The following is a 72089-nucleotide window of genomic DNA, read 5'->3' on the forward strand; positions in this document are numbered from 1 at the left end:
TCTGTTTTAACAAAGAAAACCCATTTCCTGACTAGATAGAGCAAAACCGACATAGATGTCATGGACTCGATTTATGAGATATGTTTAATGACGTAAATCGCCTGTTGATATTTTCACTGCCAACTGAGATACGGGGTCTTTTTGAATTTTTTACCATTTTGAAAATTGCCCATAACTTTTTTATTTTGCTGAATAATAAAATTCTGTAAAAACGTTATTAAGGCACTTTTTTAGGCACAATCCAGTGGCGTAGTCAGTTGCTCTTTTTGTCAGGAATAATAAAAAATATAATTTTTTAAATGGAAATCATAGTAGCTATGAACTTAAAAAAATGCTGGCGTTTAACCCTTTCCAACGATATAAAGTTATGTGTATTTATTTCTAAAAATGAGAGAAATATTACGTTTTTTATCTCTGTATCGAAGCGAGCCTTGATTTTGTGTTGACCTATAGTTGCCTAATTATTTTTTATCACAATTTAATATTCTATATCATTATTTATCTGAATAATTAAAGACTTTTGAAAAGGTAAATCAACATTCTATATTAGTATTGCCATTTACAATTAAAAAACCAGGGTTACAACTGCACTATTAAATGGAGAATTTAGAGAGAATTGGATTGGAACAAGGGATCCCATATCTTGGCCTGCTGGAGGTCCTGTGGTGTAATTCCTTTCGACTTTTTTATGGTGGAAATTAAAAGGCCTTATACAGGGTGTTTCAAAACAAATGCGAAAAACTTCAGGGGGTGATTCCTTGTTCAAAATAAAGGGTAGTTTGCTTCATAAACGTTGGGTCAAAAGTCAACCATTAGGGAGATATCGCGGTACAAAGATGGCGGAAAAATAATGTTCTTATTTTTTATCTTGAAAACGAAAAGTTTGAGTGCAATTATCAAGATTAGTATTAGTAGCTGCCCACTAGATTCTTTATCTAAAAATGTTATTTGTCCTGACATGTAATGCTTTACATTTTATTTTTTAATTTCAAATCGGTGAGTTATATCAAAAAAACACAAGAGATAAAAAAGTTTCTAAATAAACTAAACTATCAAAATTAATTTTTTTTGCACGTGTTTGATAAGATTTTTTGAAACACCCTGTATACAGGGTGTTTCAAATCAAATGCGAAAAACTTCAGGGGCTGATTCCTTGTTCAAAATAAAGGGTAGTTTGCTTCATAAACGTTGGGTCAAAAATCAACCATTACGTTGATATCGCGGTACAAAGATGGCGGAAAAATAATGTTTTTATTTTTTATCTTGAAAACGAAAAGAGATAGACTAATGAAATTTTATGGAGCATTACTGTTATGAAAACACACTTTCTGGTAATTTTTTCACTTTTTTAAAATGAGTGGAAGGGGTTGAAATAAACTACCCTTATCATTCTTGTTAACGAAATTTAAAGAAAAATCTTATAAAACACATGGAAAAAAAAAATTTGGATAGTTTAGTTTGTTTAGACACTTTTTTATCTCTTGTCTTTTTTTAGTAAAATTAGTAGTTTTTTAGTAAGATTTGAAATTAAAAAATAAAATGTAAAGCATTACATGTCAGGACAAAAAACATTTTTGGATAAAGAATCTAGTAGGCTGCTGTCAAACAGTTTTATTTCGTAATAATATCGTTACATTTTCTTCTGAACGATAACCTCCTAAAAATTATTTACCAAGACAATTTTTAATTCTGTATTTTAATTCATGAAAGTACAAAATAATAAAAAAAGTACATATTAAAAAATAAAAATGTTTTTTGTCCTGACATGGGGTAATGCTTTACATTTTATTTTTTAATTTCAAATCGGTGAGTTTTATCAAAAAAAACACAAGAAATAAAAAAGTTTCTAAACAAACTAAACTATCCAAATTAATTTGTTTGCATACGTTTGATAAGATTTTTCTTTAAATTTCGTTAACAGGTATAATAGGGGTAGTTTATTTCAACCCCTTCCACTTATTTTAAAAAAGTGAGAAAATTACCAGAAAGTGTGTTTTCATAACAGTAATGCTTCCATAAAATTTCATTAGTCTATCTCTTTTCGTTTTCAAGATAAAAAATAAAAACATTATTTTTCCGCCATTTTTGTACCGCGATATCTCCCTAATGGTTGACTTTTGACCCAACGTTTATGAAGCAAACTACCCTTTATTTTGAACAAGGAATCACCCCCTGAAGTTTTTCGCATTTGTTTTGAAACACCCTGTATAAGGGAAGAACCATTGGGACGAGAGAAGAATTGCAGAAGGCTACTAGGCAAGCTTTTGGACTTATTATACCAGTTCGCCTAATAAATTGTTGTAACTCAAAAAGCGCAAAAGATGTTTATTGTGTATTCAACAAGGGGGTGCTCAGTTTGAACATCTTTGATGATTTTTTTTTTAGAAAACTATATTCGTCACTCAAAAAATCCTTTTTTTTTTATTCTTTGTTTATTGTATCGATGTCAATTATTGTAATTACTAATACTAATATAGAATGTTAATTTACCTTTTCAAAAGTCTTTAATTATGCAGATAAGTAATAATATAGAATATTAAATTGAGATAAATATAATTAGGCAAATAGGTCAACACAAAATCAAGGCCCGCTTCCATACAAAGATAAAAAACGTAATATTTCTCTCATTTTTAGAAATAAATACACATAACTTTATATCGTTGGAAAGGGTTAAACGCCAGCATTTTTTTAAGTTCATAGCCAACTATGATTTCCATTTAAAAAATTATATATTTTTTATTTCTGACAAAAAGAGCAAGCATAGAAAAAAACTGACTACGCCACTGGATTGTGCCTAAAAAAGTGCCTTAATAACGTTTTTACAGAATTTTATTATTCCGCAAAATAAAAAAGTTATGGGCAATTTTCAGAATGGTAAAAAAAATAAAAAAAAACGTATCTCAGTTGGCAGTGAAAATATCAACAGGCGGTTTACGCCATTAAACGTTTCTCAGAAATCGAGTAAAAAAAATAAAAAAAAAACGTATCTCAGCTGGCAGTGAAAATATCAACAGGCGGTTTACGCCATTAAACGTTTCTCAGAAATCGAGCCCATGACATCAATGTCGGTTTTGCTCTATATAGTCAGGAAATAGGTTTTCTCTGTTAAAATAGACCTATTTCGACCACCCTGTACAAAGTGTTTTCAAATTATTAAATTCGCTCGTTCACATTTTCTCGAAAAATAATTATTTAAAAACGATAAACTTTTTAAACGTTAAACGATATTCAAAAAAATCGAAACCTAGATTGTAATCAAGTTTTCCTATTAAACCCGGGGGACCTAACACCCTTGCAAAATAAGTTAATTAGGGGAGAGACACGAAATGGCTGAGTTTAATATTTTCGAACAACTTTCGTTAAGGTGTCGTGTTACGTGCTCGACATGTTTAAACGCCAACTTGGAAAGATTGTATTAAAAGGCATCCGGTCCAAGTATTAAGAACATTACGTTGATGGGATGTGTCAACTGATGTTTTCCCCGTGGAGATACAATCTAGTTTCCACTTAATTTTCAGTTAGTTTCTCTGTTTAACTTAATAGTCCAGACAAAATAGACAAAACAAAGTGGTGGGTTTGCATTAATTTCCAACAAACTGTATTTTTGTATAGGTCTTAAAAAACGTCATTACAAATGTTATGTCAAAAATCCACGTGGTCATTGATCCCGCTTGTGAAATTCCCTACAAAAAAGGTATCAATACGTTTTTTTTTTCCTACGAAGCACCGTTCTCTAGTTATTGTATGTTTGCTTGTTTTTACATGGGCATACGAGGCTTTCGGACTTGCCCCGGAAGATCACAACAATGCTATAAAAATCGGAGAAGAACTATTGGAATATGTAGCGGAATTCAATTACCTCGGCAGTTTGATTTCGGAAAAGACCAATATCGAGTCTGAAATTCAGTACAGGATTAGCAGCGCCTCAAGAGCATTCTGGAAATTAAAAGACAGGGTTTTCTACAATCATGACTTGAGCACAAAAACGAAACTTGCAGTGTACCGAGCAATAATAATTCCCACCAAGTTATATGGAAGCGAAACCTGGGTGCCGTACCGCCGACACATGAACGCATTAAACAAGTTGCAACAGAGACATATTAGACAACTCTTAAGAATCCATCATGTCTCAAACGTATCGGTCCTTGAAAAAGCTAACTGCGAGAGTATCGAAGTCATGATTACAAAGTCCCACTTAAGATGGGCTGGTCACGTATGCAGAATGCAAGAAAACCGCATACCAAAATCTCTGCTTTACGGTGAGCTTGTAGACGGTAAGAGAAGGCCGGGTGGACAACTCAAAAGGTACAAGGATATTTACCACGAAAACTTGAAGGGAATTGAAAAGCAGAATGAGTGGGAAGAAGCAGCTCACAATGGAGCGGAATGGAGAAGAATTGTAAAGTCAGTTAACACCAACGAAGAGGCAACAAAGCAATGATATTTTTGAACGTTTGAAGTGCGGTAGACAGATAACATCACGTATCGGGCTTTTCAGTCACAGAAAAGCTTACGAAAGAACGCCTTGCGTGACAATCTGATGCGTATCAAATACTCGTCAGCGAGTAATGGCAGTAGTAGTGGTACACTGACGTTAGGTGTGGGAGATATCGACGACATATTTCTGCTATACTACGACATTGCACTTGGCAATATAACAAGCTCAGGAAAGAAAACGCCTTGTGTGACCATCTTCTGATGCGTGTCAAATACTCGTCAGCGAGTAATGGCAGTATATGTGTATGTTTCAAGTCTAGAAATTATAAACATGCTCATATACGGCTCGGGTTATCGGGTCATCCATTTGAAGAAATAGATACGACTTAGGGTGGCTACAACGACGAATGTCTCCTAATTCTGCTGTTAAAACATAACAGTTGGTTTTTATATACAGGGTGGGGCCTCCCATACGCCGCGGAGGCGCCAAGAAGAACGACTATACAAACTATTGAAATGAAATTTTGTGAGCATATGTAGGTTAATTCAGAGCACTTTTTAAAAATATAGAGAGTTCTACAGGGTTTCCCCAAAAAAAGTTACATATCAAAGTTGTGTTTTTTGTAACGGAACACCCTATATATTAATTGATTTACGGATTCTGGGAGAAAAATAAAGGTGAGTTTTATAAGAGAAGTATATGACTAAAATGTAAGGTTTTTGACATATTTAACATTTTCTAGAAATAAAGAACAATTTTTAATTTGCAATAAAAGCTACCTAAATTGGAATTTACTCTTGTCCTTTAAATCAAATTACAACTTGATCCAAAAAGTTATACAGGATGAGACAAAATTAATATTGAATATTGATCACTTTTAAAAGCATGTTACTCTTTTATTTTAAATGGAACACCATTTGCATGATTTGATCTGGGTAGATCTTTATTATTTATTTGATAAAATCTAGGTGGCTGTGATATGTCCGATGTTAGGTCTGTTCGTTTTCCTGTTATTATCGATTCTGAATCGTCCTAGAACTCTCCAACGCATGCGCAAATGAAATAATGTCTTCATATTTCCTTCTGCGCATACGCATCACAATTCTAGGATGGTTCAGAATCGGTAATAACAGGAAAACGAAAAAAGCTAATAACTAGTTTACGATTCTGTGTCAGTTAAAGCAAAAATATTTCTCAGAAATTTCAAAGAGAAATCAGAGAGAATTGATATGATTCTATTAGTTGATATATAAATTTCCCATTGAACACCAGAATAATATACTGGGTGTTCCATTTAAAATAAAGGAGTAATTTGCTTTTAAAAGTGACTAATGTTTCATATTAATTTTGTCTCACCCTGTATAACTTTTAATAATGCAACTTGAAATTTACGTTTCACTCCACCTCCTGCCAAAACAGCACATTTCCGGACATGGGTTCCTATATTTAAATGACTTGTTTTGATGCCCTCTACAACCCCTTTTAGTTTGTCGCACTAATTGTGGGACACCCTGTATTTAAAAATACTCAAAATATAACAAATATATAGTCTTAGTAATTAAAAAATAATTGTAAATAAATAATTAAAAAGTAATAAATAACTGGAAATCAACAAAATTAAAATCTAAAACTATAGTAAAAACGAATAATTTATTATTATTCTATATTAGACAACTCTTAAGAATCCATCATGTCTCAAACGTATCGGTCCTTGAAAAAGCTAACTGCGAGAGTATCGAAGTCATGATTACAAAGTCCCGCTTAAGATGGGCTGGTCACGTATGCAGAATGCAAGAAAACCGCATACCAAAATCTCTGCTTTACGGTGAGCTTGTAGACGGTAAGAGAAGGCCGGGTGGACAACTCAAAAGGTACAAGGATATTTACCACGAAAACTTGAAGGGAATTGAAAAGCAGAATGAGTGGGAAGAAGCAGCTCACAATGGAGCGGAATGGAGAAGAATTGTAATGTCAGTTAACACCAACGAAGAGGCAACAAAGCAATGATATTTTTGAACGTTTGAAGTGCGGTAGACAGATAACATCACGTATCGGGCTTTTCAGTCACAGAAAAGCTTACGAAAGAACGCCTTGCGTGACCATCTGATGCGTATCAAATACTCGTCAGCGAGTAATGGCAGTAGTAGTGGTACACTGACGTTAGGTGTGGGAGATATCGACGACATATTTCTGCTATACTACGACATTGCACTTGGCAATATAACAAGCTCAGGAAAGAAAACGCCTTGTGTGACCATCTTCTGATGCGTGTCAAATACTCGTCAGCGAGTAATGGCAGTATATGTGTATGTTTCAAGTCTAGAAATTATAAACATGCTCATATACGGCTCGGGTTATCGGGTCATCCATTTGAAGAAATAGATACGACTTAGGGTGGCTACAACGACGAATGTCTCCTAATTCTGCTGTTAAAACATAACAGTTGGTTTTTATATACAGGGTGGGGCCTCCCATACGCCGCGGAGGCGCCAAGAAGAACGACTATACAAACTATTGAAATGAAATTTTGTGAGCATATGTAGGTTAATTCAGAGCACTTTTTAAAAATATAGAGAGTTCTACAGGGTTTCCCCAAAAAAAGTCACATATCAAAGTTGTGTTTTTTGTAACGGAACACCCTATATATTAATTGATTTACGGATTCTGGGAGAAAAATAAAGGTGAGTTTTATAAGAGAAGTATATCATCTACTAAAAATACTAAAATGTAAGGTTTTTGACATATTTAACATTTTCTAGAAATAAAGAACAATTTTTAATTTGCAATAAAAGCTACCTAAATTGGAATTTACTCTTGTCCTTTAAATCAAATTACAACTTGATCCAAAAAGTTATACAGGATGAGACAAAATTAATATTGAATATTAATCACTTTTAAAAGCATGTTACTCTTTTATTTTAAATGGAACACCATTTGCATGATTTGATCTGGGTAGATCTTTATTATTTATTTGATAAAATCTAGGTGGCTGTGATATGTCCGATGTTAGGTCTGTTCGTTTTCCTGTTATTATCGATTCTGAATCGTCCTAGAACTCTCCAACGCATGCGCAAATGAAATAATGTCTTCATATTTCCTTCTGCGCATACGCATCACAATTCTAGGATGGTTCAGAATCTGTAATAACAGGAAAACGAAAAAAGCTAATAACTAGTTTACGATTCTGTGTCAGTTAAAGCAAAAATATTTCTCAGAAATTTCAAAGAGAAATCAGAGAGAATTGATATGATTCTATTAGTTGATATATAAATTTCCCATTGAACACCAGAATAATATACTGGGTGTTCCATTTAAAATAAAGGAGTAATTTGCTTTTAAAAGTGACTAATGTTTCATATTAATTTTGTCTCACCCTGTATAACTTTTAATAATGCAACTTGAAATTTACGTTTCACTCCACCTCCTGCCAAAACGGCACATTTCCGGACATGGGTTCCTATATTTAAATGACTTGTTTTGATGCCCTCTACAACCCCTTTTAGTTTGTCGCACTAATTGTGGGACACCCTGTATTTAAAAATACTCAAAATATAACAAATATATAGTCTTAGTAATTAAAAAATAATTGTAAATAAATAATTAAAAAGTAATAAATAACTGGAAATCAACAAAATTAAAATCTAAAACTATAGTAAAAACGAATAATTTATTATTTTTTGTTTTATTCCGATAACATATATAAATAAATTTGTATTTTCTTTCTAGAAAAGGAGTCAATAGGCTGTCAATTAACTGTCATTTCACCATTTACGTCAGCTTCCAATTCGGCTTTATTTAAGTAATTTAGGAGCACCACTAACTTAGCGTATGCAGCTTCAACGGTGATGTCATTACCAGAAATAATACCGATTTCATTTAAGACCTAGAAACAAACAATAATAATGTCAATCATGTCGATAGTATAATCAATACAGAATGAATAAATCATACTGATTTTTTAAATAATTCTCAAGCTTATCCTAAATTAACTCCTAAAACTAGGTTGGTACAAATTACAAAGTGAGACGCGTGCAGTGTCTGAGTCTTTTCATTTCTACCTATTTACGTTGATTGAAGAAATAAGAAGATATGCAACCTTATGATCGATTTCGCGGCACAAAACCTGTCTCAGATGTAGCTGGCGTTACCGTCAGCTTGTCCGAGATTTAATTTAGTTCTGCACCGCTGCGCGTTGATAAACAGTTCGTTACACAGCGTCGTTTACAGCGCAGCGGATAAAGAATACTGTATCGTAGTTCTGATTTCAATCGACAGAATGAGTAGTTTCCGGAGACAGTGTTGCCAGAACTACTGATAAATCAGTAGATTAACGGATTTATAAAATTATTGCATATATCGTTTAAAAATATACGGAAAGGAATTTAGCCCCTGGGGGATGAATTTGTTTACATGTACCATAATGCTCATCCCCACCACTTTAGCGGTTCGCGAATTTTGTGAGGAAGAGGGTATAAGGAAAACTGTGGTGGCCACCGATGTCTTCAGATATGAATGTGATATAAAAAATATTTTTGTTGTTTATTCTATGTTTAACACGAATAAATGTTCAATACATAAACGCGGATTTTTCAACCAAAGATATTTTCGTCTAACGTATTACAGATAGTATGCATTTTAATATGGCAACTCTGTCGCCTTCTGTTCCGCACCGTCTTCGATATGTCTTCGCTGACCGAATTAGAGAAAATAAGTGTTTTATGCGTTGGCCGTAGAACGATTGGTGTCTCCACCGTACAGCAGTTGAGACGTAAGGGGAAATCAAATCAACCTTGTCACGAATTCGTCCATTAGGTTGAGTATCTTTCCAATTCTTTCAAGCAACGGTTCTATCCTTTTTTAATTTTTCTATATTTATTGTTAGTTTTTGAGAAGTTTTATGTCAATGACGTCTAGAGATTGACCTAGCCAAAATGATCATCAATTGTCATTTCCAGCTGTCTGCGACGCGGTTTTTTTTTCGATCATACGGTATCAAATCATCATAAATTGATTGTATTCAAAATTATTTTAATACTTGAACCTATGTTAACAATATCATAATTTTAAAGTGTATTTTACTTCAATGGAACAAAGAAACAATCGAAAATAAGCCATGTGTGTAATGTACTAGATGACAAAAGTAATAAAACAATGAACAGCTATACTCACACATCCTACTTCGTAATTCGAGGTGACTGTCCCCTTTAGACACTGGGAAACATTGATAATGACCAATCCAGTGTCTATTTCCTGTTTCAAAGTGTTTACCATATTGTGATCATTTAAAGGGGCATTTCCAGCTCCGAATGTGAGAATAACTGCTCCGTGAAGGTTTTCCAAAAATGCATGCACCTTTAAAGTTATTAATAATTATTTATAAAATACTAATATCTAAATAATTATTTATGATGAATTAATATATTCAAGATAATACGTGATACTTGGTTAATACAACTCATTTATTCATCAAGTAGTACCGCATGATCGAAAAAAAACGGCGTCAAAGACAGGGAATGGTAATCGATTATAATTTTGGCTGTTATTCTTTAGACGACGTCATTTACTTTAAATTGACATAAAACTTGTAACAAAAATTAACACTAATTATAATAATAAAAAATAAAGATAAGAAATATCCTATATTCAAACGAAATATAATGAAAAAATTGAAAAGTACACAGATTTAGCTACAGAAATACTAAGACTTTGGAAGCAGAGAAAAGTAGTCGTTATTCTTTTTATCATTTCTACTACCGGGATCACTCCACACACATTCAACAAACATCTTAAGTCTCAAGCAACTCGGTCTAAACTCCAAAGAAGATATATTTCCTCGAATTTTAAACTACAGCATATAAAAATCACTTTTACTCAATATAAAAATAAATTACAACCTTCTTAAGGCCAACTGGCCATTAAAAAATTAAGAGTCGGGATCCAGTAATGCCGTCTAGGGCTTGACCTTGCCGAAATTATTATCCATTGTTATTTCCCAGCTGTCTTTGACACCGTTTTTTTAGATCGTATGGCTAATTCAATTACTCAACAAGCAGTATTTCAGTTATTATATTTTAGATTTACTTTAATTACTTTTTTGGATAATATATGCAGTTGCTAGCAGGGTTGAAAAAAATATGTTTTTGTTTTTTATGATTTATAACAGTTAAAAAAAAATACTTACATCGCTAGCTCTAATGGTCGGATAACAGTATAATATGCCGACATCGGCAACTAGATCATATTTAAATGATAATTTACTGATTTTCCTTCTATTTAATAATGGATAATTACCTTCAAAAATAAACAAGTTAAAAAATATAAATAAAAGTATATACTATAAGAAACAATACCGGGTGCGTCTCAAAAGCGACCCACCCCTCTAACGTTTTTATTTAAAAAAAACGAGATTTGATATGTTAGTTTATGACATAAATTAGGATTGATTGACGTTTTCAATTGTTTTTGGTCACTTCCTGTTTCACCGGAAATGACTGTAACTTTCAATTTTTAAACAGCATGCTCTCTCAGTATTTTTATGCATTTTTTACAAACAATTTGGTATCACATACTTGGTATTTCGAGTCAAATTGTCGTTATAAACCGTATGCTACAATTTCAAATAAATCATATGCGAAAATGTCAAAAGCTGACATATGATATGTTATTCTATTCAGAGTGTCATTTTCTATGAAATAAAGTAAAAAAAATAGCGCTGGTGTTATTTAAAAATAAAAAGTTGTAGTTATTTCCAGTGAAACAAGAAGTGGCCGAAAACTCAATACGTCAAACAATCCTAATCTATGTCATATACAAACGTACCAAATTTCGTTTTTTTTTTATCTAAAAAAATAAAAAAGTTATAAGGGTGATTAGCGATTAACCGTATATAGGCTTTCAGGAAAAGAAAAAGAATATCTGTCAAAACGGGATTGATGATAAATCTCTATATAATATGGAACATCATTCATAAACTCAAAAATAAATAAACCAAAAAATATTGTTCCTTTATACTCGTAACTAAAAATTGTAGAAAAATATGCTATAAAACTTAACAAAAAAAATATATGAAAGCTTGTTAATTAGCTTAGCAACAGTGCGTCAGGAATTTATAGCTAAGTGCTGGAAGTGCAAACTTAAAGTATACAGATTGTTAACTGGACAGTTACTTATAGGGGAATAGAATGATAACACTGCCTATTGAGAACGCATGCACTTAGAGGGTTTTCTGCCGACTCGACCCGACGAGCGGGCCGAGGTTGCCATATTTTATAGAAGCTACAGATGCCTGACGCAATGTTGCAGTACCCTATATGGTCGTATAACATAAAACGATTCAAATTATTTGAAAGTCTCCAAAGGATTAAAAATACTTACAATTAATGGTAACATTATTGTTGTTATTATTAAAAGTTATTTCAGCTAGATGAGGATAATTAGGAGAATCAAACGCATCAAAACCTGAGCAGTCGATTTTCTTGCAACGGTTTCCCTTCAACAAAACTTTGTCGAAGAAGACGCATACGTCAGATATATTGTACGCTGCAGCAAAAATTAAGGAATAATAGAAATTACTAATTCCATCTGTACCGTCTTCGAAGATAGGTCGCTGTAAAGTAATAAAATGTAATTAAATCAGAGAATACGCATTGGGTATGAATGATTACAATTTTAAAAGAAGATAAAGAGGAATATCTAGATGCATGACTTAGGTATTCCTATTAAAATTTACTTCTAAAAAGTACCCAAGCAGCATTTGGACGTCGGGACAACGTTGTGTCACGCGACCAAACGTCTGGGCGCAAAGTCGGCACAATCTCGTGCCAACCCTCGTCTGCACTAGTTTGGGGAATAATTTTTGGGTCGAAACGACGTTGGATACCTACGTTGGCTAAGAGCCTAATTTAGTACAAACTGCAACGTTGTTTAAAATCCTTATTCACAGAAATACAAAACTATAATAATATGGCGTCTAAGTCGCGTTTTATCCTAAACTGGGATAATTATAGTGAAAATATTATTTTTATGATTTAGTTAGAGACATATGGCCAGATGACAGTAAAGAAAAACAAAACAAAAGTATTTAAGTGTGGAGGATGTTCAAGATCATAATTATTGAAACACTTTAACCAACTCTCTAACTCGTTACCCAAGGCAAAAAAGTTAAACGCAAACAACTTTATTAAAAAATGTATTGTTTCTACTTTGAAAAATTGTAATGGGTCTTAAAATTAAAGAAGTTTTAAAAAATTTCTTGAATTTTTTTAGTAAAATGAGAATAATTTATTCGCAGTCGAAAAACAATTGTTTCCGCTTGTTGTTTAGGGTCAAATATTTCAAGTTAATGTATTCAAAAAGGAGGAATTGCTATTTTAGGAACGAAACATTTTCTTATTCAACAACATGGCGGCTGTCACTTTGTTGTTTGGGAGATTAAGATGGAGTAGTTCGAGTAGTCGCATACTGGACTAATAAAGTCGGTGTTCAGCTTTAACAGGTAGTATACTAGTCGCAAGATTGCCTAATTTAGTCATCCTAGAGTCTAGCTTGTGCCGCATTCTATATTCTAAATAAACGAGGGAGTGAATAAAGTATCGGGTATATGTGATATGATGTATATTTAAATTTAGTTTTATATGTGCCTTTCTTACGTCCCATTTTAATTAAGTTTTTTTTTTATAAAAACAAAAACAGCACTGAACTGTCTGACTGAACAGAACAATGAAGTGAAAATTTAATATTTAAGGTTATGGCTCAATAGAGTTGCAAAAAGGTAGTGCCTCGACATCCTACCAACCAACCTAAAAATAAGGAAATCTAAACAACGTTGGAATTAGTAAAACAGACGACGTTTGCATAACGTTGGAATAGGTCCTGAAAGTGACGTCGGAAAACTCTTTATTGCCCAACATTGTAACTACGTTGTCCGAATCACTTAAAGATCACTTAAGCAAAAAATGTTACAAGACAACGTTTATTCGACGTCGCACAAGCTTTTACTTTGTTGTAGTTACTAGTTCATCGTCGGCACAACGTTACAACAACGTTTATATTTATTTTAATACCCAAGGTACGGAGCTAACTATTTTTTGTAGCTAATCCAACGTTGTGTTTAGTAAACATGTGGTCGCAAGTCGTGAAAATGCTACTTGGGTATGTAAACAGGATGATAAAATGTCCCGAAAATGCTCCATATATAGGTTTCCCATTTGAGATGTATATGTTACAGTAAAAGTTGGAAATCAGTGATTGTTAACAATTACTAGTAAAAGCTCACATTCACTGATTTGCTAATACTACGCCAATAAAGATTCAACAGCTATTTTTGAAACCAACTTTTACTAGTGATTCCTTCGACGATAGCAGTGAGTTTGAAAGATTCAGTTAGCGCTGTTTCCACATGTTGTAAAATATAAAGATAAATAAGGATAAGTTGAATAATAGGCAATATAAGGATAACATTAAATTGAGCTAAACGTTGGCAACGTTGACAAACATCTCGTAAATTCGCTTTGTTTTTTTGTGGTTATGTATAATATTGTTTTGTTATTGTTGTAAAAAGTGCTGTGCATATTTTCCCTTTGGAAGAAATTTTCTGTGAAAATTTAAGGTAAACTATATAGACACTCGCAAGAATGTAGTGTTTGTTTTTCATTTTTGCAATATAATGAAGTCACAGCAAAAGTTAAGCATGCAAGAGAAAAAAATATTAAGGAACCTCGTGACTATGAATTTATTGAATATTTTGATATGCCTGAAGTAGCGGATTTGAAAAAACGAATAACTCCCATTGAAGAAAATTTGGGCATACTTTATTTTGTCCACGATGATAAACTTTATTAAAAAAGCCTTGTACCAATAAGTAATCTTATGTTAGTGAATGTTTTTTTAATTGTTTTGTACACTTTAAAATGTTTACTATGTTTTCCCATTTAAGATTTAGAACGTTTTAATAATATGTCGTTATTTTCACATTTTCAGTTCGTATGTATAATTTTTAATAAATATACTAAAGAAATAAATGGTAATTTTAAGATATGTCGATCAGCTTTTATATTCAAGGATCAGCTTTTATATTCTTAAAAGTTTTATTTGTTCTAACTGCAACCAACATTCTTTTCACCACACTCGCCCTATGCAATAGAATAACTTTTACTGACAGCCTTTAGTAAATGTTACTTTCACTAGTGAATGTTAGAAATTACTAGTGAAAGTCGACAAATCTCTTTAAAATACCAAATTCACTGGTCCATGCGTAATTGCTAGCATTTCCTAGTGAATGTTAATAATCACTGAATTTCCGACTTTCACTTTTCTTTTATACATCTCTTTTTTTACCGTGCATTTTGAATTATTTTTCAGAATCTGGTCCCAGGACATCAGTTGATTATTTACTATGTAGTCCGCCCCTGGCGCGTGTGCTCACACATATTTAAAGTATTTTCTCCTGTCGCTCCTTTCCTCCGCGATCCGTCTTCATTCGTTTCTGTGTGCATGTGCAGTGCGGAAGTGTCGCTTTTTACGCTTGTTTACGAACGCCGAAATTAAAACAGTAAGTAATTATTTCTATAATCTTACAATACAAGCTTGTTACCTTGTCGTTGATCGAGATTATCATCCTCCATCAACGCTTTTCTCTTTTCTCTTTAGCTAGATATTATGGGGAAAACAAAGGGAAAAAGCCGGTCTTCTTCTCGAGAACGCCATGTTTCACGAAAGGAGCGTTTGAGAAGGCTAGAGAGACTTGAGAAAGAGAGGGCAACATCACGAGCGAGGTCGCGATCGCCACGGCGTCAGCGGCGTTCCCCCTCTCAGTCATCCGGTCGCGCGCGCTCGTTCAGCGGGCGCGTGGGCCGTACTGGCCCAATAGCCAACACCCTCGGTGGATTCAAGGTCAAGCAGTCGTCATCATCGACGGTCTGGTTCTGGTTATGACGATCGCAGTCCGCGCGGCTCGGCGTCTTATTATGGTACACCAGATAGGCGGCGATTGCCTAGCGTAGACCATAGTCTGTACGGCGTGGCTACCAATGCAATGGATGTGGATCGCGGTCCGTGCGGCGCGACAAACATTCTGAATGATAAGAATAATTTAAACGATCAAACGGCTGGCACCCTTCCGTTAATTATTCATAACGACGTCTCCTTGCCGACTGAAGTTAGACCTACTCGGTGAGGATCCGGATAAAACTAAGGCTAATGGGTACACTTTGCACCAGGCCCTTACAGCTAGGTGGTCAAAAAGGAACAATTGATGAATACTAGCTGCGTCCCAGAAAACTGTAAGGCCTTGATACCTCCCTTGGTCGACAAGGAAATTTTACCTTGTCTTTCGGCGGCTTATATAAAAAGGGATTCATGTCATGCTGATTTTCAAGACCAGCTGGGCAGGGGCCTGTCTTTATTGGGCAAAGGTCTTAATGCGGTTTTGGAAGAGGGTCAGTTTATTTCGCCAACTATGCGTGAAAAGATTTTGCCATTCCTTACGGAAGCTGGACAAATTTTTTCAAATTTATTTTTTTGACATTTCTCAGACTAGACGTACCTTAATTTTACCCATGTTAAGCAAATCACTAAAGGATGTAGTAGAGACTAGGGTTCCAGGGGTGTACTTGTTTGGGAACGAATTAGCTGAAAAGGTCAAGGAAGCTAAAACATTGGAAAGAACAGCCAATGACCTTCGTCCCCAAACGCAGAGTTCTACCTTTTCCGCTTCTAAAAAAGGGGGAGGGGTGGCTACCGGCCGATCACAGACATCCAGACCATACACCAGCCGAGGTGGCTCATCCGGTCCTTTAAACCGGGGGCGTCCGGTCCGTCCAAGCGGGAAACGAGACCACACAAAGGGCATGCCCCGACACGAAGGAGTCAATACCCTCATCAGAAGCGCTGATTTCAGAGGCTAAAGTTATTTTATAAACAATGGCAAAATATCACCCAAAACCCATTTTTCTTGTCTTGCATAAGTGGTTATGTCATTCCATTTAAATGTACTCCCTCACAGTTTTTGTCTCCGAAATCAAGGCATCTTTCTTCAGAGGAACGAAGCCAAATGGCTATGGCAATTGAAGAATTGCTTAGTAAGGGTGCAGTCATTAAATACCAGCCCCAGCCAATCCAATTTTTATCTGGTATTTTTCTTACCAATAAATCTAATGGTGAAAAACGGTTTATATTAAACCTAAAACAACTAAATCAATTTATAACACCTCCTAACTTTAAGATGGAAGACTATCGCACAGCCAAAAAAAAAATGATTTCTAGTAATAGCTTTATGACTACAATAGATATAAAAGACGCTTATTTCTTAATTTCTATAGAACGACATTGAAAATATTTAAGATTTAGTTTTGAGGGAGAGTTGTTTGAATTTGGTTGTTTGCCATTTGGTTTGCCGTTCTATTTCACAAAGCTTTTAAAACCGGTAATTAAGATTCTTAGAGAACATGTGGAATTTGTTGTGTCAATTATCTTGACGATTTTTTAATTATAGCCGATACTTTTGATGATTGTCAAAAGAACACTGTATTTACAGTTCAGCTTCTACAGAGTTTGGGTTTCTTAATTAACTATAAAAAATGCAGGCTAACACCAAGTACGAGCCAGAAGTTTTTAGGTTTTATTTTAACAGCCAGACTTTAAGGTCGGAACTTCCAATGGAAAAAGATTAAAAATAAAATCGTTAATTCAGGTTTTTACATGCAAAAAACAATGTAAAATCAGGGAATTTGCTAAGTTCATTGAAGTTTTAACCTCGGCATGCCCTGCAGTAAAATATGGTTGGCTGTATGTCAAACAGTTTGAGAGGGAAAAATTTCTGGCTCTGCTACAAAATCATGGTAATTATAATGTCATCATGTCGGTCCCACACGCTACTTTATCTTACGACCTGTATTGGTGGGATAATAGCATTTTGACAATCTACAACGATATTAGGCATGACACTTTTCCTATTGAAATATATACCGATGCAAGCACAACTTGATGGGGCGCCTGCTATGGAACAGATCGGACTCACGGATTCTGGTCAGAGCGGGATAAAAAACATCACATTAATTATTTAGAGCTTCAGGCCATATTTTTCGGACTAAAATGCTTTGCGCAGGATCTATCGAACTGTAACATTTTAGTACGGGCAGACAATACAACCGCCGTATCATACATTAATCGCATGGGCAGCGTTCAGTATCCGAACTTAAGCAAATTAGCCAGAAAAATATGGTCGTGGTGTGAAGAATGGAACATTTGGCTTCTTGCATCGTATATATCTTCAGAGGAAAATTGTGAAGCAGAATCTGAATCACGGAGAACTGCTATGGAAACAGAGTGGGAGCTATCAGGAGAGGTATTTGAGTGTATCGTAAATACTCTGGGAAAACCAGAGGTAGATCTTTTCCCCTCTGGAATTAATAATAAATGTGCAAACTATGTGTCTTGGAAGAAAGATCCAGGATACATAGCAGTTGACGCTTTTACCGTGAACTGGAACCGGTGGTCTTTTTATGCATTTCCACCTTTTTCGTTAATCCTACGCACGCTTCAGAAGATTATCCAAGACAAGGCAGAGAGTATCGTGGTAGTACCATACTGGACAGTACAGCCTTGGTACCCGTTGTTTAAAAAACTATTAATAGGTGATATAATCACTTTCAATCCCAGTGATAATCTTTTGTCGTGTCTTTTAGGAAAGAGCATCTACTCCGGAGGCAGCTTACCCTGGTTGCCGGCAGATTGTCAGCACGGCACTTGTAAAAAAGGGGGTTCCCTAATCAGCAGTGGAAACGGCATTATTCTCAATTTCGGAGGCCACAATGAGGCAGTATAACACATCCTATAAATTATGGTGGGATTTTTGCCACAAAAGAAATGTTTCTGTTTTCGAGGCTGTTCCTAGCGAAGTTACAAGAACTTCTTGATAATCACCCTTTTAAATATGGTACATTTAATTCCCACCGGTCAGCCCTCTCTCTGATTCTCACAAACAATATAGCATCGGACACTAATTTGAAGCGATTTCTTAAAGGGGCCTCTCGATTAAGGCCGGCTAGACCCAAGTATGATTCCACTTGGGATCCCAAACCTTTGCTGAATTATCTAAGCGGTATATCCACACAAAACCTAAAACTCTTATCGATAAAGCTGGTTAGTCTTTTGGCCCTTGTGACTGGTGGACGTCTCCAAACAATTTCGCTAATTAGACTTTCAAACATTATTATCGACGAGGAAAAAATCCAAATTTTTATCTCGGACCAGATTAAGACGTCTGGTACTCTTAAAACACAGCCTTGCCTACACATTCCATTTTTTAAGGAAAATTCGTTTCTTTGTGCGGCTTCGGCATTGTTAAGTTATGTAGAAATAACTAAGCCTCTTCGGGAAAATCAAGATTTTCTCTTCATTACTTCTACAAAACCTCACCAAAAAGCATCCAAGCAAACCCTAAGTCGGTGGGTTAAAGAGGCGCTAAAAGCTTCAGGAATTGACACAAGTCAATTTCAACCACATTCTACTCGTCATGCATCGAATTCAGCGGCTTTTAGAGCAGGGGTTTCTCTAGAGCTAATTTGTCGTACTGCTGGGTGGTCTGAAAAAACCGCAACATTTGCTAGGCACTATAACCGACCATTAACCAAGAAGACTGATTTTGCCAAAGCAATCTTAAGATTAACAGACTAGATTAAGATTCGTTTCGTTTTTTGTTATGTACTTCTGTACTTATTAGGATTTAGAAGTTTTATGTTCAGTTACCAAATGTTAACTTCTGCTTATTATTGTTAAAAATCTAGGGCCACTCGATACCTAACCGTTTAGTATATTTGCACTTTTATATTGAAGTAGGTCCTAGTTAAGAAAATATATTTCTTTACGTTCTTTTAGCCTGCGGTGTTTTATTTTAATAATTAGAACAAAATCCTAATTAAAAATAGAGAAAATCGCAACAACTTTAAACAACTACATAGTAAATAATCAACTGATGTCCTGGGACCAGATTCTGAAAAATAATTAAACGATCAAACGAACTTTACCTGAAGTTCGATCGTAATTATTTGATGAATCTGGTCCCAGGACATCAGTTCCCACCCATTACCCAACGCCATTTTTTGGCTGACCCCTTTTAGTTGCGATTTTTCACGCATCATTTAAACAATATGAAGACGGATCGCGGAGGAAAGGAGCGACAGGAGAAAATACTTTAAACATGTGTGAGCACACACGCCAGGGGCGGACTACATAGTAAATAATCAACTGATGTCCTGGGACCAGATTCATCAAATAATTACGATCGAACGTCAGGTAAGTTCGTTTGATCGTTTAAATATTTTCACAAATTTAGAATGTAGGTAATTCATTAGCAGTTTTAATTTCTTTAGGCAACTTTAAATGAGTGGAAAATTTAATTTCAAAATGGTAAAAATCTACATCAATCTGAAAATCTATCAGTTTAGATTGACAGTATAGTATTTTGAAGACATACATTTTATTCCTAATCTACTCAGGAAGAAAAAAATCTGCATTCTATTTCAGAAAAATCGACTTGTGAATAAATATATTTGGATTACATTGTATATTTATTAAAATACATTTTAAATATGCACTACCATGTATCGCATGTTTTAGAAAATAATTGAAGGGAAGATTTCAAGTAAAAAACTTGAAACGGAGATGTTTCGAAACACCGAGGCTACTACGCGAGGTATACAATTAATTGTATTTTTTGTTAAGATTCTATAGTACAGGGTGTCCCACACAGAATAGCTCTTGGCTCTATCTTGGAAAGTATTAGCCGTAGGGCCTACGGAAAAAAAATATTTATAACTAAAGGGGCTACGAGAAATTGCTGGAAATTATTTTCAAGTTTGTAAAACGGCCGCTATAGAGAACTGCTATGGAAAATAAGAAAATAGAATTTTTACAGAATTTTGCCTAGATAATGGGTACTATAAATAATCGCTTCATCATCTTCAGCAAATTTTGGATTTTTTTTGTTAGAGTCATTTTCCCCTATCTGCTAAAATAAAGTGGTGGGATCTATCTTTATTTAAATGTTAATAACTCCGGACTCTGGATGATCAGAATCCAACAAACGAGGGCTCGTTTAAAAGAGCGTTCCTTACTCTATATTATACCATAAAAATAATAATGATAAGGTTTTGAACGTATACGCTAGGGGGCGCTTTCTTACAATTTAACAAAGCGCGTTTAAAAAAAAATACGATGGTATATGTAATTTTAGCTGATAGCAAAGAGTAGTAAAAGCTTAAAAAGTCAGCGTAAACCGCATCTTGATATCTTTGCAAAAAAACGCGCTGTATTTGTTAAATTGTAAAAAGGCCCCCCTAGCGTCTACGTTCAAAACCTAATTATTATTATTATGGTATAATATAGAGTAAGAATTGCTCTTTTAAACGAGCTCTCGTTTATTGGATTCTGATCATCCAGAGAGTCCGGAGTAATTAACATATAAATAAAGATAGATCTAACTTTCCCCCACCACTTTATTTTAATGGTTCTAACAAAAAAAATCCAAAATTTACTGAAGATTATGAAGCTATTTTATAGTACCCATTATCTAGGCAAAATTTTGTAAAAATTCTATTTTCTTATTTTCTATATCAGTTGCGCCCTCTAGCGGCCGTTCTACAAACTTGAAAATAATTTCCAGCAATTTCTCATAACCTTTTTTGTTACAAATATTTTTTTTCCGTAAGCCCTACGGCTAATACTTTCCGAAATACAGCCGAGAGCTATTCTTAGTGGGACATCCTGTACAATAATAAAATACCCAATCTTTAAATATTTAACTTTTTAAACTAAGATATATTACATTCGTTTAAGTTACCTGAGCTCCTGTAATAATAATTGGCTTATTTAATCCTTCTATCATAAAGGATAATATCGATGAAGTGAAAGCCATGGTGTCTGTTCCATGCAATACAACAAATCCATCAAAATAGCAGTAACACTTCTAAAATACAATATAAACTCACCGTCAAAAAAAACCGGCCACTAAAAACTCGACCCAATTTCAAAGTTAGATTTCTCGCAAACCACTCATTAGATTTTGACGATTTTGTTTTAAATACGTGTGTTAAGTTAGCACAACCACTTTAAAAAAAATGTATAAAACTATGTGGAATAACTGCCGTAAATTAGCCGTAAATTTGCCGTGAAAACGAAAAATTTACCGCTCTTCGCTAAGTATGTTAAATCGATATGTTAAATCGAGGTTGTGCTAAGTTAATATTAAGTTAGCACAACCACCATTGGAAATCAGTGAAAGAACATAGTTAGGAATTTTATAGTATAGCAGGAATTTGCCGTTTTTTTGCCGTTCTTAGATACAATTAAAAAAAATATCCTCCGATCATTCCCTATCCCCCTGCAACAAAAAATGTAATAGCGTCAAGGTCACATAATAAGTTAGCACAACCATTCCAGTAAACGTTAAGTAAAATGTCTGAAATTAGATGGAACAATTGCCGTAAATTAGCCGTAAATACACTATGCAAACGAAAAATTTGCCGCTGTATTATTTGTTTACAAAATCGATAATTAACGTAAACAATAACGTTAAATTAGTGCGATTTTTCTTAAAATTCACTAAATGGGATCAATAATAACTTTTTAGTACAAAAGGAATATGCCGTAAATAAGCCGTGAAATCGATAAATTTGCCGCTCTATTATTTCTTTATAAAATCTACAGGGTGATTCAGGCTTCCGAAAAAGCTCTATGTTAGGTTTTTGGTTTGTGAATTTCATTTCATTTTTTTATATGATATGGGGGCAATGGTAACGCCCATTTTGAAAATATTTTTGTCAGCATACAGGGTGATTCAAACATATTTTCAAACCAAAGTTGTATAATTTTAAATGGAATGCTATATATATATATATTTTTTAGCTCAGTGGATTTGCCACTAAATTTCTGTTTCAAAATACCCCAATTTCATATACTATACCTAATGGTTTTTGAAATATAATCGTTTTTAAAATAAATTTACTGCTTATTTAAAGCCGTCTGAAAATTATAAATTCGAAGAATTTTAAAAAAGTTTGTATTTTTTTTTAAAAATATATTGTTAGTATATTTTAAAAAAGTACTGTATAATAATGTCTTCTTCAAAATTCGGTCTACCAAAATTTGTAATCTTGTTTGATATATACAGAGCGAGTCAAAACTAAATTTTGTATTTTTATCTACTATTTTAAATGGAACAAACACCCTGTATTTTGTATCATAATCGAACAAGGTGTTGTTTAATCTTTTTGTTTTATTAATGCCGAAAATCGATATTCAATAAGAAAATTTTTTATACCCCCAGCAACAAAACAAAAAATGTAATAGCGTCAAGGTCATATATTAAGTTAGCACAACCATTCCAGTAAACGTTAAGTAAAATGCCTGAAATTAGGTGGAACAATTGCCGTAAATTAGCCGTAAATACACCATGCTATCGAAAAATTTGCCGCTCTATTATTTGTTTATAAAATCGATATTTTTTTTAATTAACGTAATCGATAAAGTTAAATTAGCGCGATTTTTCTTAAAATTCACTAAATGGTATCAATAATGATTTTATAGTACAACAGGAATATGCCGTAAACAAGCCGTGAAATAACAAAATTTGCCGCTCTTTTATTTCGATTATGACACAAAATACAGGGTGTTCCATTTAAAATAGTAGATGAAAATACAACATTTAATTTTGACTCACCTTGTATATATCAAACAAGATTGCAAATTCTGGAAGACCGAATTTTGAAGAAGACACTATTATTCAGTACTTCCTGTTAATTTTTTTTAAATTCTTCGAATTTAGAATTTTCAGAGAACTTTAAATAAGCAATAAATTTAGTTTAAAAACGGTTATATTTCAAAAACCATTAGGCATAGTATATGAAATTGGGGTATTTTGAAACAGAAATTTAGTGGCACATTCACTGAGCTAAAAAAATATACAGTATCCCATTTAAAAATATACAACTTTAGTTTGAAAATATGTTTGAATCGCCCTGTATGCTGACAAAAATATTTTCAAAATATGCGTTACCATTGCCCCCATATTATATAAATAAATGAAATGAAATTCACAAACCAGAAACCTAACAGAGAGCTTTTTCGGAAGCCTGAATCACTCTGTAGATTTTATAAAGAAATAAAAGAGTGGCAAATTTTTCGATTTCACGGCTTATTTACGGCATATTTCTTTTGTACTAAAAAGTTATTATTGATCCTATTTAGTGAATTTTAAGAAAAATCGCGCTAATTTAACGTTATTGTTTACGTTAATTATCGATTTTGTAAACAAATAATAGAGGCAAATTTTTCGTTTGCATGGTGTATTTACGGCTAATTTACGGCAATTGTTCCACCTAATTTCAGACATTTTACTTAACGTTTACTGGAATGGTTGTGCTAACTTATTATGTGACCTTGACGCTATTACATTTTTTGTTGCAGGGGGATAGGGAATGATCGGAGGATATTTTTTTTAATTGTATCTAAGAACGGCAAAAAAACGGCAAATTCCTGCTATACTATAAAATTCCTAACTATGTTCTTTCACTGATTTCCAATGGTGGTTGTGCTAACTTAATATTAACTTAGCACAACCATCGATTTAACATACTTAGCGAAGAGCGGCAAATTTTTCGTTTTCACGGCAAATTTACGGCTAATTTACGGCAATTATTCCACATAGTTTCATACATTTTTTTTAAAGTGGTTGTGCTAACTTAACACACGTGTTTTAAATTGTAAATTAATTCCTTTTTAACGGACGCTACTTAAGAAACTTTTATTCCGAATATATTTTGAGCATATACAGGGCACAACAATAAGACGAAGTTTTTGCCCGAACTTTGTAACACCCTGTAGGGTGCAGCAGCGGTAGTAGCTATTGCTAAATTAAATCACATTGTAGCCTCATCTTTCGTCAGCACTTTGTTTTTTTAATCACCACATTATCTCTTTTTGTATTGGAGATATGCTGTTTTAAAACGAACATCTCGGAAAAATGCTTCGCAGGCAAAAAGTTTTATGTGTAAATAATCAAGGCGACATAGGCGAAAACGCATCTATGAGTATTTGCAATATGACAAAAACGGTTGTTAAATTAAAAAATGCCATTATCTGTAACGGATGTTACTCGTATTGTGGCTTTAATTCAGGATGGCCGAAGTCAACGTTATGTCTCCGATACCCTGGGTATATTCCGAACAACAGTCCAGGATCCAGGATGCCTGGAATCGGTATATGGAAACGGAAAATTTCACCAGGCGAGTGGACACTAGATATTAGTCCCTTAAAATTTCTTTACCTTTTTTTTAATTTTCATGTTTTAGTTAGTTTCAGGTTAAACTTACCTACGTTCCGATGTTTGATTTGTTTTTAAAGACTTTTTCTAGGCGTTTGTTTTAAAGCAGCGTATCTCCAATACAAACAGAGATAATGTCGTGATTAAAAAAAATAAAATGCTCACAAAAGATCAGGGTACAATGTGATTTGATTTAGCAATAGCTACTACAGCTGTTGCACCCTACAGGGTGTTACAAAGTTTAGGAAAAAACTTCGTCTTATTGTTGTGCCCTGTATATGCTCAAAATAAATTCGGAATAAAAATTGCTGACGTAGCATCCGTCAAGAAGGAATTAATTTACAATTAAAAAAAATCATCAAAATCTAATGAGTGGTTCGCGAGAAATCCAACTTTGAAATTGGGACTAGTTTTTAGTGGCCGGTTTTTTTTGCCGGTGAGTATATTATAAATAAAATTAATATACAGAGTGGTTCGATTTATAATCGGGAAATTTCGGCAACATATTCTGCAGATAAAAATAAATAAAAAAGTTCCTATAAAGTAATGTCCTAAAATGCTTCGTTTTGGAGATACAGGGTGTAGAAATATAATTTTTATTCCGTTTTTTTCAAGTAATTTCTGAACTCACGTCCATATTTGAATAGAAATTGGTGCCTGGGTGTTTTCGAACAAAACGGGGATTATATACTTGTACCCTACTTGTAGAGGGCGCCACCTTCATATTTTTTAACTGGTTTGAAAAGTAATAACCTTTCGTCCGTGCCTGTACAAAACTCTCGACAAAACTACTGAGTGAAGAAAAAATATACATTTGCGACGTTTTTTAATTAAAAAAGGTTTCTTGGTAAAAATCGCTACGAGCACCCGTTTGAGAGAAGATGTTTGGAATAAAAATAGTCAATAAATGTCATTATTGACAAAGAATAAACATGTTGAGTAGATAGTTATTTGACTGAAATGATAAATTTGAGAACTTGTATTTTTTTTTAATTAAACTTCTTTTAAAATTCTCTTCAAAAAATGATGATAAAACAGTTTTTGTTGAATTTTTGGCAAAAAAACATGTCAAATGTATTTCAGTCTAATAACTATTTAGTCAAAATATGTTTATTTTTTGTCAATAATGACATGCATTGACTATTTTCAGTTTTCACAATTTTCATTCTAAATATCTTGTGAACGGGTGGTCGTACCGATTTTTACCAATAGAACTTTTTACATAAAAAAACGTCGTAAATGTATATTTGTTACTCAGTAGTTCCATAGCAGCTTGCAAAGAGTTTCAGTTGAATTCCGTCCGTCGAGCTGTGCGGTTCGAGCGTTGCGTCCCAGCACAGAGACGGATTGACAAAAAATGAGTGCCTTACTGTGCGCTGCTATTAATTGTAATCAGGGTTGCCACAAGCTACACAATTGTGTATTTTGCTACACATTTGCTTCCATGTCTGCACAGCTACACCACAATGGCCTGTGCTACACATTTTGACAATTTACATATTTATTATAAAAAATAATACCAAAACAGTAAATCAGCTGACAAAAGCTGTTTTTTTTTGCTTTTAAGTTATCTAAGTTATTTAAGTTATATTTGAAGTTACATTAAAAGAGGCCGCAAGTGAACTTTAAATTTTGAACTGACAAATATCATTTTCGGTCATTTATTGGTCGAGTCAAAAACGATAAATAGACAGGATTGCTTAATTCCTTAAATAATACATAACATGTACTTTGGCCAAATTCAGAGGCCAAATTTCACTGTAGTTCGGTCCACTCGTTGGCATACGTGAATAATATTCAATTCCTATTTCACTTTTCCTCCCATATCAGCAAGGACTGCAGTTTCTATGGACAAATTTGGCCGATTAAACAGTCCTGAATTGTTTACAGTTTTTAAACAGACTTTAACCGGTCTAATTTTTCCATAAAATCGTTAGTTTCATGACATCAATTTTGACGTCATTGCAATATTTGCTGGCATGAGAAGAAGTGAAATGGGAAATGAATATATTGACGTATACAAACCAGTGGAAGTGAGACTCTTATCGAGACTCGTAATTATGCTTTAAAAATTGGCGATTTTACGTCTTATTCTTGGTTTTATTGGATAGTTTACAATTATTGGTCATGGTCATGGATTGCTACACAATGCTACACATTTTTGTGGTCAAGTTCTGCACAATCAAAAATTTTCTTGTGGCAACCCTGATTGTAATAATAATTCAAAAAATTGTTCTTTGAGTTTTTTTAGATTTCCATCGGATGTAAATCGGCAAGCTGATAGTAATTATCAATAAACATTTAATTATATTTGTTTATTTTAGAAGCTGAGATATTATGTAATTAATTAAATGTTATTATTTTTTTTAGCATGTGGGCAAATCTTAGAAATAGTTTTTTAGATATACAGGTTGCCTCAAATATGCGCATGAAAATATTCTTTGGTCAGGGGATTTGCCATAAAATTTTCATTCCAATAATAATTTACGAGATAATTTATATAGATTGGTTTTTGAAACAATTTTAGAGTAAATATTTTGTACATCTAAAGTATCCGCAAATTATTCATATTTTTTTAAATGAAAGAATTTTTATAATAGCATAATCTATTATAGATTTAGTGGACTGTATTTTTTTATGTTTTTTTATTTTATTTATTTTTTATTATAAGTGGTCGTAATATATTCAAAATATTATAGACAAAATATTGAGTTTATATTTGAGGGAAGAAAAGTGCTAGACCTAGCTTTAAACCACCGTAAATATACAGGGTGGCCCATTATTGCGAGGAAGTCCAATATCGTCGTTCTTGTTGAAGATTTGAAAAAAGTTTTATTCATATGTTTCAAGGTTTATAAAGGGTCGTATCCTAAAATATTTTGTTATATACAGGGTGTCACAAAAAAGTTATGGTGAAGTTAATTTTATTTTTTTTAATTATTTTACATCATTCTATATACATTATTCTATATAGGGTATTTTTTTATGGCGATGGCGTCACCAAAATCGGAATATTTAAAATGGTATATCTCAATTTTTTTAAATGCAACATTCTGTATATTATTTTTCGGTCAGATGCAGAATTAAAAAGTGAACATTTTTTTTATTTAAAGTGTTTCTCTAAATTTTTAACGGTTTCGCAGATATTCGCAGTATTATATTACATATAGCTCTTTCAACAGTAAATTTTTATCAAAGCCACCTAATATGATCTTTGTCTGATATTTTATCGTTGAAAATCCCATATGTAATGAAATACAGAAAATATTTGCAGAACGCCTAAAAAATTTAAATACACTTTAATTACAAAAAATGTTCACTTTTTAATTCTACATCTGAAAGAAAAATAATATACTAGGTGTTGCATATAAAAAAAAATGAGATACAACATTTTAAATATTACGATTTTGGTGACGCCATAAAAAATACCCTGTATACGATAAGGTAAATTTTTCTACAGGAATTTATTCTGGTGTCCTTGTCATGATTAAGAAAACATAGCTAAGTATTAATAAAGTTATGTTCACTCTAGTTTTTTGCCACTTTTCATATATAATGTTTTTAACCAAAGTTTTAGTAAATAAGAAATAGAATGGCAAGACCGCAGTGTGCTTTAAATAGAATCCAGTTATCTACAGAAAATTAAACTTGTTTTAAATCAAAAAAAAATTGTAGAAAATCTCTGAAATAGATAATAATATAAAAATATGTCATTATATATATTTTCCGCATTTCTTCCTATCAGAAGATTTTCAGATACAGAAGAATTGTTACCTACACGAAATGTGAAAACATTCTGTTTTCAAGCAAGTTTTTACTCGATGATCAATTTATTTTATTTTATTTTATTGGGAACTCATATTTTTCTAAATACATATCTGTGAAACTACGGCGAGTGCCACGACTATACTTTGCCTAGTTAATAGACCACAACTATACAGCTACGTCAGTGGTCACGGGAGGCGAGAACAAGGTCATATAAAGTAGCAGAAAAAGAACAAAGGATTTGACAAGGAGTAAATCTACTAGTTTCCTTATACTATGGTAGTTCTCTAGAGGTACGGACGAAAAGTTATTAAACTTCAAACCAGTTAAAAAATATGTAGGTGGCGTCCTCTACAAGTAGGAGTTATATGGACATCAAAATAAAATTTCTCATATCAAAAAACTCTCAGATACCAATTTTCATCCACCATATTGACGTTAATTGTTACTTCAGAAATTATTTGCAAAAAATCGAAATAAAAATTAAACCTCTACACCCTGTATCTCCGAAACTAAGCATTTTAGGACATACTTTTAAGAACTTTTTTACTTACTTTTATCTGCAGAAAATGCTGCTGAAGTTTCCGGAATACAGTTTGGACCACCCTGTATAAGATTTAAATCATTTTGATTTAAAAATTACTTAAGACTGAAGATTTAAGTTCTTTTAAAACTGATTTGTTGCCGTTTTGTCTTCTAAAAATATTACATAGAGAGAATGAAAGTGGATGGCTTACCTCAATATCTGTAGCAATTTTTTTCCATTCCTTTATAGACATATTACTGGAATCTAACAATGGATCATATTCGATAATCTGGTATATAATACGAGTATTCAAATATTTTCTATAAATTATATAAAAATTGTTAATTTATAACAAGGAAGTTTCATGTTTCTCACATAGTCAGTTGATTGCAATGCAAGTTCAGACCTGCGGCAAGAACCCTGTCATAGAGTTTCGGAATCTCTTTGATAAACTGGGTAAAGAGCCCAGCCACAGGGGCATATGCTAGAAAATAATTTAAAAACAACTTACATTAAAAATGGGTAACACAAAAAAATTTCCACCATTTTTCATACTTAGAGTATGTACATATATTCATACGTCTGTTTCGATCTTGCTGGAAGCAATCCAGAAATGGCTCTGAATGCCTCTTCTTCAATGTCAGAGGGAATACTTTCCGAATCGCTCATTTTTTAAACTAGTGACATCAATATTATTTACTGTCATATTGACATGTTGTTATTTGAACAAAGGTATTAAGGTAATTGATTTTTAGGATAGGTATATAGTTAAGTACAACAATTTTTAAAATTCATTGTGTGTTTTTATAGTTAGACGTAGATAAAATATTGTACAATACACGCGAATTAACTCCATTAAGATACTTGTATGGTTACACAACTCGTGCTACGCATTCGTGCCACTTTCACACGCGTATCTTAATGATGCTGTTAACTCACTTGTATCGTAAATATCTATTAAACGGAGAGCTGGCTACTAGTGATGACGCTTTGGAACAGGATCTGTTATTTTCGAAACAGGTTTGTTTTGGAACTGGCTTGGAAGAGGTTTATGTGCTATCCTATACCAGTTCCAGTTCCAACTGTTCCAGCTGTTTCAAAACACTGCAACTTAAATTAAATACTTAAAGAAATAAATTCTTGGAATTGTTTAAATTATGTTATCTACTATATTTGTGATATTAGATTCTTAATAGTGTATTTCTCAAAATTAGATAATTATATAATATATTGCATTTGGCAACATCGCCAGTACGTTTTTTTCATGGTAAGAAATTCTCTTCGCCTATTCTGTTACCATTAAAAAAACTCTGCTTAAAAAATATATATACATACCGACAAAGGAACCGCTTGTTTTTATTATCTAGGAATGTAATTGTTTTTATTTTATATATGTATTTTACTATTTTACATAAATATATAAAATAGTAAATATTAGATATTCTTTTCTTTCTGTATTTTCAAATATTGATTTCCTATTTAAAATTTATAATAAAAATTTAGTTGAATTTTAATTAAATATATCAAATATCGGCAACGCTGCGAAAACCGTCACCTTTTTTTTACGTCTATGCACTATATTAGTGCACTCGCACTCTCTCGATAATATAACGCCAAGCGACCGCGTCGCTAAAGCGATATACTAACTCGTTTCTCAACTGAAACTAGTTCTTTTTACTTAACTGTTCCAAGTCCCAAACTGTTCCAAGTCCCTAACTGTTCCAAGCGTTAAACTGTTCCAAGCCCTAAACTGTTTCAAGTCCCAACCTGAACAGTGGGACTTGGAACAGTTTGAGACTTGGAACAGTTTGCGACCTGGAACAGTTTAGGGCTTGGAACAGTTTAGCGCTTGGAACAGTTAGGGACTTGGAACTGTTTGAGACTTGGAACAGTTTGCGACCTGGAACAGTTTAGGGCTTGGAACAGTTAGAAACTTGGAACTGTTTGAAACAGTTAAGTAAAAGGAACTGGTTTGAGTTGATAATCGAGGTCGTATATCGGTTTCGCTAGTCTAGCCAAGTCTAGCGGACGCGACCGTTCAGGTGTTATCTGTTATTGGGATACAAGGACGTAAAAAACAAGTATGGCTGTTGCCGTTATTTAAAATATTTAATTAAAATTCAACTTAATTCTTATTATAAATTTTAAATTTGTTATAATTTTTTTAAATATTTTATTTTTTTAATGTAAACAGAAACAGAATAGGTAAGGAACATGTTTTATTATAAAAAAAATGCTGGCGATGTTGCCAAATGCAATATAATTATCGCATTATAGTTTTTTTTTGAAAAATACAGTGTAAGAACAGTCGGTTATTGTTCTGTATTATAAATATAGTAGATTTAAAAAAAAATTAAACTCTTCCAAGAATTTACTTTTTAAGTATATAACAAAATTATAAATCAATATTTATTCATTAGTGCTTATACAGGGTGGGTCTTAAATAAGTGCACATATTTTTAGGGGTTGTATATTTCGATTCTCATGAGTTTTTTTCGGGAAAACATGCTTTTGAAAAATTTATATTTTTCGAAAATTTGATAGTTTTTTTTTAATTTTTAGTTAAAAAAATATTATATCTTGGAAATATAGCAACATAGATCGTAGATTAAATCTAGAGAAAACAGAAAAATCTCCAGTAGTTCTCATTATTTAAGCAAACAATTTTCTTTTATATAAATTTAAAAAGAAAAATAGCAACCGAATCAGAATGATGCAAGTACGGTATTAATTTTCGTTTTGGAACAGTTTGGAACTGGAACAGGTATCTTTTGCAACTGGAACAGCTTGTACCTGTTATTAAAAAATCGCTGTTCCGGCCATGACTACTGGCTACATATAAAACTTTATCATCGTTACATGGCTATTTTTTTGTGTGAAGTATCCTTTTGTGTAGTCATTATGAAATAGTCATGTCTGCCAGCGCGATCCCGGGGCTTAAAGCGGGGGCGGCCAATCGAAATTTGACATTAAAAATATTATAAGGTACAACTTAACAAGTATAGCTAGAGACGTGAGAAATATAAAATAAGAGACGCCCCTCGATACGCAGTGGACATCTCACAAATTTGCTTCAATCAGATTTTTCGTAGCGTAACTGTATCTCTCTTCCGCCGAATGCGTTCTCTCTCTATCGTATGCGCGACCGGTGCTATCCCCAAGTCTCTTCCTATTGTTGCGAGCCGGTGTGGACTCGACCTAACCTCACAATATGGCCCGCCCTCGGATGACCTTAACATCGCATAGACACCGCAATGATTCATTCGTTCGAGAAGAATCGAGATCCACTAGAATGGACTAGTACATACGAGAACATTCGAAAACCTTCTCTATGCGCCTAACGATCTTTGGACTATTCTAGATTTCTTTTACCTGTCGGTATAAAAGCCGGCGGCAGTGGCCTAGAGAGGGCAGTTATAAATATACAGTTGACGCGCTAAAATTCAAAATAAATTCTTAGTTATAAATCGTTTGTAAATAGTTCTATAAGTCTTTTATCGTTATTATTTTTGTTAATTAGTGTTAAATAAATAGTGTTTAAATAAATTGTGACTTTCTATCCACACGGAACCGACGAAAAACGTAACACTATATTTGTCAAACTATACACACGTTATAATTACGAAAATAGCTTTTATTTATTATTAAGAAACGTGTAAAACTGTTGACAGACGTTTTTCTCGTGGCTAAAATGCCGGGAGACAACCCGAAAGAGGCATGGAATTTGACAAAAAAAAATCATGGCATACATGCATGTTGATTGGTGGAATGTCATGTTTATTTATTTAAAAAGCCGCATGCAAAAGGACAGACAAAAAAATCGTGGCTCAATCAACGGTAGACAGTTATAAAAAACGCGATATTACTTTACAGGATGAATCTTGAATTAGTGCAAGTATTTTCATAGCTGGTAGCTCTCGATAAAAGAAACATATTTTCTTTTTACCGTTTTCCAAATAAGTCCAAAATAACCGAGTTATTCAAGTTTGAAAATTTAAAAACAAATTGATTTATTTTTAAATAATTTTGCGAGACACCTGTTTTTTTCTGTACTTGCATCCATTATTATTTTTTTACTTGCATCTAGTATGACACTAACATAACCATAGAGTAAAGTCGTAAGCATGATAGGTTAAGAAACAATTATACCGTTAGTAAATTTCTAAAATATACAGGAAAATTTAAAAATAATGCACGATTTTCTACATCTTTTTTGCGAAAAAAAATTCATAAATGAGTTCCTAGGGTCGAAATATATCACCCTTAAAAGTATCTTCACTTATTTAAGACTCACCCTGTACAAGCGTTTTCAGGAAACGCTGGCCGTGTTATCAATTGAAACATAATACCTGTAAATCTGCAAAAAAATTTCGGTGCAGATATCGACTCAGAAGAAGACTCGTTTGCGAGAGCGGGGATCTGCAGTACGATGAGTCAGATACAAATCGGTGAGACAGAATCGTAAATGTATGATATCTGTTTTGAAATAATAAAAAATATATTTATCATATAATCGTATACATGATTTATCTATACTTAAATGGATGAGGCGGCGAGCGTTCCCTGAAAGCGCTAGAGTAATATCGCGCTTTTGATAACTGTCTGCAGCTGATTTAGCCACGATATTTTTGTCTGCCCTTTTGCATACGGCTTTTAAAATTAATAACTATGACATTCCACCAATCGACATGCATGTATGCCATAGTTATTTTTTATTTTTCAAATTTCATTTTTTAATAATTTTTGAGATAATTTTTAAAATTTCATGGCCTCTTTCGCGTTGTCTGTCGGCATTTTAGCGACGAGAAAAATGTCTCCCAACAATTTTCCACGTTTCTTAATAATAAATAAAAGCTATTTTCGCAACTATAACTCGTGTACCTTATAATATTTTTAGTGTCAAAATTTCACCCTTTCGATTGGTCGCCCCCGCTCTAAGCCCCGGGATCGCGCTGGCAGACATGACTATTTCATAATGGCTACACAAAAGGATAGTTCACACAAAAAATTAGCCATGTAACGATGATAAGGTTTTTTATGTAGCCAGCTCTCAGACTATATAATGTTATTCACCTCTTAAACACCTCTTAACTATTCTTCAAACACGTAGTAATCAATGCAAGAATAAAATTATAATTAATTGTATGGCATAATTTTGAAAGTAGTTAATTTTGAATCATGTTTCTAATATTAATAATAATCTTACAATAACATTTTGCATAAAACTTACATAAAGAATAAAACAAAATAATAACAAAAAAGCCCATTAAATCCACAAAAGAAACATATTTGTTTCTGTATAGAGAAAAGTCAAACAAAACCAATAAGTGTGTTTCAAAATAGCTACCATATTATTTTTATTTGACTGTCTTATTATTTAATGATTAAATTATTATATTACCATTATTTTTAGTAGTCTTCATCATTCCAATGGTACCTCCAGTGTACAAAACAAGTACTTTCTTTTCTTCAACCATTCTGTCTTTAAAGGAGTAGTAATAGGTATTAAAAACTGAATGGAACTACCTGCAAAAAAGACATTATTAAAGTCGGATGAGTATTTTTTATATTATACAGGGCGGCGTAAATTAATAAATGCAAAAAATTAGATTGTGTTTTTAAAATATGAGGATATTTTCCTAAACAAATATTTAGTTACATAAGGAAAGAAGCTACATAAAGAAGAACCGAAATCACGGCAGATTTTCAAAAACGGCACACATTAATAATGTGAAATTTGACGTCTGAATGTCGTTAATTTGATGTGTAAATGTCACTATCTAATCAGACAGCATTTTTTCATGAAATTCTTGTTTGGGAATGTTACACAGAGAGTGTTCTAGTAGCTCAACTGTCTAAAATATTTAGGGTACTTTTCCCCGTGTATTTTGTTATACCGGGTGTTTCTCAAAAATGGGTCAACTTTTTTATTTGTTTAGATATAGTTCAGTAATATTATGGCTCAAATTCCGATATATACGACAAAATTCATAACGTTTTCAAAATTGGTGGAAATAATCAGGACATCATATGTATTAATAAACTGAAAAGTTCCCACTCCTAAATACTGTGCCTCATCCCCCAGGACATCGTTTCTACCCCCATTTTGAGTTTTTTTTTTAGATAATCTCGGCAACGGTGCAATTCTCGACTAAAATGTCTATATAGAAAATTGTTTTTCATAAAATTCTCTATCAAAAAGGTAATTACACTTTTTTTCTAAAGTTAATAATAAAGTGGCAAATAGGGCGCAAATATAAGGATTGGTTATGACTAGCACTATCTGCAGTTCAATCTAATTTAACATTTAACGTTAACAAAAAGCAGTAACCCCTAAATTATACTTAGAATTTTAATATACGTTCTTCTCTCACACTCCTCTACCCCTATAAAAAGGGTGATTTGTACTTATTTCTAGTAGTGGGAACTATCGAATGAATACTATCGAAACATTCGATAGTTGCAATTCATTCGAATAATTCGATAGTTAGTAAGAAAACATTCGTTGAAAACTATTCGAATAAAAATTATCGAATAGATCCGTCATCGGCCTTGAAATATTGTATTCTAGTAATTCGGCAGCAAAAACCATTCATTTATAAAATCCATTCATTTATAAAATTCATTCATTTATAAAATTCATTCATTTATAAAATTCATTCATTTATGAAATTCATTTATTCGTCAGGATCGATTATAATAAAATATTAACTGAATTTTAGTTGTCGCCCGGCGACGTAGGTTTTTTTCCGAGAAAGCGGTCGGTGGCAATGCTATGAAAGAAGCCGGCATCTTTGATTTTTTGCGGAGTCATATATAGATAAGGACACATTATTTTTTTTATTGAGGTGCTAGTATTAGAGATGAGCAAAACTGCGATTTTCCAATCGCAGTTGAAACTGCGATTGTGATTTGTAAATCGCTGCGACTGTAACCTGCGATTGCGATTTTGATATTTTTAAATTGGTACGCTGTAAACTGGGAAGCTCAATCCCAAAATTTTTGAGAAAAAACAGAATAAATAGGGGAATAATTTTTTTTTAATAAAATCTTACAAAGAAACTGTTGGGTGTTTCGATGCCATATGCCTTTTAAAGTGTTTTTTATTATATTTTTGCTCTGCACACATATTGCAATTTTGCAAAATTTTCATCAATTACCAAAAAAAATCAAACCAAACCAAACCACAAATAACTTCGTTTCCTTTTTTAAACATTTTTGATAAGAATAGACCGAATAAATTTAACAGGGAAAAAAATACATAAAATGTTCAAAATATTCGAATGTGCTTTTAGACAGTCTGTAGGTATACTAACGAAAAATTTATTATAAAAAAGGTTGCCGCCAACCTTAATTCAGATAACGAGAAAAAAAACTGTTTATTTTATCTTTTTTTTTTCTTTTAAAAACATTTTCTTTATATGTAACTCAAAAGAAGCCGACGCCGACGGCTTTGATACGGTCCGTCCAGTGCAAGTGCAAACTTTCGAACTTTTAGATAAATAAAAGGACAATATCACATTTTATTATATTTGAAATTTCTCTAAAATAAAAAAACTGATTGTAAAGGATGTATTTAAATTAACATAGCAGCCGATCCACAATTGTTTAGAAAATTATATTATATTATGGATTGTTATAAAAATGTTTATAATAATATAATATACATATAACAAAAAAAATAAAGAGAAAGGGCTGTTTCTTTTTCGTGATCTATATCTTCTAGTAAATAAAGGATAAAAATAGATATTTTTTTATAATTTGAATCCAAAACTGTCCTTGAATGAATTATTTTACCTGAATCATTACCTGGGAGCAACTGTAACTATAATTAGTCATAACCGAAAACAAGAATTTTTTAACCTTCTAAATCCATAATTATATTATAAATCTAAAACTATTATCAAAATTTAAAACTAAAAAATTATACATATATATTATGCGGTATATAAACATATATAAGCCTATTTTCCATGATTGCGAATGTGATTTTGCGATCTAGTCTAGGCCGATGTGTTGAGAGCTGCGAACGAAAATCACAATCGCAGCTCTTCGTTGGCGTGCCCACTCCCAATGCCGCGCCGCCGGTGCCAACGAAAATCGCAATCGCAATGTTGGGATGAGCTGCGATTTTCGTTCAGCTCCTCGTTCGCCTGCCCACTGCCGTGTTGATGACGCGCCGCCGCCAGCCGGTGCGTACGAGAATCGCAATATTGCGATTTTCGTTCCCAGCTCATCGTTCGGCTTCTCAGTGCCGTGTCGATGCACCGCCGGTGCAAACGAAAATCGCAATGCTGTGATTTTCGTTCGCGTGCCCACTGCGATTGCAAATCGCAACTGGTGTAATATTGGTTGCCTAAAAATCCAAAATCGGCAGATATATGTTTCAATCGCAAGTCGCAGTTTGTTATGGAAAGGAATCACAGGTTGCGATTGCGAATTTACAATCGCTGCGATTAAATCGCAGTTTGCGATTTTCTGCTCATCTCTAGCTAGTATTTACACAGAAAATACATTATGAAGGGCGCTGTTGCCATATTTTTGTATTAGTTGATATTAGCAAAGAATATTATTGTTTGGCTTTAGTTAGTTAGGGATAGTATGTCTATATATTCTGCATTTTTTTATTAATATTCTGTTGTTACACTGCAATAATACTTGTTATTTTGGATGTAGGAAAATTATTTTTAATGTTTTTAAGCAAAGACTGGTTTAATAAATAATAATAACAGTAATAATTTGTTATACCTATTAACAACAAAATTTAAAATCATTTAATATAAATATTTTTTTTTAAGTAGTAGCAAAATATAAACAACAAATTAGATGTCAAAATTATTTATATTAGATCCTATTTAAAAATAATATAGTCTCTAATTTTTTTGGCAACGTTGGTTTATTAAATAATAATAATTACAGAACTAATTTGTTATATTAACAACAAATTTTAAAATCATGAAATATAAATATTTATTAATTTTCTAAGCAAGCGGTGTAATGGAAGGAAAATATAAATAAAAAATTAGAAATCAAAATTATTTATATTAGGTGCTTTATATTACTATTTAAAAATTATATTTACTTTTACTGGCATTTACTTTAAAAAATAAATGAAATATTTCTTCGCAAAAAACTACATGTAAGAGAATTAGCATAAACAAAATACAAACATCGTTAACTTTTTTTTTTTAAATTGGCACGTGTAAAATTTTCATTTTAATTTTCTCACCCCATAGTTTGAGTTCGATAACCATTTATTTAACCACATTACTTAAATATAATTATTAAGTTCCAACTAATTCATAGGTATTATTAAAACATCTAAAATACAAATATGTATTTTTAAAATTAATTGTAAGTTCATCTCATCTGTCTTAAAATTGCTACTTCTCAAAATTTCCCATTAAAAAATAGACCATATACCATATAAAATGAAATAATTGAAAGATCGGACTACGGAAAACCACACAAATTATCGGAAAAATTTTGACCACCTGCACATGCACACAATCGTCAATAAATAAAATTAAAAAATAACTACTATTTCAGTATTTTAACTATTTTAAAAAACGCAAAAATAGCACAGTATTTATACGGCGAAGTTATAAAAATTTGGGAGAACCAATAATGCACTGACGCATACAAAATCCAAACGAATACTAAATTTCATTTATCAAAAGCATTCGATAGTCGTGGCTCAACGATAACCATTTAGTCGCACGGCGAGGTTGTCACATATGCTTTAGTTTACAAATGAATGAATGATTTTATTCGAATAAAACCATTCGATAGTTGAAATCATTCATTCATTAACCATTCGATAGTCTAATTCATTCGATAGTTCCCATCGCTACTTATTTCTACATCACCCTAGAGGTAAAGTATTTGATGCGTTTTTTTTTAAAGTGGTATCCCCTGTAGGCCTAATTCACTAATTATCAAATGTAAAAGATGGGATTTTATTTAGAAGTTTAAAAGCGCGTCGTACAAATCGTGAAAAGCCGATATCTAGTTTGAGCAATAGAATGAAAATTAATGGCAATGATGTTCAAGTTGACTCAACATTACTATTTCAAAGAATTATTTGCACCGTTCATTCTAGCCTGGAGTTAAAAAAGTGTTTTAGTTTCGAATTAGCTTCAGTATCTCTTTCTCTTTTCGATGCGAAAGGCCTAATGAGGGAAACTAATAAAGCAGCTTTATACCAGATTGTCAATAAAGTTCCAGAACGAAACCATATTTTTGAAAACAGCGAGTATGTCATTGATGGACCTGCTAGTTCTTCTTATTGCACTTTCTCCCTCTGACAAAGATATCAAATTTTTAAAAGAAAAACAGGGTAATACTTGCAAAAGGATTTACAGTTTTCAAGATTTACAATCCGCAACATTTTTAAAAAATTGCAAAAACACTATATTATTTGTACTCGCCATTAGTGGTTGTGTAGAGGAGTGTGAGAGAAGTACGTATATTAAAATTCTAAGTTTAATTTAGTGGTTTCTGTTTTTTGTTAGCGTTAAACATTAAACTTTAAATTAGATTGAACTGCAGATGGTGTTAGTCATAACCAACTCTTATATTTGCGCCCTATTTGCCACTTTATTATTAACTTTAGAAAAAAAGTGTAAGTATCTTTTTGATAGAGAATTTTATGAAGAACAATTTTCTATTCAGGGTTGTTCACCACATACGACACGGAGTATTGTAACTAAACGATTAGATTATTACAAATTGTAAGTTTTGGGTTCGTTGAAGGACTATTAGAGCTACAATTTAAAAATATTTTTACAAGATACAGAGTGTCCCAAATAGGTAAAAAATATTATAGTTGTATTTTTTTAAATAGAACACCCTGTATATTCTTCTATTTTTAGTTTCTACGATTGAAATAAAGGTAAATTTGATTAAGGTTTATCACACCTAAACCTTACCGTTTTTGAAATATTTTCAATTTTATGAAATTGCAGTAAAAAATTTAAGGCTTTATTTCTCCAAGGGTATCAAAGTTTTTAATACTAAATATTTACTGAAGATTATATATTGATCAGATATTGTGTTGCAATAATAAAAATTTTACTACCTTATACAGAGTGTCCAAAAATTTATATTAAGTAATTACTAGCTTTAAACGGCAATAACTTGTTTAATTTAAATAGAACACCCTATATATTTTACGTGAATCAGATGCACAATGTAATTGTCTATCAAATTGTATTGTTCCATTTTTTACCCACCTCTTCAAGTTTTCATAGAAAATGCATTTTCTTATAATTTAGACCTCATTTATCGCTATACCCATGGAATATTGACATTTTAGCTTATTTTTAAAGATATAACAAATTTTCAAAGGGTACGATACTAATATTGTCGATATATCTAGTTCGCTTATTTAATTAAAAAATAAAAAAAAACTGTGTAAATATTTTTTGTTAAAGAGGACCAATTAATATGATCCCAGTATTCAAACTACATTATTTGACTGTTTACGTTATAGTAATAATTGCTCCAAATACTAAAAAACTGAATTTTGTATTTGTATTAGACAGTGTGGTAAAAAGCAACACCTTATAGATTTTACTTCATTTATTAACGAATGCTTATTTATAAAAACACAGACATTCATTTTTATAACTTATTATATTGATTTCTGAGCCAAATCCACATTTATTTAGAATAATTTTTTAATTAAAACAATTTATAAGTATGTAATTAACTAATTTTTGGTGTTTTTGGTAGGAAATAATGATGGTATATTTAATTGGTATACTCTTTTATAAATATTTAAATAGTTTATTTTGTATGCCAATGGGCTTGCAATATTTACCACCTGTACATTTTGTACATATTATGGTGCTATAAAAAAATCTGAAATGTCAATATTCCATGGGTATAGTGATAAATGAGGTCTAAATTATAAAAAAATGCATTTTCTACGAAAACTTGAAGAGATGGGTAAAAAATGGTATAATAAAATTTGATAGACAATTACATTGTGCATCTGATTTACGTAAAATATATAGGGTGTTCCATTTAATTTAAACAAGTTATTTCCGTTTAAAGCTAGTAATTATTTAATATAAATTTTTGGACACTCTGTATAAGGTAATAAAATTTTTATTACTACAACACAATATCTGATCAATAAGTAATCTTCAATAAATATTTGGTATTAAAAACTCTGATACCCTGGGAGAAATAAAGTCTTAAAATTTTTACTGCAATTTCATAAAATTGAAAATATTTCAAAAACGGTAAGTTTTAAGTGTGATAAACCTTAATCAAATTTACCTTTATTTCAATCGTAGAATCCAAAAATAGAATAATATACAGGGTGTTCCATTTAAAAAAATATAACTATAATATTTTTTACTTATTTGGGACACTCTGTATCTTGTAAAAATATTTTTAAATTGTAGCTCTAATTGACCTTCAACGAACCCAAAACTTACAATTTGCAAAAATCTAATCGTTTAGCTACAATACTCCGTGTCGTATGTGGTGAACAACCCTGTATAGGTATTTTTTGGCGAGAATTGCACCGTTGTCGAGATTATCTAAAAAAACTCAAAATGGGGGGTAGAAACGATATCCTGGGGGATGATGCACACTATTTTGGGGTGGGAACTTTTCGGTTTAGTAATCCTCATGCTATCCCCAACATACCTACCAATTTTCAAAACTTTCTGAATTATGTCGGGTAAATCGTAATATTACTGGATTAATAACAAAAACGAGATTTGATATGTGAGTATATGACATAAATTAGGATTGATTAACGTATTGAATTGTTTTCGGTCACTTCCTGTTTCACCGGAAATGACAAACTTTTGATTTTTAAATGACACCTTCGGAATTTTTTTACTTCACTCGATATATCATATATGTTGTATGTCTTCAATTAAAAAAGGCGTTATAAATTCCAATGTAGATGAGACATGACCGCATAAATGTAACCACAATATGACTCAATATTTGAATTTTACACGACACGTGCGAGGACCCCATTTGACACAAAATATCAAGTATGTGGTACCAAAATATTTGTAAAAATATGATTTTTCCTAATATGCCAATGAGCATGCCAATTTATAGTTCCATTTAAAAAGATTGGCACCGGGAGGCACGTATAGCCGCTCATACTAAAATATTTTAATAAAAAGTTGGTAGGCAGTTCTTTTAGTTTCAAAGTAAAGGAATTTTTCCAATTTTGGTCCGCGGTTAATTTCCACTATCCGCCACCTGGGGTCGCGTCCGATGGGAGTTTGGAGTTCTCCACACGGATTTTCTCAAAAACGGACTACGGAAACACGGAATATCTCAAAAACTGCGACTTTGACTGATTTTAATGTTATTACAAATTTTGCAAACAAAAAACAAAAACTAGAATAAAAGTCGGCAAAAAGTTAACAACAGGATTTAATGGAACCAAAGGTCTGAAACAGGGGTGCTGTATTTCACCAACACTGTTCAAGATATATCTCGAACAAGTTCTCAAAGGTTGGAAGCAAAAATGTAGAAATATGGGAGTACCCATAAGGGATAACATGCTCTACAAACTTTGCTTCGCGGACGACCAGGTGATCATAGCAGACGCCAACGTGCCAGCAAAATACAAATACAAGTTAGGTTGGGACATCCAAAACTCTACCCTGTAACTTCGAAATAGCAGCTGATTCAAATTATACAGCAAGATTTTTATAATTGCAGTTTCTCGAAGCAAGGATTTTTTGGTGGTGACAGTCGGACAGTCAAAGCCAAGTGACGTTAAGCACGGAGAGAGTTGACAGAAGCGATGTTGACAGCGCCTCCACAGAACAGTGAAACGATAGCAGGGTTGCCGACTAGAGAACGTAAAAATTACGTGTCAAATAAACTATCCGGCCTGAACGAGAGGGAATCTGGTGATGATAGGCCAGACATCACATATTATATATAAAAAAGACATGTAACGAACTAAAAACGTTACAATTTATTAATTAAAACAATTAAGTATGTAATTAACTAATTGCTAGGCGGACATAATAGACGTATATTAATAATTAGTAATAATTGGTATACTCTTTTAGAAAGATTTAATAGTTTTCTTTTTGTAAACAAATGGGCTTGCAATATTATTATTTTTACCATCTGTGCATTTTGTACATATGTTGCTTTAAAAAAATCTAAAATATCAATATTCCATGGATATAGTGATAAATGAGGTCTAAATTAGAAGAAAATGTATTTCCTACAAAAACTTAAAGAAATAGGTAAAAAATGGTATAATACAATTTGATAGACAATTAAATTGTGCATCTGATTCACTTAAAATATATAGGGTGTTCTATTTAAATTAAACAAGTTCTTGCCGCTTAAAGCTAGTAATTATTTAATATAATTTTTTAAACACTCTGTATAAGGTAGTATAATTTTTATTATTGCAACATAATATCTGATCAATAAATAATCTTCAGTAAATAGTTAGTATTAAAACCTTTAATACCCTTGGAGAAATGAAGCCTTAAATTTTTTACTGCAATTTCACAAAATTGAAAATATTTCAAAACGGTAAGGTTTAAGTGCGATAAACCTTAATCAAATTTACCTTTATTTGACTCTGATTGTGACCTTTGTCAAATTTACCTTTATTTGACTGATTTATACAGGGCGTTACATTTAAAAAAATACAACTATAATATTTTTTACTTATTTCGGACACTCTGTATCATGCAAAATTATTTTTAAATTGTAGCTCTAATTGTCTTTCAACGAACCCAAAACTTACAATTTGTAAAAATCTAATCGTTTGGCTACAATGCTCCGTGTCGTATGTGATGAACAACCCTGTATATAAAATAAAACACCTACTTGTAGAATCCATTGTGTGTAGTTGTTTGAAAGATATTCAATCTCACTTTATCGAAACCAGACACCTCTAAATTCTGTTGTCCTATATTCCTTCTAACAAAATTGTAAGTAAAATTCGAAACAACTTGTTTCAGCACGATATTATTGTGATATTGTGCGTAGTTTCTCGTAAAATAATTCCTAAAAATTGTTACTTCTTGATACGGGGATGACTGTCTCCCTTCTACGTATAAAGTAGGCAAATTGGTATTGTTCACAAAGAGATTGTTGTAGATCCAGCCTTGTAGAGATGTAGCTGAGCTTCGAGAATCGGCTTTAATGAACAAACCTCCGATATTTTGTTCTACTAAGTTACTCTGAAATTTTTTAATTATTAATGAAGACAAAACTAATTATGATGTTTAAATTTACCCTAAAGAATATGGATTGAGTATTTTGAACGTCAATTTCAACCGAAGATTTACAAGTAGTAAAATTTCCGTACAGCGCTCTGCAGTTTGATTTGATCTGGTTTCTTTCGATTGTTACTATAGGGTTGACTTCACCGGCAGCCATGTAGAGCATTGCGCCCTGAGTGTTGTTTGTTATAACTGAATAAGTTATATTGTGTTGAACGTCACGACCTAAAAGAATAAATAAAATTGTTTTTTTTTCTTTACATTAACATAATTTTTGAGGATATGGTTCACAAGTTCTTGGTAATTTTAGAAATGATAACAAAAATTATAACTTGCTCTTGGATCGCACTTATAAGAAACAATTAAAACATTGTCATGAAATACAGATATATTATAAGAATATATTGCTAATACCGCATTTACACAATGAGTGGAAAGTGAAGCCAAAGAAAAGAAATAGGAATGTCAATCTTGCATAAGTCTATCCTTTTCGTTTAACAGGATTTTCGTGGGCACGCACGCATCAAATAAAACGATATGGATTCCTCTACTTCATCGCTGAACGCTGTCACTTGTCCGCGCACTATTTTAAACTCTAAATATTAATAACATATAATAATAACCCATGAATACAGAACAACAAACAAAAAATGTAATATACCAAATACCATGCGAATGCGTTAAATATTACATTGGTGAAACATCTAGACCCCTAAATGTTCGAATTAAAGAACATAAATATTATTTAAGAAAGGGAGATTTTCACAAATCTGAGATTTATCAGCATTCATGGGACACAGGGCACAGAATAAATTTTAATAACACCAAAATTATAATGAAAGAAGAGATAGCCTCTAAAAGAAAAATAAAAGAGGCTTTTTTAATACAATATAATAAAAATAAATGTATTGCTCATGCATCTGTAGATGTTAGTAATGTATGGCAATCGCTTCTTTGATTTTACCCAAGCAGCATTTGGACGTCGGGACAACGTTCTGTCACGCGACCAAACGTCGGGGCGCAACGTCGGCACAACATCTTGCCAACCCTAGTCTGCACTAATTTGGAGAATAATTTTTGGGTCGAAACGACGTTGGATACCGACGTTGGCTAGCAGCCTAATTTAGTACAAACTGCAACGTTGTTTAAAATCCTAATTCACAGAAATACAAAACTATAATAATATGGCGTCTAAGTCGCGTTTCCCCTAAATTGGGATAATTATAGTAAAAATATTATTTTTATGATTTAGTTAGAGACATATGCCAGATGGCAGTAAAGGAAAACAAAACAGAAGTATTTAAGTGTGGAGGATGTTTGAAGATCATAATTATTGAAACACTTTAACCGACTCTGTAACTCGTTACCCAAGGCAAAAAAGTTAAACGCAAACAACTTTATTGATAAATGTATTGTTTCTACTTTGAAAAATACTAATGGGCCTTAAAATTAAAGAAGTTTTAAAAACCATTTCAGAAGATGCGAGCTGGCACATCAGTCAGTACCAGTCTTAATTCCCAGCCTATGGTGATCATTGCGGTCCCTTAACATTTAGATGCGCTTTTATATCGAAAATCTATTATATTTAAATTAATATTTTTTATATAAATAAAAACAGATAATCAATTTTTTGGTAACAAAAGCAACGCTCCAGAAAATGTTTATTCTGCTGCCTGTAAGCCACTGGGGTGCCACAATCACTTGGGGCTGGCAACCAAATAACAATACCTCTTAAAATCCTAAACATTCCTTGAAATAGCGAGGCTGGCAAAGTTTTAACGCATCCTGCCAGAGAGTCCGTTGTCACATATCTTTCACCATTACGATTTACCAAACCAGGAATGGATAGAATTGAATGGTTCACTCAATCATATTCGACGATATTTATTTCTGAATTTCTCCAATTAAAAATATTTTTGCAGACTGACGCTCGGGATTTCCTTTCTTGTAAATTTGTTCCTGTCACAAACACATCAACACAGGAGGCCGAACCAGCCCCAACCTTGGCAAGAGAGCGCAAGATACTGCAAAGTTCGCATAAAGATGCAAGAGAAGTTTCATTTTACCTCGATTCTCGTTACAACAATATTGACGAGTGGGGGGAGCGCGGCCTCTGATTTGATGTCAATATGACTTGCCAGGGGCGGAAGCTAATAGCCTTGAAAGCACACAACCGTACTAAAACTGTTTCGCCTACGTAAACGCTTGATAAATGTTGTCTGTTTTAGAGCGGAAATAGTCATCGGTTGTCACAGCTGACCGTGCAAACATGTTGAATAGTTATTTGACTGAAAATTACAGGTGTGGAATTTTCAGTCAAATAACTATCTATTCAACATGTTTATTTTTGGTCAATAATGACATGTATTGACTATTTCCGTTCTAAATATCTTGAGAACGCTTGTTTGTAGCGATTTTTACCAAGAAACATTTTTTACGTAGAAAATTACGTAAAAAAAAGTAGTTTTATACAGGTACGGACGAGAAAAGTTATTACTTTTCAAAACAGTTAAAACACATGTAAGTGACGCCCCTACAAATAAGAGTCATATTGACATCAAAATCAAATTACTCATGCGAAAAAACTCCCAGACACCAATTTTCATCCAAATATTGACGTTACTTCAGAAATTATTGGGAAAAAATCGAAATAAAAATGAAACTTCTACACCCTGTATCTCCGAAGCGAAGCATTTTCGCACATATATTTATACGAACTTTTTTACTTATTATTATCTGCGGAATATGCTGCCAAAGTTTCCGGAATACAGTTCGGGCCACCCTGTATATTGTTGATAATGTGGCAACATAGGTAGGAGATTAAATTTACAAGAAAGGAAATCCAGAAAAGATCGAGTGTTTCTCAAAACTTTACCAAAAAAATATTTTTAATTGGAACATTTCAAAGTAAAATATCAGTCAATTAATGATTGAAACCAATTGAGACCATTCTTATTCTATCCATTCCTGTAGTTTAATTAAATCATGTGGTAGAAAGTTATATGACAACAAGTTTCTCACAACAGGATAAAAATGCATTAAAAAAACTTTGCCAACCATGAAAGCTATTTCAAAGTGTTTAGAAGTTTTAAATTGGTATTGTATAGTTGCCGAAAACTTTTAAATTGGTTAGTAGCTTTTTTTAATTAATATCTTACCAAACAGCGGCGGTAGAAACAATTTTAGAATAAAACGTTTTCTAGATTTTTTACTGAAATTTTAATTAATAATAGAAAACAAGGATTAAAGTAGTAATACTTAGAAAATTAATATTAATTTAAATATAACAAGATTTTAATCAAAACGCATCTATAAATTCTAAAGGTTATAATGATTACCCAAGCAGCATTTGGACGTCGGGACAACGTTGTGTCACGCGACCAAACGTCGGGGCACAACGTCGGCGCAACCTCGTGCCAACCCTAGTCTGCACTAGTTTGGAGAATGATTTTTGGGTCGAAACGACGTTGGATACCGACGTTGGCTAGAAGCCTAATTTAGTACAAACTGCAACGTTGTTTAAAATCCTAATTCACAGAAATACAAAACTAATATGGCGTCTAAGTCGCGTTTTATCCTAAATTGGGATAATTATAGTAAAAATATTATTTTTATGATTTAGTTAGAGACATATGTCAGATGGCAGTGAAGGAAAACGAAACAAAAGTATTTAAGTGTGGAGGATGTTTGAAGATCATAATTATTGAAACACTTTAACCGACTCTGTAACTCGTTACCCAAGGAAAAAAAATTAAACGCAAACAACATTATTGATAAATGTATTGTTTCTACTTTGAAAAATACTAATGGGCCTTAAAATTAAAGAAGTTTTAATAATTTTCTTGAATTTTTTTTTAGTAAAATGAGAATAATTTATTTGCAGTCGAAAACATTGTTTCCGCGTGTTTTTTAGGATCAAATATTTCAAGTTAATGTATTCAAAAAGCAGGAATTGCTATTTTAGGAACAAAACATTTTCTTATTTAACAACATGGCGGCTTTCACTTTGTTGTTTTGGAGATTAAGATGGAGTAGTTCGAGTAGTCGCATACTGGACTAATAAAGTCGCAGTTCGGCCTTAACAGGTAGTGTACTAGTCGCAAGATTGCCTAATTTAGTCATCCTAGAGTCTAGCTTGTGCCGCCCTCTATAATCTAAATAAACGAGGGAGTGGATAAACCATCGGTAATATATGTCGATGTATATTTGAATTTAGTTTTATATGTACCTTTCTTATGTCCCATTTTAATTAATTTTTTTTATAAAAACAAAAACAGCACTGAACTGTCTGACTGAACAGAACAGTGAAGTGAAAATTTAAGATTTAAGGTTATGGTTCAATACAGTTGCAAAAAGGTAGTGACTCGACGTCCTACCAACGTAAGAATAAGGAAATCTAAACAACGTTGGAATTAGTAAAACAGACGACGTTTGCATAACGTTGGAATAGGTCCTGAAACTGACGTCGCAAAACTCTATATTGTCTAACGTTGTAACTACGTTGTCCGAATCACCTAAAGATCACTTAAGCAAAAAAGGTTACAAGACAACGTTTATTCGACGTCGCAGAAGCTTCTACTTTGATGTAGTACTAGTCCAACGTCGGCACAACGTTATAAAAACGTTTAAATTTATTTTAATACCTAAGGTAGGGAGCTAACTATTTTTTGTAACTAATCCAACGTTGTGTTTATTAAACATATGGTCGCAAGTCGTGAAAATGCTACTTGGGTACCATAAACTGAGAATTAAAGACTAATACTTAGTTGTGTACCAATCACTATCTCCTAGAGAGAGTGAGATGGGACAGCTCGTCGAAAGGTCGGTGGACACATCGACTAATCCCGGATGTCACCAAATGGATCACCCGTGTGCACGGAGAGGTTGGATTCTACATCACCCAACTCTTGACTGGGTATGGATGCTTTCGAGCATACTTGCACAGATTCAAGAGAAGTGACTCCCCGAACTGTCACCATTGCCGCGTGGTGACCGAAGATGCGGAGCACGTGTTCTTTCGATGCCCTCTATACGAGGAGATAAGGACGGAACTCGAGAGATATCTAGGTTTGTCCATCAGCCCAGAAAATATAGTGAACTGCGTGCTGAAAAGTCAATCGGCATGGAACAAGGTAGCGGAGTATGCTGAGACTCCCTCACATACTCTCTTTGTAGTTGGGCCTATTGTTGTCTTTTTGGCCATACGGGCCCAAGTTATTCCTGCTAATTTCCTAATAGCATGTCCCCATCTCTGGTTCGGTCTTCTTCTAGATCTCTTAATTTCTCGTGGGTTCTGTAATTTTTGTGGTTCATCTGTTGTCCTTTCTTCTTGTCAGGTCTCTTGCTCATTGTCATTTGAGGGGTCTGACTCTGTGAATGACATCTATAACCCCGGTTTTTCTTCGTATATACTCTATACTTTTACTCAAAATATTTCGTTCCACTGAACATTGTGCGACCTGCATGTTTCTTATGATGGCTGTTAATTTTTAAAACGGACATTATACTATGTAGTATAGTTGTAAAATTAAACATTAACCTAATAATAAATTAATCTTAATGTCTAAACAGCAAAAATAATATACAACTTATGCAATGGCAGCTAGTTTAAATTTGCTGCCAGTAAAATACTTGAACGAAACTGGTAAATAAATTACCTCGATTTTCCTTTGTAGAGACGCTGGACACACTGCATAATGAAAATTTAATTTTCGGCAAAAGTTTAAAATTAATTTGTGCTCCAAATTTATCATAATTACTAAAGTTACGATTCTCCTTTTCTATCTTTTTTCTTTGCTATAAAACATCGCATTTTTTTTATTTTAAAAGCAATAATCTGCCTGATATAATTACTTTAATATTGATAATATTTGACTTAGTATTTCAGAAATTAATGAACCTAAATTTATAGCAATATAACTTAGCATTATTAGTTTTTATTAAAATACAGTTTGAAAAAGACGACATCATGTCACCTAAAAACTGACGATCGATTTTATATGTAAAATTTTATGGTGACTGTCATTTATTGATATTTCTAAAATATATTAACGCGATATTTTTTTAATATACTGTATGTTTTGGGTTCGAATAGAATATCAATTGTTTACTTGACATATCTGTATTTTGCTAAATTCAAAACCATTTTTGACTAGTTTCTACTTTAATAGAGAAACCTCTTGTCTTTATCATCTTCATCATCATCATTCTCAGCTTATTCAACCATTTCCAATTATGGTGTAGCCTCTCTCACATATTTAGGTACTCTCTTTGTAATTGGGCCCATTGTTGTCTATTGTTGGCTATGCGGGCTCAAGCTACTCCTGCTAATTTTCTAATATCATGGTCCCATCTCAGGTTTGGTCTTCCTCTAGGTCTCTTAATTTCTGGTGGGTACAATGCTGTCATTTTTTGGTCCATCTGTTGTCCGTCCTTCTTGCTAGGTATCCTGTCCATTGCCACTTGAGATAATTTGATTCTGTGGATGACATCTAGTACCTGGACCTTTATACTGAATCTAATGTCAAAAAAATTGGCGCCGGTAGGCACGTATAGCCGCCCATAGTAAAATATGTTAATAAAAAGTTGGTAGGCAGTTCTTGTAGTTTCAAAGTAAAGTAACTTTTCGAATTTTGGTCCGCGGTTATTTCCCCTATCCGCCACCTGGGGTCGCGTCGGATGGGAGTTTGGAGTTCTCCCCACGGATTTTCTCAAAAACGGACTACGGAAACACGGAATATCTGAAAAACTGCGACTTTGACTGATTTTGATGTTATTACAACTTTTGTTGCAAATATTATTCCTAATCTTAAATTGAAAACCGCGTTTCGCTAGCTACTGTAATTTTGGAGTTACGATTTCTTTAAATTTTTAACCCCCTCCCCCCATACCCCCTTACCTAACGCCACACCCACCAAAAACTAATGACCAGATTCTCGGGTGCCACAGTATTTTTGTGCCAAATTTGGTTAAAATCGGTTTAGCGGTTTTTGAGTTATCGTGTTACAGACAGACGGACACGATAGACAGGCAGACAGACAAACACGATAGACAGACACGACAGACACGACAGTCAGACACGACAGACAGACACGACAGACAGACACGACAGACAGACACGACAGACAGACACGACAGACAGACACGACAGACAGACACGACAGACAGACACGACAGACAGACACGACAGACAGACACGACAGACAGACACGACAGACAGACACGACAGACAGACACGAAAGACAGACAGACACGACAGACAGACACGACAGAGAGACACGACAGACAGACAGACACGACAGACAGACACGACAGACAGACACGACAGACAGACACGACAGACAGACACGACAGACAGACACGACAGACAGACACGACAGACAGACACGACAGACAGACACGACAGACAGACACGACAGACAGACACGACAGACAGACACGACAGACAGACACGACAGACAGACACGACAGACAGACACGACAGACAGACACGACAGACAGACACACGACAGACACGACGACAGACAGACACGACAGACAGACACGACAGACAGACACGACAGACAGACACGACAGACAGACACGAGACAGACAGACGAACGACAGACACGACAGACAGACACGACAGACAGACACGACAGACAGACACGACAGACAGACACGACAGACGGAGACACGACAGACAGACACGACAGACAGACACGACAGACAGACACGACAGACAGACACGACAGACAGACACGACAGACATACACGACAGACAGACACGACAGACATACACGACAGACAGACACGATAGACAGACACGACAGACAGACACGACAGACAGACACGACAGACAGACACGACAGAGAGACACGACAGACAGATACGACAGACAGACACGACACCATGAAAATATTTTGTATTTAGGTCATTTATGACCCAAATAACTAATTTTGAGTGAAATTAAAAACTTTTTTTTGCCGATCTTAATAGCCTAACCATACCTGTTAGTATGGTCGGCTAAACATATTTTTTGGTGTAAAGAGATATTATAAATTAAATATAAATAATTTTTCGTCGAGCCAATATGTGCTTATCTAACAGCTGCAATTACCCGGGGATAGAAAATGCATAACAGGCCACCTACAATGTTGCTATTCAATTAGTCTTTAACTAAATAATGAATGTTGTCAAGCAATTAGTAATGCCGTTTATATTCCATTTCCCTTTGTCGAATCGTAATAAATTGATACGGTCGTAATAAGGTAGATAATTATAATTTAAATTTGAGGGTTCAATGGGTTTATTTTTTTAACAAAGTTTTAAAGTATTAAGGATGGAAATACCGTATGATCAAAAAACTGCATTGGCGATGGCTGTAATATGAAGATCGCTGTCATTTTATATGTAAATTTATGTCATTTCCTGCTAACTGGACCCCATTCTTTTCGATCATACGAAGGGGTTGGTAAAGGTTAGACTTGGGTCGCGATTTCCGGATGTCAGAAGAATACAATGCGCTTATAATGTACTGACCAAAGAGAGAACAGTAAAAACGTTGCCAAATGTATTAAATAAACCGAGAAGTTGAGTTTTTAAATTATCGCGATTACTGACGTTTTCTCGTTATAAAAAATATGTACGCCCTAACGATATCCTTATATTTCCATTTCAGATGCTCAGAAACATACCTAATGATTATTATCTAGTTATATTTTCGAAAAAAAGTTTTTTAAAAATAAGCGGTTTGAGATCGTGATTTTACTTCACTTGATAGTGGCAATGCCGCAACAGCACACCGTCGCATTTCTCTCACTCCAACTTAATAAAATCGCTATGCAATTTACTTCCACACATGTAAATACCGACCGAAAAGTAAGAGATTCCAGCACGGTATATTTATAATATCACATGTTGTATATTAAGTACACATGTTTCATCTTAACTACAGTCTGTATTAATCTCTAATTATTTTAGACATGCTAGACACAGTTTCGTCGCTATCTTGAGAAGATCACTTTACCTCCGACATAATTTAGAGGGCTCTTTAAGTCTACCCAGGCGAGCAAAACCGTTTACCGAATTCATAAAACGGTTAATATTTTACCGCGACTAACATGAGTTTATGACAGTAATATGATTCCGAGTTGAGAGCATATTTAAATCGCGTCATAAAGTTTCGCATAAATCACATCCTAATCGGCGCTAATGGCACCCGACGAAAGTAAACGGCCTTGCAACCAGATGGCGCTGGCGTCACGATCGTGTTTTGTCGTTTCGACATTGTGTCGTCTTTCAGACACTGTTTTTGTTTGGATTTCGTAATTACTCAGTCAATGTTGCAGGAAGTTGGGCTTAATCCATTTAGAAAGCTTCGATTATTCAAAAATATGGTTCTATACAAAAAATAAATTTACTTCAATGGAAATAAAACGTAAATTTTGAAGGCGTATGCATTTTAGTGCCAATTTTCTGTTTACAGCTTGTCAGGCCAAGGACATGGTACAAAGAATAGAAGGTATGATCGATAGCGACTCCAATTTCGTTCAGTTCGCGCATACCACCTGTGACGTCATTAGGAAAACAATGAATAAATAAAAAATAAAGAAAGTTGACAGGAGATCTGTATTTTTTGGGGTTATGGTTAAGAATTGTTTATTTTTAAGACTTTTTAGTTCGTTTAATTTAATAAAACCAGATTTGGTATAAAAAAAAAAAATTCCCAAAAAATATTTAAAACAATAATTACTCTTAACATGGTCTAGACGATCTAGGTTAAGAATACAAATAAAATTAGTATTTCGATATTCGAATAAAAGTGTTTATTAGGATTTTAGTTTGCGATGTTTACGGTAAATAATCTTCATGTTCATTGCCTCTAAATTCACATGAGAACAGAGAAGAGGATATCTATGGAAAAGTAACCACAAGAGGAATTGTTAACATCATCTCAAAAAACTGTTGAAAGTTTATTGTTCCATCGAACAGTAGAAAAAGCCAATGCAGATGAACGTATCTAATTGTGATAGAAGTAAATCCAAGGGTGAAGTTTATTATAATCTACTTGACCTGTGCTTTTTTTTTGATGTATATGTTTTCAGTTTTGAGAATCACAATCGGTTGAGACGAAACCAAATCACAGGAGATGCCAATCAAGGTATTAACTATAGCTCACACAAGCAATTATTCAACGCAAATTAACTTTTTAAGTACTGAAATATTAAATAGTTTACAACAAGGTGTACAGGGTGTCCCAAAAAAAATATATTTTACTTTTATGTACAATTAGTGCCCGACTACATTTCAAAAAGTAGAATTTTATTCTATCTGAGGTATGTACCCACATCTAATTCATATTATTAATACCGGAAGATTAAAAAATCACAGAATACCTACAAAAATAACCTATAGAATACAACGTAAAAAATATAAACTAATCAAGATTTATGTCCCGCGCCGAATTCGAATCCGTCTCTTCGGCTTCTAGCCCCCCGACTCCTTTAGCACTGCTCCCACCCCAGCTTAACCTTGCTGTACTGAAATCCCCCGTGACCCGCTATATAACCCAAAAACACCCCATACAAAGGCCTCTATACACAATATCTTGACCGCGTATTTGAACCGCGCCGAACGCCTGCCCCGACAATTAGCGCTTCCACCTGTGACGTGACCGTTAGCAACCAAACTTCGCAATATCATACACTTGTATTCTTCCCCAAGGATCCCCCCCCCACCAACCAACCATTCGTAACGGTTTCGGAGTATAATCCCTCATTTGACGTATTTTGTATATAGTCACCTCTACCTCGCAACGCTCCAACCAGAAAACCAGCAACTTTTCAAGTATATTCATTACTTTCTTAAAGCGAGAACTAGACGTTAACGCCATCTAGCCGCCTTCGTGCAACTAAATCGGCAACGAAACGGCGCGCCAAGAAAAACTCCAGCGGCTCACTGGTACAAAAAATGCGTACGCATAATTCAATTTACTATACACTAATCAATTAATTTTAAAAAAAAAAAAAAAAAAAAAAAAAAAGTATTAATATCTTTTAAGTAAAAACCAGTAAAAATACAATATAAAATCCCGGGAAAATTTGGTTATTCATCAAGCTTCACAGAATAAAAGACCATTAGAATTTCAAAACACTAATCATCAAAACTTTCTTTAGTTTAAATCTTACTAATATATAAAATCTTAAGTGACTGACATACTGATTTAATCACGATCCCTGCTCAAACACTTCAACGTAGAAGCTCAATTTTGATCATACAGGTTGATCTAGGGTGTAGAGGTTCAAAAAGAATCTTTTCAAATCCCATTTCCAAGAGAGTGTACAATATTTGTTATTCAAAAAAAAAAAAAAAAAAAAAAAAAAAAAAAAAACACGTATATTTTATTTTTGTTTTTTTACATATTTAAGATTTATAAAATGTTATACAGGTGTTTCGAAAAATCTACTCATTGATAATCACTCCTGCTTAAAACGCTGACGTAAAAAGCTGATCTTTGGGATAACGGATCTTTGAACTTAGTGTGTAGTGGTTCGATAAGAAGATTTTCGAAACTCCGGAATTCTAACACAGGAGAAGCCCACCCCTCAATATTAGGAATACTCCTTTTATTTAAAACCCGAGTTGTTAGTTTTGCGGAAAACTTCTTAAAGTACGATATTTAATTTTTGTTTTTTATGAATTTAAGATTTTTTAAAAATGATACAGGTTTTCATAAAAGTATGAACCATTGATAAATGCACAATTATTTGTCTAAACGGTTGACATTTTAAAGCTGATTTTGGCCAAACGCATTGGGACTGTTGGGATAGTGTAGAGGTTCAATGAGGAGGGATTTCTCGAATATTTCAAGAGGGTGAAAAACGCCCCTCAAATAATTACAATAATTTGTTATTAAAAAACGGTAGTTTTCGAAAAACGCTTGACAGCGCATTAAATATGATTATTCGACGCGTTTACGAGATTCCTGGTAGTTGAACCTCTCAATTAATTAACACTTTCATATAAACTATTATCTTAAATAAAACTTTAAATTATCCAAATGTTTCTAACAAATCATTAATTTATTAAGACCCATCAATGTTGTTCAAAATTGTCGCCAAAAATTTCTGGAGCAAAATATTCTAATTTGCGGCCACTTCTACATCAAACACGAAAAAAGAATTTTGCCAAGTCGGTCGCGGTTCTCGATATTACGGAAAAAACATGATAAATATTTCAAGTAGAATTTTAAACACCCCGCGTAAGGATTAAATGGAGAAATTCCCCTTAAAGAATGTATTCATGAAATTTAAACCACCCTACTTCATTATTCAACAAAACTTGCACTTTTCTAGTCCCATTCTTCAACTCAAGCTGTTTTAAAATGCTCCATTTTGGAACGAAATCAATAGAGATTAGAGATCCCAGTGTTGTGTAGTCCTTTACAATACAGTTTGTTCACCACATACGAACGGAGTATTGTAGCTAAACGATTACATAGATTTTTACAAATATTAAGTAATAAATAATAAAATATTTTTACAAATACAGAGTGTCCCAAAAAATAAAAAAATTACAAGTTGTATTTTCTTAAATGGAACACCCTGTATATTATTGCATTTTTAGTTTTTCTACGATAAAATAAAGGAAATTTGATTAGTTTTATTGTACATAACTTACCGTTTTTGAAATATTTTCAATTTTGTGAAATTGCCAGTAAAAAATTTTAAGCTAAAAACTAAAAAAAAAATTTTTAATAAAATATTATTTTTTTTTTTTTTTTTTTTTTTTTTTTTTTTTTTTTAATAAAAATTTACTTACCTTATACAGAGTCATAAAAATTATTTTAAATAATTACTAGCTTAAACGCAAACTGTTTAAATCTAAATGAACATAGACTATATGATATATATACTTATATTTTATGAGAATCAGTAGTGCACATTTAATCTGTCTATCAAACTGCATTTATACTTTTTTTCACCTATCCTTCCACTTTTCGTAGAAAATGATTTTCTTATAATTTAACCTCATTTATCAATATACCCATGGAAATATTGACATTTTAGATGTGTTTAAAACAACAAATCTACAAAATTACAGGCTAGCATATTACTTTAGTAAAACGTAAATTACCAGCCCCATTCGTATGCAAGTAAACATATTAACAACTTATATAAAAGTGTTTACTTTAATTAACTATAACCCACCTAGCATTCATGCCCAAACATAATTAATTACATACTAATTGTTCGTAAAATATTCAAATAAATGTTTTTTTTTTTTTTTTTTTTTATAATAATAAGTTATGAAATATAACGTCTTGTTTCATAAATAAGCACTTTGTCAAAAAGGAAAATAACATTAATTAAGTAGATTTCTACACTGTCTAATACACAAACATAATTCATCTTCAATATTTGAAGCTATTATTATTTAATCAACGCTAACAGTCAATTAATGTAGTTTTGAAGAAGGAAAATTAAACTGGGGGGATAAAAAAAACCCCATATTAATTGGTCCCTCTTTAACAAATATTTAACAGTTTTTTTTATTTTTTAATAAATAAACGAAACAATACGACAACCATGTAAATCTTACTCTTTTAAAAATGTTACATCTTTAAAATAATTTAAATGTCCAGTATTCCATGGCTATACTGATAGAATGAGTTCTAAATTACAATAAAATCCATTTTCTAACGGAAACTTGAAGCTATAGGTTAAAAATGGTATAATACAATTTGTAGTTAATTAAATTTGTGCATCTGATTCTTATAAAATTATACAGGGGTCCATTTAAATAAACAATGTTATTGCCGTTTTTAAAGCTAATAATTATTTTAAAATAACATTAAAAAAAAAAAAAAAAAAAAAAAAAATTTTATTATTGCAACACAATTAAACTGATCAATAAATAATTCATAATATAGAATAAAAACTTATACCCTTCGGAGAAAATAAAAGCCTTAAAATTTATACCTGCAATTTCACAAAAATTGCAAACTATTTAAAAACGGAAGTTTAATGCAATAAACTCTAATAAATTTTACCTTTATTTTAATCGTAGAAACTAATAAATTAAAAATAAGGGTTCCAATTTAAAAAAATACAACTTTATATTTTTATATGGGACACTTCTGTATCTTGTAAAAATATTTTTAAAATGTATCTAAAGTTCCCTTCAAACAACCAAAACTTACAAGTTTGTAAAAATCTAATCGTTTACTACAATAATCCGTTGTCGATTGAATCAAACCCATGTATCCTTGTTTGTTAAATAATTCACAGGATATATTCAAACTTTTACCAAATTCCAACATACAATAATTTTAAAAAAAAAAAAAAAAAAAACTTAATTTTTAATTTAGAAAGATGATACTTAAAAATCAAATAACTCAGCTACAAATTGCTTAAAAAATCATTCATAAAATCGGATCTACCCCCCACTAGAACAAAATATATTTAAACTTAAAACAATCATCAAAATTTTAAACTTTTTGTCCGTTTTTCGTTGCTGCACCTATGTTTCTAGAAGCTAATTTTTTGCAAAATTCTATTTAGACTCACTGTATAGGACTTTTTGTATGTGGAATGCAAGCAGATATACCAAATAAAAGAAAACCCATGCTATATATTTTTGTTTGTCATTTTAATCTTTATCATTATTTTTAGATTTCTTAGTGAATTTTTGCCTTCATTGTCTTATTTTGAAGTTTTGTGAATAAGGATGATATTCATGGGGAATATAAAACCGGATTACTTATTTTTATACTTATGTATGTATTTTAAAAAAAAAAAAAAAAAAAAAAAAAAAAAAAAAAAAAAATATTTGTTTAATAATTAAAATAATAAGTTAAGACCAAGAACATAACATAAAAATTAAAGTCTTGGTTTGACTTATAAAAAATTTTCTCCATGTGTCTCCATGCTAGATGTTATTGCAAAATTAAACAATCATTTCCAACATATTCAAAAAAAAATTTGGCCGCTACTAGCGCTGCAACTTTTTTTTTCCTAAAACAATTAAATCACTTATAAAAAAAATCATTTGAAAAAAAAATAGATCTTTTGAAAAATGGCTTACAAGGAGCGTAAGTTGAGAAAACGGTTTTTCCAATTTTGTAAACAGAAATTTCAGAACAATGAACAAGAAACTATCGGCACAATGGAAAAAATAATCGCTTTGATAAATTTGAAAGAAGATGCAGCGGGTCTTCCGCGCTTTAAACGATTTATTTAAACAAAATGAAATAAAAACATATTTTTTTTTTTTTTAAATTTTTTAACCCCCCTCCCATATCGTTCTACATTCTACATGCCCACGATTATTTTTTGGAGCAATCTTCCAGAACCCAAAGAAGAACGGCCTCAAAAGATTCCGAGGAACACAGGCAGGATTCGGCTTTACTTTTGCAGGCTGCAAAATACTCTACTTGTGCAGGCTACTTTGTAAATTTATGATCCTGCGAATGTACTTAACCTATTTTGTGTACCTGACTTTATCGAAAAATAAATTAAAAAAAAAAAACTTGTAAGAACACTTGAAAAGAGGGAATACTGAGAGAGAGCAAGAGAAGAAATTCAAAAGAAGAAGAGCAAGAAGATATTTCTAAGAAGATTGTTTTTTTGGACAGCAGTAATTCTATGATTGATCAACTTTCTTTTTTGGAACAATACAAGATGCTATCATAGGTAAAAGTAAGCACACGTTAAATTGGAAGATTAAAAATAACTCATTTTCTAGGTTTAATCTATTATTAAAAAACAACAAAATTACATCAGATTTGTCCATTAAAATGTAGGTGTTTAATTGCTTTTAATTTGCCAAAAAGTAGCCCTAGAAACCATAGTGTGCTGGTGTGGTGAGGGTATCTAAATTTAATATAAAGTCTTATTTCTTAAACTTAGATCAGAACAAATTAGAATTATAAGAACATCGTGTCAATTTAAATTCTGAAATAATTTTTCAAAACATATTAACAACCCTCATTACATCAAATTTTCAGGACGTATAAGATATTTTAAGCACATTATCTTTAAGTCTTAGAGTAGAGATTTTTGCCAATAAAATCACCGAGCTCACGACACAAATCTCCACATTACGTTTTATACAGCGGCCCTTAACTAGTACTTTGTTAAGTATATTAAATCTGCAATACCAACATTATCCCCCGATTATTCAGGCACATTCTGGATTCTCTGTTTCTAAAACTATAACCACAATGTAGTTTAGGATATTAATGCACGAAAGCTCAAAACTCGGAATCATTGAAAACTTTAACGTGATACATAAACAGTTCACGTGTGAAGACTGTCATAATTATAGAGCCATTATGAGAACGGTCCGAATAGTTTGAATTAACATGTTAGAACTGTCAATTTAAGTGATCATAGTGAGATTACTATGTGAGATATGTACATTTACTAGAGTTGTTAATTTATGATGTACGTTTGTTGATATTTAAAGTAATACGACCGGTTTCGGAGATATATCCCCATCATCAGGCTGACTTTTTCGTGCGTAACCCTCGATGACCAACGATAAAGCCCTTGGTCTAGCCCTAGCAGGCAACTATTAAGCCGGACCAATCACGTTAGAGTTTTTCACAAACACAAATGAATTAACACCCTTCAAATAACCACGCTAACCCAAACCGATTGGTCAAGCTTTAAAGTGATGCTAGATTTCTCTGAAAAGCAGAGAATAGTATTTGAGTACTAAACGTACTACTATGGCGAATGCTAGCGCTTCTACCCTCTAGCGGACAGCTGTGACAATCACAGTTCCTTACGCCAATATTAATAAACCAGCGGCCTACTGGACAACATGCTTGCTTCATCCTCGTTACCGTAGATGGAGCAAAAAAGGCTAAGGTGGGGTATATAATAAATAAACAAAAAAAAAAAAAAAAAAAAAAAAAATTTTTTATTTATTATATTACCCCTACCTAAGCCTTCTGAGCTCCATCTACGGTACGTGGATGAAGCAAGCAGTTTCGGTCCAGTAGGCGTCGTTTAATAGTGCTGTACATCAGATCCGGATCTTTTTTTCAATCCGGATCAGATCCGTATCTGATCCGATTTTAAGCTGGTACAATCCGGAACCGGATCGATCCGGGTATAAATATTCTGATTTAAGATCTGGATTTAAGACCCCGATTTAAGATCCGGGTTTAAGTCCGTATTTAAGATCTGGATCCAAGATCGTCGTATTCGTATTCACTGTTGCCACTGTTGCCAGTCGTCGTTCCATGCATAACATACGCATGCCGCATTCCGCAATTGGTTGTATTTTTGTTTTGTTTGAAAATAAATATCTGGTGTGCAAATTAAACTACTTTTTATGCCCACACTGAAAAAAGAAGATTAACTAAAGTCGTCATCCGTTTTGAAAAAAAAAATTTATGGCCAAGAGGACATTTATTTTTAGCGTAAGAAAATATTTTGCCTGAAGAACAACTCTCTTAACTCAAGAAAAACTTGTACCTTGAAATTTTCGAAAAATTTTAACAAATAAAAAAAAATTTCATTCAACCAAGTGCAATTACTTTGTTTAGATAAAAAAAAAATAGCTAGAATACGTTCATTCAAGAAACATGGCCATTCTTTCAATAGCAAAACTCTTTTGATGAAAAAAATAATTAACACAAGCAAGTAAAGACGATGACCAAGGACGATACAATCAGTCGGCAGTCCGATAAGTCGTACGTCGCATTTCAAAGGTCGCACATCATAGTACGTACGCTTTGTTGCTTTTAATTTTCACTTGAATTTAGCATCAATTTGCTTTTTAAACCATATTCGTATAACCAAATTTAGTGATCGTTATTAACATGCATTTGTCAATTTTTTTATTGACAAAATTTAGGATATATGGATTCTTTAAAGGAGTGGCCAAAAATGAATTAGACATTATTTGCTATATGTGAAGGTAAGAGACATTTACAAATCACCCTTTTTTATATAATGCATGTTACGTGACTATCTAGAAGAATAGAATATAGGTATCAATTTGTTTATGCAAATAATTACAAAAATTTTAGAATTAAAAAAAAAAAAAATTTTAAAAAATTCAAATTTTTTTTTTTTTAAAATATTCTTATTAATTATAATTTATTTGCTTGACTTTGATCATCCGATGTACATTTTTTAATTTGTAGAGTGATGAACCACCCCAAAAAAATACCAAGGAAGAGTGAAGAAGCAGAAACAACTACTATCGAGGAAAAATATCACTTTACTTACTATCTCTATAAAAGTATAATACAGAAAACCTAAATTTATTCAGAAAATAATATACCTCTTAATATATATAAATACCTCGTAAAATATAAATATATTATAGTATATGATGTATAGACTTCTCTAGATCAAAATAAATTTTTAGTTGAGTCAATAGTTTTCGCTATTGGTTTAAGAAAGTGTCTCTTTAATCAAGAAATGTTCCTTAATCAAGAATTTTTGCATGAATCAAAGAGGCTATTGTTCATGTAGCAAGAACTTCCTTCTGCATATTCATTTTGCGCTCAAGAGTGAAATGCTTCTTACAATTTAAATTCTATTCTCTTAAAGTAATTTTGAAATCTTATGAAAAGATAGTTTAGTGCTTTGGGCAAAGAAACGTCGTTCTTGCCCTATTGAAAAGCGCAATCTTTTGGGTCAAATTCATATTCATTTGACTGAATATCCTTTTTCATGCATTAATTATAAATTACCCTCGAATATAACCATAACCGGTATGGATCCGATTTTAAGATCCGAATCTCAGATTCGAATCTTAGATCCGAATCTCGGATCTAGATCCGAATCGCATATTCAAATCCGGATACGGATAAATCGTCATACCATTTCTTTAAAAATCCCGCATCCTTTAAAAACTCGATCCGTAACAGCACTAGTTTAATTTTGGCTGGTCGATCTTGATTGTCACAGCTACCGCTATATGGCGTAGAGCGTCTAGCACTCTCGCCATAGTAGTACTTTTTGTACTCAAATGCTATTCTCTGCTTTCGTTGGCCAGATCGAGTATCAGTCCAAGTCGGCCTGACATGGAGAGAAAATCTTCCAAACCGTTTCGTCGATATGGCTGTTCCTTCGGTTCTATGAACTGAGCAGAGATAAGATATAGTAGGTGTTTTTTGGCCTCTCTTATTTTGTTTAATTATAAAATATTTTAAATGTTAGTAATCACCGAATATAGTTTTTTGGCAGATAACCGAGTTAGAATTTTATCGCAAAAATATACACCAGCTATTTATTATGAGATACCGCCTTTAAAGCAAAGAAACAACCAGTTTCTATACCCTAATATATGTTTTATGCGGCAACATTATTATTAATCTCTATTTAATCTTACTTTTCCCAAAACCTAATCTCATCCCCAGCCTAATGTCAAATTTTGGCGAGAAAAACACGCAAGACCGCTTTGCTTTGAACGTTATAAAGAAAATCCACAACCCATTCAATTGATCGCTGTCACTATTCGTCAAGATGTCAGCAATTTACTCTGGACAGAAATAACAAATTTAGACCGTCTTCTTACGTGTCTTTTTCCGAACGATGAAGCAGGCATTGTTACATTTCTCTTATTAAAGTTCTTGTGTATCTTGAAATTGGCAAAGGAAGAGGTCTGGAGGAAATGAATTTAAATGAAATTAAAGTTTAAATTACAGATATTTCATTGGCGTTGAGTTAACAAAAGCCAGTATCTGAGACGGCTCCACAGAGGCCAGCTCTCCGTCCTCCACATCAGTCGTATCAAAGTTCATGGCACGAACAGTCCTCGTCTCGGCGCACTCAGTGATAAGGTGTTTTGTTGGTTTTTTCCCCATTTTTCCCACATAATGTGCATTCGCCGTTGTTTCCCAGTTTCAGCTTACTGAGGTGTTTGTTGAGGAGACAGTGTCCTGTTAGAAACCCAGTGACAATCCGAAGATTGTTTTTACTTAAATCAAGGAAAACCTTTGATTTTTCTCGAATGTCTTAGACCGTTGGAGGACACCCATTCCAAGTTACGGACGGAGTCTTCCAGATTCTTCAGTTCCGCTTTCAGTTGGTTCCCGCTTGGAAAACAGAACAGTTCTGGGCCAGTTAGTGGAGTGTTCGCTCCTTTTATAGCTAGATCATTTGCGTTTTCATTGCCTTCTATCTCTTGGTGAGCAGGCACGCAGAGTAGGGGGACTTCCCCCCCCTTTCTTTGTTTAATGTGTCGAGCTTCTCTATGCATTCTTTGACCAACTTCGAATTGATGGTTACTGAGTTGATCGCGTTTAGTGCTGCTTGACTATCGGATAGGATGGCAATTTCCTGTGTTCGATAGTTCCTATTTAAGCTGAACGCATCTTTTGATAGCGTAAATTTCTGCCTGAAGGATACTGGGGTAGGTACCCATTAGTTCGGAGTATTTAGTTTTCGGCCTAAATACTCCTATCCCTCTCCCTGTTTTGGTTTTGGAAGCATCAGTATACCACGTTATGGTATGGTCTTTTACAAACTGAGCAAACGTTCCTTCCTTCCAATTCTTTTTATTACTCAATACTACAGTCAGGTATTTCTCAAAGTTGTAATTACTTGGTATGTCATCCACTGGGATTTGGAGAAGTGGAATTTTCTTTTTGAGGGTGCTATAAGATCCTGACCTGAAGATTCTCCCAGTACTGTTTCAGGCCAATAACCATTCTAATCATTGGCATAACTACCGACGATAATGTGCAGTGGTGTTAGGTCTAGAATGACCTCCATTGCAGCTCTTGGACATGTTCTCATGGCACCTCTGAGGCAGATACATGCCAATCTCTGTACTTTGCACACGGTGTGCCTTGCTGTACGTTGTTCTAGTTTTGAGTACCAAGCAACTGCTCAATAGGTAATCATGGGTATACCTACATCCAGCGCAAAATGTTAGGGGCGCATGCATTAGGTATTTTTTTTTCAAACGTCACAAAAGTATTAATTTTGCGACGTGATTGTAATTTGAATAAGAATAACTATATGCCATGTACCATATAACATATGTTAAAGGCACATTAATTTGAATTTATCAGTCGTCACATAGAGTGATTAAAAAAAGTGGTTTTACAAATCAGATTGAAATATTCCCTAGTGCGATTTTTTGTCCTGGAAACGATTTCGGATCAGCTTGAAAGAGAATTATTTATATCGTAGCGTAAAACGAAATGCAACAAATCAATTACGTCCAAGTAATGTGTCACTAGTGAGAAGCAAAGCGTGGAAAATAAACGGGAAAAACCAAGTTGAAAATGCATTGTTTCCCCGACGTACGGATTAATGGTCGTAGAGATATATTATATTTGCTAAGGTTAAATAGAAGGGGAATAATATATTTTATTCGCACCCAGATTTTTCTTTGTTCAATCAATGATCGCGGAATATTTCAAAATTTAAAATAATCAAGAAATTCACGACTGCGATTTTAGTTCATTTGAGTAAAGATAATTAATTTTAACTAATACCAGCAATTGCAACTAATTATTAAGCTACTTGTTAAAGAATAAATAAACTTGTTAAGAAGTAATAAATAGTTTGTTTTGTCATGGCAACTATGATTTTATAGGGTAATTGTATTAAAAATATGGGTAAAAATACAAAAAATTGCAACTATTAAAAATAGGTATATGACATTCCTAATGAAAGTTGAAGAGTTTTGTAAAATCTATCAGAAAAAATGATAATATATGTATAGGGCGTCCCGTTTAGAAAACTTGAGATTTTTTAATTTTAAGTAGTTGAAATTCATAAATATATTTTGAACACCCTGTATCATTTAACTAAAAATATCTATATATATATATATATATATATATATATATATATATATATATATATATATATATATATATATATATATATTTGTTCATCTCTATAAAACTCTTCTACCAAATTTTGGTACTCCAACTTCAGAAACAATGACACCACTGACAATTTTTTACCACACTGCAATTTAACATTTGTTTAAACAAATTAAAATATTACAAAAACTATTAATTTTAGGTATATAACATTATATACAAAAAAGTTAGTGAAGTATCATAACTTCAAAAAATTTTGCATTTTAAACTGCATTTTAAAACCTTAGGTGGGGTTTGGTTTGGACACATAGAAAGCCGGTAAAGATGCCCTACTAATTCATTTACTAAAAAGTAACTTTTTTAAATCATGCCTACTAAAATGTCCCGAAAGCGCTCAGTGGTTTGAAAAATCATTGTCTGCTGCTTGCAAGCCATTAATACCGACCAAATTGGTATAAAAGCATAATGCATGCTTTTGGAATCCCTGCAAGGACTTTGAGACGAAATAAGCAAATTACCAACAGATATTCAGGCTGAGGCGACAAACGCCATATCCAAACTACTTCCATTGAAATCCCGAATAACTTATGAAAAGGAATACAAAAATTTTCAGAAATGGAAGCAATTATAGAACATGCGAGAAGAAATAAAGTTTTTAACCTATCCTCTCTGTTAAAGTATCATTTAATCTACCTTTGCGGTTAAAGTACTATTTTATCTACTATTTTTGATTGATATAAGGCAATTTTAACAGTTGCTATGGAAAAAAATATATTTTAATATATTTCACGATACGATACCTTCGACAGCCAATGATATGAAAAATATCGGATATAAAATGCAAATTTGATCCCCCGAAGCTATAAAAATATTGTCGAAAAGACTCATTTTTAATAAAGCAAGTGGGTCCTTTATCTTAAGCCCGCACATGCGACCCGAACGTCATCTATATTTTAGTTCCATTATTTTGATAGTTCATCTCATCTCTTCTCGTTCCTGTACTTATTTCACACCCGGCAGGCAGATGAATAATGCTTGCTCAGTCTTAAGGCGCCCACAGACGCCAGATTTTACAGGTCGGGATAAAACTTTTTGGGTTTACGAAAACGTTGTTTTTCAGCCTCAATAGGTCTGTCAACAAAATTTAGTTTTCTACTGCAAATTATAAATTTGTGCATATTGAAAGACCGTACAAAGTTTGAAAACAAATACTCATATACTTTTCCAGTTATTCATAATTCAATTTGAATCCTTTCGTCGAGGCGGGAAAACGCTGCCAGGAGAGCTACCGTGGGTGTGACGTCACATGCTCGCTAACAAAGACATTATAAAGATAGACCGAACATTTCATTCATAAATACTCGTTGGAAGTGTATCAAACATTCCAATGTGTCAAACAAGGACAGAAGAGACAGAGAAGTCTAAAATTTCCGACCCCGGCAACTAGGCGCATTTGGAATGTTCTAATGGTCAGTGGCGTATCGTTTTTTGGAAGGAATTTAATTAGTAAAGTAAAAGTAAAGTAATTAGTAAAATTTTTACTCCATGTTAATATACTACATTAACACTTTTTCGTCAGATGAGTTTTATTATAAGGTCTAATATAATATCATTAATATCCCATATATACTTATGTTGAAACGTTAGTAGGTAGTCTTCGAAAATCGCTCCAACGTCGATTTTCAATTTAAACTTTCAGTTACTTCTATATAAACTTTCAGTTACTTTTGAATATTTACAGGGTGACTCAAGTTTTTGAAACAGTTCTATATTAGGTTTGTGGTTGGTGACTTTTCTTTCATTTTTTTTTCAGAATATGGAGGCGATGGCAAAGCACATTTTAGATATTTTTGTAAACATAGGTAGCCGGAACATATTTTCAAACTAAAGTTGTAGATTTGCCATTAAATTTCCATTCCAGAAATACCTAGGGTTGCCACCTGTCCTTTTTTGAAAAGGACAGTCCTTTTTTGGAATAACTTGTCCTTTTGACTTTTTTTGACTTAAAAGTAATTTTTATTTACGTATTTTCCCTGAGAAAATTACCTACAGCAAACAGAAATATTCTTTTTGTCCAAATTTAATTAGAGATGTTATAAAACTTATAAATAAATTTTTCTTGTTTAGAATAGGTTATAACATTATTTAGAACTTCCCGTTTAATCTCAAAATGACAGTTTAGGTTTTAGTTTTACCTTTTTGATCTTAAAAGAACTTTTCAAAATTAGTAATTAGTAACGATTTAGTTAGTTTGCAATCGATAGCTTCCTGTGAAGTACGGTGTAATAGTTGTTTAATCTTGTATTATTAATAACTTCCTATACCTAAAATCAATATTTAATGAGAAAATTGTGTTTTTTGAAAATATAAGACAAGACTTGACTCTTTCGGCCTTCTTCTTGTATTATGATAGCTCTGATACGAGGCAATTACTTAACAAATAATTGAAATAAAAAATCATGAACCAAAAACGTAATAGGTAAAAAGCTTTTTGGAGGCCTGGCTCACTCTGTATATAGATATGTATAAAATTAGTAGCCTAAAATTATTTACAGTTCGTCCCATTCTGACAAAGTTAACACACCGTACAAATAACTCTAGGAAGAGGTATTTGTACGATGGTAAAAAATTGTCTAAACAAGGCCGAAGGGGCAGATATAATAAAGCAGTAAAATGTAAAAAAGTTCGGGTAAACACCTTTGTTTATTTGTTAAGCAAAATTCCTTTAGAAAATCTTATATAATGACCAAAATATGACGCAATTTTAAGAAAAAAAAATGTCACTTTCTGGCTTATAATAACGTTTCAAATGCGACGTTTATATTCAAATTTGTTATGATCTACAACAGTTAGGTAGTAATTGAGACGAATTATAATTCAATTACCGGCTACTACGTTCTTGTTTTAATAGATCAAAATTCAACAAATATAATTAGAAATTATTTTAATTGTAAGGGGCTCCCTTGTGGGACGCCTATGTACAACTACGGCGGAAATTTGTACCTCCCTGTGAAAAGACAAATTCGGGTAATGTGAGCTTATTTTTCCACACACTTGACACTGTCGTATCATATTGAAAATTCGCAGATTCAAAAGTACGTTAAACAAAAACAAAAACTACTGAAAAGTTCACTTCGGACTTGATTCCGACTTCAAACACACCGTAAGCTAAACGTAGTACGCTATAACGGACCAAGGGCCGTCGCGAGGGGTGGTGGGACGGACGGCTCATTTTCATTCTGGAAGACTAGCAGCGACGTTGCCAATAGTTCAAGACGTTTCAGCACATTAAACAGTAAACATGTCCTTTAATAGTAACGCATATATCCTCTGGTTAATAACATATTATTACGCATGCTTCTTTAAAAATAAACTATTAATTTAATTAAGAAATTGAGATTTATTGATATACCTTTTCTGCAAATCAAACTAAGTAGATAGGTAGGCGCAAATTTGAGATGTGGCAATGTCGCCTTCTCTATCTCAGTTGGTTTTTACAGTACGTAGTCAACCTCCGATTGTTTGATCGGGTTAAAATGCACAATGTGATATCTGTTCTTCCTAAATCTATGCTCGCTAATCACGCGTAGCGCTTTACCAGAGACATAACAGACGGATCCGTTGCGCCGTTTTCTTGTATCCCTGTCCAGATTTAATTAGATTAGTTACATAGTTGTAGTCAAGTTTTATCTGTACTACAAGTTACGCCACTGTATTCAGAATTATTTGTACCGACTCTGTTTTACGCTTAGTCATAAACGACCCTTGAATTATTATTAGTCGATGGAAAGTCCTTATTGTAAAATTATATAGCCTCTGTTCAGACACGTTTGTACTTTACGCAAACAAAGGATCTACTAGGTATAGTTTTAACCAAAGACATTATAAAGATAGACCGAACATCTCATTCATAAATACTCGTGGGTAGTGTATCAAACATTCCAATGTGTCAAACAAGGACAGAAGAGACGGAGAAGTCTAAAATTTCCGACCCCGGCAACTAGGCGCATTTGGATTGTTCTAATAGCCAGTGGCGTATCGTTTTTTGGAACGAATTTAATTAGTAAAGTAAAAAGTAAAGTAATTAGTAAAATTTTACTCCATATTAATATACTACATTAACACTTTTTCGTCAGATGAGTTTTGTTATAAGGTCTAATATAATAATATAATTAATATCCCACATATACCTATGTTGAAACGTTAGTAGGTGGTTTTCGAAAATCGCTCCAACGTCGATTTTCAATTTAAACTTTCAGTTACTTTTTCATGAATATTCACAGGGTGACTCAGGCTTCCGAAGACAGTTCTATATTAGGTTTGTGGTTGGTGATTTTCTTTCTCAATTTTTTTTTTTCAGAATATGGAGGCAATGGTAAAGCACATTTTAGACATTTTTGTAAACATAGGTGGCCGGAACATATTTTCAAACTAAAGTTGTAGATTTGCCATTAAATTTCCATTCCAGAAATACCTAGGGTTGCCACCTGTCCTTTTTTGAAAAGGACAGTCCTTTTTTGGAATAGCTTGTCCTTTTGACTTAAAAAGTCATTTTAATTTTCGTATTTTCCCTGAGAAAATTCCGGAAATATTCTTTTCGTCCAAATTTAATTAGAGATGTTATAAAACTTATAAATAAATTTTTCTTGTTTAGAATAGGCAACATTATTTAGAACTTCCCGTTTAATCTGAAATGATAGTTTAGGTTTTAATTTTACCATTTTTGATCTTAAAAAGAACTTCAAAATTAGTAATTAGTAACGATTTAGTTAGTTCGCAATCGATAGCTTCCTGTGAAGTACTGTGTAATAGTTGTTTAATCTTGTATTATTAATAACTTCCTATACCTAAAATCAATATTTAATGAGAAAATTGAAAATTGATTCATTAAAAGTATCAAACCTGTGTGCTACAGTATGGGATTTCTGTCGCATAATAATGAATTACGTTTGCTTTATCTACGTTACCGTAGATGGAGCTCAAGGCTTGGTAGGGTATGTATAAATAAACAAAATACAAGAAGCAAAAAATTATTAAGGCCTAACCCCTACATATATGCTTATTCTCTGCATTAAGTTCATCAGACTGAAGGGAACAGCCATTCGACGACCGGTTTCGGAGATTTATCTCCATCGTCAGGCCGACTTTGCTGTAACCCTCAATCCGACAAACGAAAAAGCAGAAAATAGCATTTGAGTACAAAACGTAGTACTATGGCGAGAGCAGCTAGTAGTAATAGGTAAAAAGCTTTTTTGGAGGCCTGGGTCACTCTGTATATAGGTATGTATAAAACTAAATCCTTAGCCTAAGAATTATTTACAGTTCGTCCCATTCTAAAAAAAAGCTAAACACACCGTACAAATAACTCTAGGAAGAGGTATTTGTACAGTGGTAAAAAATTGTCTAAATAAGGTCGAAGTGGCAGATATAATAAGGCAATAAAATGTAAACCGGGGTAACACCTTTGTTTATTTGTTGAGCAAAATTCCTTTAGAATATCGTATATAATGACCAGAAATGATGCAATTTTAAGAAAAAAATGTCACTTTCTGGCTTATAATAAAATTTCAAATGCAACGTTTATATTCAAATTTGTTATGATCTACAACAGTTAGGTAGTCATTGAGACGAATTATAATTCAATTACTGGCTACTACGTTCTTGTTTTAATAGATTAATTACAAATATAATTAGAAATTATTTTGATTGTGAGAGGCTCCCTTGTGGGACGCCTATGTACAATGACGAAAACAATACCCACCTGTGAAAAAGACAAATTCGGGTAATTTGAGCTTATTTTTCCACACATAATTGACACTGTCGTACCATACTGAATTCACAGATTCAAAAGTACGTTAAACAAAACAAAAACCACCGAAAAACACTGAAAGTTCAGTTTCGTCTTGATTCCGACTTCAAACACACCGCAAGCTAAACGTAGTACGCTATAACGGGACCAAGGCCGTCAGGGAGTGGTGGGACGGACGGCTCATTTCATTCTGGAAGAC

At 32.9% G+C, this 72089-nt stretch overlaps 2 protein-coding genes across 3 annotated transcripts; both read right to left on the reverse strand.

The window, feature by feature from the left end:
- Positions 1–8104: 8104 nt before the first annotated feature.
- On the reverse strand, positions 8105–35168 carry LOC115877997 (60 kDa lysophospholipase-like). Of its 2 annotated transcripts, none has more exons than XM_030894349.1 (9): positions 34706–35168; positions 34448–34572; positions 29422–29530; positions 29258–29366; positions 21276–21401; positions 11813–12044; positions 10620–10729; positions 9608–9790; positions 8105–8321 (listed from the first exon to the last, which is right to left on the reverse strand). In XM_030894349.1, the coding sequence occupies exons 2-9, from the start codon at positions 34521–34523 to the stop codon at positions 8184–8186; spliced, it is 1083 nt and encodes a 360-aa protein (XP_030750209.1). In that variant the 5' UTR covers positions 34524–34572; positions 34706–35168; the 3' UTR covers positions 8105–8183. The 2 variants fall into 2 exon arrangements, with proteins under 2 accessions (XP_030750209.1, XP_030750208.1); XM_030894348.1 differs by having other exon boundaries at positions 34622–35168.
- An 8721-nt stretch (positions 35169–43889) lies between these two features.
- Positions 43890–44520, reverse strand: LOC115878034 (protein bark beetle-like). The gene is made up of 2 exons (XM_030894391.1): positions 44305–44520; positions 43890–44249 (listed from the first exon to the last, which is right to left on the reverse strand). The coding sequence occupies exons 1-2, from the start codon at positions 44455–44457 to the stop codon at positions 43890–43892; spliced, it is 513 nt and encodes a 170-aa protein (XP_030750251.1). The 5' UTR covers positions 44458–44520.
- Between the last annotated feature and the right edge of the window lie 27569 nt (positions 44521–72089).

The sequence above is a fragment of the Sitophilus oryzae genome, unplaced genomic scaffold, assembly GCF_002938485.1.
Source record: "Sitophilus oryzae breed Bouriz unplaced genomic scaffold, Soryzae_2.0 scaffold_149_pilon_pilon, whole genome shotgun sequence".
In the NCBI taxonomy this organism is placed as follows: domain Eukaryota; kingdom Metazoa; phylum Arthropoda; class Insecta; order Coleoptera; family Curculionidae; genus Sitophilus; species Sitophilus oryzae.

Excerpts from the sequence above, each read along its gene's own strand:
- LOC115878034 (XM_030894391.1), bottom strand. The coding sequence starts at position 44,457 with ATGCTCTACATGGCTGCCGGTGAAGTCAACCCTATAGTAACAATCGAA. Across the intron at positions 44,250-44,304 it reads CTCAATCCATATTCTTTAGG|AGTAACTTAGTAGAACAAAA; the intron begins GTAAATTTAAAC and ends AAAAAATTTCAG.
- LOC115877997 (XM_030894349.1), bottom strand. The coding sequence starts at position 34,523 with ATGGTTGAAGAAAAGAAAGTACTTGTTTTGTACACTGGAGGTACCATT. Across the intron at positions 12,045-21,275 it reads TTATTATTACAGGAGCTCAG|CGACCTATCTTCGAAGACGG; the intron begins GTAACTTAAACG and ends ATTACTTTACAG. Across the intron at positions 8,322-9,607 it reads CGAATTACGAAGTAGGATGT|GTCTTAAATGAAATCGGTAT; the intron begins GTGAGTATAGCT and ends GTTTGTTTCTAG.